Below are 68,568 nucleotides of genomic sequence, written 5' to 3'. Positions count from 1 at the left end.
TTTTGATTACTATTATTATCATTATTATGAACACGATATAAAAGATGATTAAAAGCAATTAAACGAAACGATTAGGAAATAATGAGTAAGAGTATCATGATGAAATTAAAATATTATAAGATATTGATTTAGATAAAATTATCGTTCTTATTATTTTTATCATTACTATTATTATTAAAAATATTGTTAGTATTAAAACTATCATTTTAACAAAAATTATCATTTTAATAGAAATGTCATTATTACTATAAAATATCATTATTATTATTATTTTAAATAGAATTATTATTTTAAAGATAATATTAAAAATTATCGTAAATATTAAAGTTATCATAATTAGAATTATTGTTTTATCATAATGTCATCTTAGTAATTATAAATATTGATACTTTTGTAATAATAATTATTATTACCAAATAATACAACTTTTACTTACTATCATTATAGATATTATTTTATCAAATAAATATGTGATACAAACATATTTTACTACGTGTAATAACTTACTTTAATAATACCTATCATATTATCTTTATGATATTAAATGAACCCTATAAATTTTATTATTTAATATATATAAAAGTATATTATATTATATAAATTTAATATAAAATTTTATTTATTAATAAATAAATTATATTATTTACTCTAATAAATCTTTTAAAAATATTTAAAAATATAAAACGACGATATTTAAACTATATATTAATCATGTATAGATTTTTGGAAATTATTTTGAGTCAAATTTACTTTTGTTGACTTTTGCATATTAGTCTCGAGCATTAGGATTGTGGTACACTATGACTTGGCCTAATTTGTTAGAAAAATATTGACTAACACATAATTATATATAATTAATTTAGGTTCGTGAATCCGAGGCCAACCTTGCACTTGTTCAATGACGTTATATGTATTTTTACTACGAAATACAGTATGGTGAGTTTCATTTGCCTTTTTACCCTTTATATTTTTGGGACTGAGAATACATGCGCTTTTATAAATGTTTGACGAAATAGACACAAGTAATTGAAACTACATTCTATGGTTGAATTATCGAAATCGAATATGCCCATTTTTATTAAAGTCTGGTAATCTAAGAATTAGGGAACAGACACCCTAATTGACACGAATCCTAAAGATAGATCTATTGGGCCTAACAAACCCCATCCAAAGTACCGGATGCTTTAGAACTTCGAAATTTATATCATGTCCGAAGGAGGATCCCGGAATGATAGGGGATATTCTTATATGTATCTAGTTAATGTCGGTTACCAGGTGTTCACCATATGAATGATTATTTTTGTCTCTATGCATGGGACGTATATTTATGAGAACTGGAAATGAAATTCTTGTGGTCTATTAAAATGATGGAAATAAATGATTATGATAAACTAATGAACTCACCAACCTTTTGGTTGACACTTTAAAGCATGTTTATTCTCAGGTGTTAAAGAAATCTTCCGCTGTGCATTTGCTCATTTTAAAGATATTACTTGGAGTCTTTCATAGCATATTTCGAAGAACGTTGCATTCGAGTCATTGAGTTCATCAAAGATTATTATTAAATCAATTTATAGTTGGATAGTGGATATTATAAAATGGTATGCATGCTTGTCAATTTTCGATGTAAAGAAATTTTGTCTTTTAAAAATGAATGCAATGTTTGTAAAATGTATCATATAGAGGTCAAATACCTCGCAATGTAATCAACTATTGTGAATCGTTTATAATGTATATGAACGGGTCATTTCAATATGCATATAAAAATATCCCCATCATTCCGGGATCCTCCTTCGGACATGATATAAATTTCGAAGTACTAAAGCATCCGGTACTTTGGATGGGACTTGTTGGGCCCGATAGATCTATCTTTAGGATTCGCGTCAATTAGGGTGTCTGTTCCCTAATTCTTAGATTACCAGACTAAAAAGGGGCATATTCGGTTTAATAATCCAACCATAGAATGTAGTTTTAAGTACTTGTGTCTATTTCGTCAAACATTTATAAAATCAGCGCATGTATTCTCAGTCCCAAAAATATATATTGCAAAAGCATTTAAAAAGGGAGTAATGAAACTCACGCATATAAATATTGTAAAACAGTTAATAAAGCATTTGCATGTATTCTCGGCCCAAAAATGTAATGAGTAAAAAGGGGGTAAATGAAACTCACGCATATAAATATTGTAAAACAGTTAATAAAGCATTTGCATGTATTCACAGTTCAAAATATATTTCAAAAGCATTTAATAAAGCAGTTGTAAAAACAGCGCATGTATTCTCAGTCCCAAAAATGTAAAGATTAAAAGGGAGCAAATAAAACTCACAATATTGTATTTTGTAGTAAAAATACATATGACGGCATTTGAACAATACATGGTTGGCCTCGGATTCACGAACCTATATCTATTGTATATCCATTAAAACATATAATGGAAATCACATAATTTCTTTTATTATCTATATAATATATATGTGTTTGTAGTTTATATAATTTTTATACTAAATTCTATTAAAACATATACTTTATTAATATTTATTATATCTTAACTTATATGTTATATAAGTTACTTTGAAATAATAATTATTTAATCATTTAGTCATTTTAATATATATATATATATATATATATATATATATATATATATATATATATATATATATATATATATATATATATATATATATATATATATATATATATATACATATATGTTTAGTGTTATATCTAAAATAAATAGTTTGTTATATGTAAGTATAATAATAATAGATTTGATACATATAGATATGTGAAATACTAATATAATTATAATATATGTAATAAGCATATTTTATGTACAAAATATTTATTTATTTAAAATGATAATCCTGATAATAATGATTTTCTAATATTAATAATAGTTTTGTTAATAATGATAATACTAATAATAATAATGATATTATTAACAATAACACGTATGTTTAATAATAATAATAATAATAATAATACTAATAATACTAATAGTTACAAAAGTGATACTAATACTAATATTAATGAAAATAATAATAACTTGTATTATTTTAATAATAATAATAATTAATAATCCTAACCATAATTATAATCATAATAATCATAAGTGATAATTTTTATAGTAATACTTGTATTAGTAATAATAAGTGTTCTTAAAAATAATCATAATCATAATAATAATAATAACAATACTAATAATAATATAAATTTTAAAAATGAACACTACCTTCAAAAAGGGTTTCTAAAAAAAAAAAAGCCTTAGACGAGGCTCGAACCCGAGACCTCTCGGTTATACATAACACCATCAACCATTCCTCCATCCCTTGTTTCTCTGATCTATATTACATCTAAAATGTATTTAACCCATTATTCATACTTATCATCTTCTTCACCTTCTTTCTTACATCATTTCACCCATGGAACTTCGTAAATCAGAATAATGAATTTTGGGGTTTCATTTAGGACTTGTAAACATCATGGAACTTTGAAAAGGATGTTTTTAAATAAAAAAAATTAAAAAAATGGAAAACACAGCTTCTGCTGTTCGCTACTTTTTTTTTTTTTTTTTTTGCATTCTGGTTCGTTTTAGATAAAAGTTTCTACATGAAAGAAGTTACAAATCATTCGTATAAACTTTCTCAACCATCAATTGAACTTGAAACATCCAAAACAAACTCGAATTTCTCCAAGAACAAAACAGTTGACTTTTTGAAATATAACTTTGACTTCGAAATTCAGATTCGTTATGAGGAATTGAAACTTGAGATTTTACAGGAAGTTTACATGAATGATTCCTAACAATATTGCATTAACACATTTTGAAATTTCTTTTGAATTCGAGTTTTGGCTAAAAAGATAAAGAACAGAGATAAATGGGTCTGTCACTTTAATATTTCTATTTAATTCGACTGGTAAAGGCTTAAAAGGTTTAAAATTGATAATGGTAATAGACAATGAATGAGTTTTAATAACACAATGAGCTGTTTGATTATTTTATAGTCAATTGAATCGATAGGAATATTTATGCCAGAGGAGAAACAAAATAAAAAAAATAAATTAGATAAAGACATTCAACTGATTTTGTTGGGTTCCTAATCTGATTTGTACGATCTTGAGACAGAAAACACAATTTGACATAGTCTGAAAGCTATGTGCAACTGATTTGAATTCCAAAGATCATGTATATGACTTTAAACAATTAATATTAATAATTAATAATTATAATTATATTAATAGTAATCTAAATACAAATAATAATAATAATAATAATAATAATAATAATAATAATAAGAATATTAATAATAAGAATACTAAGAGTAATAATAATAACATTACTAATAAAAAATAATCATACTAACAATAATGATAGAAATAATAATATCAATAATATCAATAATACTTATGATAAATGATAATTATAATTATAAAAATAGTTATGATCACATTAAATATAATAAATGATAATTTTAATTACTAATAATATTTAAATCATATTTAGATTATAATTTTAATAATACTTATATTTTTAACTTTTGTTTTGATAAACATACCTTACAATTCTTAGAATTTTAATTATATCAATATTAATAATAATAGGGTTAACAATACTAATACTGAAATTAATATTTAAAAATATTGAAAGTAACTATAACAATTATATTTAAATCTATTTTTAACCCTTAATCAAATTTAATATTACAACATATATATAACATTAATATTTATATATATTACAATATATATATATATATATATATATATATATATATATATATATATATATATATATATATATATATATATATATATAACATTTAATATGTATAGAAATTATATATGTTTACACATTGTTTTATTTTAAGCACACTTTATTATTTTATTTATTATCTTTCATATTCAATTCAAATGATTAAATTGTTTTCTATTATTTCAAGTTATTATATATATACTTATGTTTATATATATTTATATATATATATATATATATATATATATATATATATATATATATATATATATATATATATATATATATATATATATATATATCTACATATTAATTTACACAATTGTTTGTGAATCGTCGGGAGGGGTCAAAGTCAAATGATTTCATAAAAATAGTTCAAACATTATGAGACTCAGTTTAATAGACTTTGCTTATCGTGTCGAAATCATATAAGATTAAGTTTAAATTAGGTCGGAAATTCTCGGGTCGTCACAGTACCTACCCGTTAAAGAAATTTTGTCCCGAAATTTGAGTGAGGTGGTCATGGTTAACAATAAAAATATTTTCATGATGAATATGAGTTGATAAATAGAGTTTTATCATCATTGGGTAATATGGATAAAATGATTCGATTAATCGAAGAGTATGAGTGAAGCTATCACTTTAATAGTGAAATGAGATAGACAAGTTTCATCATAACTCTTCACTAGTCATGGTTGAATTCCGGAATTCAAGGGATTCAATAGAATATCTTGAAAATCTATAAGATCTAATTCTTCAATATTTAAGGAAATTAGGATCTCTTTAATTAAATGAGATGATCTGTCCCGATTACTACATCTGATAATTCCATTATAAATTTACCTTTTTCATTCCATTAGTTTTCACCACTTCTATACTCAATTCCCAAATTCAAAAGATTGTGAGAATGCTTAATCCAGTTCTGCTCCTTGTCCTTATCCTTACTATCGCAACAATCCTTCTCCTTTTCCATCTTCCCTCAGAGGAATCTGCTTACTTCTACTTTGCCCTTGGGATTATAATGTTTTTAATTCTCCTGTGTCTTTATGTTGCGATAAACATTGATATACACGGTTTGTAATTTATGTGTTGTTATCGGGCTTTATATTCTCCCTTAAATTTCAAAGCTCTATGCTTTTGTTTTCTCTTCCTGACTTCAAGTCAAGCGAATAATGGTCCAGAATTTGTAGATATAGAGTTTCGAATGATTATAATATTCTAAGCAGTAAGGAACATGATAGTACGATTTGATTTTCAAATTTATCAACATCACGGAAGATAGAACCATCAAGAAAACATTTTCTTGATTTGTTCAGGAGTTAAGTAGAATGAAAGAGTTATGTAACATGGCACATGATGACGTTATGATATGTGAATCAATACGTCCCATTAGAAACTCAGCATGACTTACTGTAATATAATCACGTTGATCAAGTGTCATTATATTATTTTAATTCATGCATCAATTTCTTTACATTTCTCCAGAATTCAATCATAAATTAAACTTAAATTTTACAGAAGTTTCCAATATAATGAAACACAGGAAGCACGAAGAGGTATATAATTTCGGACGAGAATATTTATGAAAATATCTTCAGAAATATCGAAGATATTTATGATGATATTTTGGAAATTCTAAGTTCGATGGTTGATGAAGAAAGATTTTCTGCAAGATTTTAACATGAGTACGGAGCAAGATATTCGTTGAAGATTTCACCGGATCCAGAATTACCTAGATTCTTTGAATATATGGTATGGTCCTTGTATTTTTCCTTGGTCTCCTTCGTGGTTAGCTCAATCCGTTTTCCAGTTCCAACTTTTATGAGCTTTTCCAACATACTATTCTTTATCATCAAACTTCCGATGATTAAGGTCGTTTACGGTTGTCTATGGTTTCTGCTGCTTCATTCAGCTTTTTCAACATTCAGAGTATTGATTTGTGACTGAGTGCTTTTCAGAATTTCAGAATGAGAGATCATAATTCTAAAGATAAATGTCATACATATAACTGTTGATGTAGATATGCTGTGAGTTTTCAAAGTACTGATTGCTGATTCTCGGTAATTGGTATGGCAGTTCTCGTTACAATATGCGGATGATTATATGATAGGGTTTCAATGAATAAATATAATGATTTGTCAGAGAGATTTAAGCCAAGAAGCAACGAGGTTACTGGTACGTCTGCTGGTAATATGGTGGAATATAAAAGAATTCTCCGGTATCAAAAGGGTAATCGTATATATCAGGATTATAGTAAGGCTACTTCGAATGAGAAGTCGAAGTTGACTTGCTGGAGCTGTGACAAAATTGGCTACTTTGAAAAGGGATCGCAAAGTTATTTTTGCTAATAAATACCAAAGGACCTGACGCGGCTACGTGTTAAACTTTTACTCAGTTGCCGAGAGTTTCTCAGGTGCATAACTATATGCATAAATCTTTTTTTCCGTAGATGAAGTTCGGTTGGTTCATCCTCTCGATTGAGGTGTTTTCAAGAATCATGAAAGGTTTGAACGCAGATTGTAATCGTCAGGATATAAATGAGGTTTAAGATGTAATCAAGTGGCAACTTGAAGAATTGTTTAGTTTCATATGTTATAGTCAATATTTTAATTCATTTTAATTGTCCAATATTATTCGTCCACAGTCGATAGTCCACAGTTGACAGTCCAATAATTCATATATAGTTTAATGTATAATATTCGAATTAATTAATACGTATCGTGACCCGTATACATCTCAGACTCGATCACAACCCAAACTATATATATTATTGTAGAATCAACCTCAACCCTGTATAGCTAACTCCTGCATTACTGCATATAGAGTGTCAATGGTTATTCCAAATAATATATATATATATATATATATATATATATATATATATATATATATATATATATATATATATATATATAGATGCGTCGATATGATATGTCAAAACCTTGTATACGTGTCCCGATATTTAAAGTGCGTAAAATAAATACAGAAATTAAATGACAATAAATAAAATTGCGAGAATTAAATTGAGATAAAATAAATTGCGATAATTAAATTCCAATAAATAAAATGTAATAAGGAATTAATAGTTAGCTAGGAACAGTTAGCTAGAATTTTGTTAGCGTGGATTCTTAACAAAATTTCTCGTAGTTAATTTGTTTGTTTCTAACAAATTTTATTTTGTCTAATGTTTTCTTCATTATGCCACTTGTTGGATTCTAATAGGTCAAAATCCAAATATGAAATTGAATGAAAATGGTTATTCTGTGGTGAATCGGATTCGTATATCTGTGGATGTAAGTAGAATAGTAAATGACCGTTGAATCAGATTCGAAGAATGTACAGTGTAACTTATTAATGTTAAATCTAATATTCCTCGAGTATTACCTACCCGTTAAAATATTTTCATCATTAACAGTTTGTACAAAAGAATTTTTAATCACAATCTTTATGAAAACATAATTGCATATATATTTTCTTCAGATGTAATCATGAATTTAATGAGTTAATATGATGTTAATCTCATTTGCTTTATCGTTAGAACAAGAATACATAATCGCTAAAACATTAGAGATTACATAATCATCATGTCGAACGAAGATCAAGGATGTAGAACGAACGAAGATAATCGATATAGGACAAGATGTAGAACGAAAATTATGCTCGAGGTATAGATTGCGATGTTGAGGCATGTGATGTTGAAACTTGGGTTTTTGGTGGTTCTGGTGTTGATGTTGTTGCTGATGCTGGTAAGTTTTGCACCATATTCTCCAAATTGATTACTCGAGCGCGAAGTTCGTTGACTTCTTCTATTATTCCGGGATGATTGTCGGTCGGAATGAGCGGATGAATAAGGTTTAGAATTGTGAATAGAATATAATCGTGTCGAACTACTCTGAAAATGAGACCGAAAATGGTGTCTCGAACAGGTTCGCCGGTAAGTGCTTCAGGTTCTTCGCCAAGAGGGCAATTTGGTTGGTGGAAAGGATCTTCTTCTTCGCGTCTCCATTGATTAAGTTGACTACGAACCTATCAGATGAATTGGGGATGACTGATTGGTTGATTCATTCTGGTGACGCTGATAGGTGAAATTCCATATCTGAATAGCTGTCGGAATCCGAGGAATTCGAACTGGTTTAGGGATTCATCTTGTACGATCAGATGAAGGACTTTTCGATAAGGAATAGATTATAGGATGTATATTAATACCCTGCAATACATAATTTACATATGCATATATAATACTAAAATCCTATAAGTTACGGAGGAATCTACGAAAGCTGTCAGGCAAAGATAACAATAACAGATACGCTAGGATATGAATTTATCTATACACTGTCTATGCAATAGAGGCGGTAAAACGTGTCTAGACTTTAAGGATGATAAGCAATTAATTTTTGACATTAAATGATAAGCAAAACTTTTGACATGCAGACACGGTCGAAGTCCAGACTCACTAATGCGTCTTAACAACTATCAGCTAGACACACTAATGTAAGACCTGGTTCACTAAGACCACCGCTCTGATACCAACTGTGGAGACCCGTCCTAATCCATCCGGACGAAGTCCATATCGATTATAAACGATTCATAACAGTTGATTACATTGCGAGGTACTTGACCTCTATATGATACATTTTACATATATTGCATTCGTTTTTGAAAAGACAATCTTTCATTACATCGAAAGTTGACAACATGCATACCATTTCGTAATATATCTTACTATAATTGACTTAATAATAATCTTGATGAACTCAACGACTCGAATGCAACGTATTTTGAAATATGTCATGAATGACTCCAAGTAATATCTCTAAGATGAGCAAATGCACAGCAGAAGATTTCTTTCTTACCTGAGAATAAACATGCTTTAAATTGTCAACCAAAAGGTTGGTGAGTTCATTAGTTTAACATAAATAATCATTTTATAATTTTAATAGACCACAAGATTTCATATTTCCATTTATCATAAGCATACGTCCCATGCATAGAGATAAAAATATCATTCATATGGATTGAACACCTGGTAACCGACATTCACAATATGCATATAAGAATATCCCCATCATTCCGGGATCCTCCTTCAGACATGATATAAATTTCGAAGTACTAAAGCATCTGGTACTTTGGATGGGGCTTGTTGGGCCCGATAGATCTATCTTTAGGATTCGCGTCAATTAGGGTGTCTGTTCCCTAATTCTTAGATTACCAGACTAAAAAGGGGCGTATTCGGTTTAATAATCCAACCATAGAATGTAGTTTTGAATACTTGTGTCTATTTCGTCAAACATTTATAAAATCAGCGCATGTATTCTCAGTCCCATAAATATATATTGCAAAAGCATTTAAAAAGGGAGTAATGAAACTCACGCATATAAATATTGTAAAACAGTTAATAAAGCATTTGCATGTATTCTCAGCCCAAAAATGTAATGAGTAAAAAGGGAGTAAATGAAACTCACGCATATAAATATTGTAAAACAGTTAATAAAGCATTTGCATGTATTCACAGTTCAAAATATATTTCAAAAGTATTTAATAAAGCAGTTGTAAAAACAGCGCATGTATTCTCAGTCCCAAAAATGTAAAGATTAAAAGGGAGCAAATAAAATTCACAATATTGTATTTTGTAGTAAAAATACATATGATGGCATTTGAACAATACAGGGTTGGCCTCGGATTCACGAACCTATATCAATTGTATATCCATTAAAACATATAATGGAAATCACATAATTTCTTTTATTATCTATATAATATATATGTGTTTGTAGTTTATATAATTTTTATACTAAATTCTATTAAAACATATACTTTATTAATATTTATTATATCTTAACTTATATGTTATATATGTTACTTTGAAATAATTATTATTTAATCATTTAGTCATTTTAATATATATATATATATATATATATATATATATATATATATATATATATATATATATATATATATATATATATATACATATATGTTTAGTGTTATATCTAAAATAAATAGTTTGTTATATGTAAGTATAATATTAATATATTTGATACATATAGATATGTGAAATATTAATATAATTATAATATATGTAATAAGCATATTTTATGTACAAAATATTTATTTGTTTAAAATGATAATCCTGATAATAATGATTTTCTAATATTAATAATAGTTTTGTTAATAATGATAATACTAATAATAATAATGATATTATTAACAATAACACGTATGTTTAATAATAATAATAATAATAATAATAATAATACTAATACTAATAGTTACAAAAGTGATACTAATACTAATATTAATGAAAATAATAATAACTTGTATTATTTTAATAATAATAATAATTAATAATCCTAATCATAATTATAATCATAATAATCATAAGTGATAATTTTTATAGTAATACTTTTATTAGTAATAGTAAGTGTTCTTAAAAATAATCATAATCATGATCATAATAATAATAATAACAATACTAATAATAATATAAATTTTAAAAATGAACACTACCTTCAAAAAGTGTAACAGACTCGTCCCACATCGGTGGGAGAGGAAAACAAAGCACTCCTTATAAGGGTGTGGATACCTCTTCTGGTATGACGCGTTTTGAGGGTGTTTACCCGAGAAGCAAATCCGTGAGGTAGAAGTGCGATCCGGGGTTGTACTCGTGCGCGGGTAGCTCGTCGGTGATCGGCTTGTGTCCAAAGCGGACAATATCATACTACGGGCTGATGGTGATGTTACTTATGGTATCAGAGCTGGGGCCCGCATCGATGTGCACTGCAGGGACGCAGTGTCCCGAAGGTGGGGAGAGTTGTAACAGACTCGTCCCACATCGGTGGGAGAGGAAAACAAAGCACTCCTTATAAGGGTGTGGATACCTCTTCTGGTATGACGCGTTTTGAGGGTGTTTACCCGAGAAGCAAATCCGTGAGGTAGAAGTGCGATCCGGGGTTGTACTCGTGTGCGGGTAGCTCGTCGGTGATCGGCTTGTGTCCAAAGCGGACAATATCATACTACGGGCTGATGGTGATGTTACTAAAAGGGTTTCTAAAAAGAAAAGCCTTAGACGAGGCTCGAACCCGAGACCTCTCGGTTATACATAACACCATCAACCATTCCTCCATCCCTTGTTTTTCTGATCTATATTACATCTAAAATGTATTTAACCCATTATTCATACTTATCATCTTCTTCACCTTCTTTCTTACATCATTTCACCCATGGAACTTCGTAAATCAGAATAACGAATTTTGGGGTTTCATTTAGGACTTGTAAACATCATGGAACTTTGAAAAGGATGTTTTTAAATAAAAAAATTAAAAAAAATGGAAAACATAGCTTCTGCTGTTCGCTACTTTTTATTTTTTTATTTTTTTTTTTTTGATTTTTGCATTCTGGTTCGTTTTAGATAAAAGTTTCTACATGAAAGAAGTTACAAATCATTCGTATAAACTTTCTCAACCATCAGTTGAACTTGAAACATCCAAAACAAACTCGAATTTCTCCAAGAACAAAACAGTTGAATTTTTGAAATATAACTTTGACTTCGAAATTCGGATTCGTTATGAGGAATTGAAACTTGAGATTTTACAGGAAGTTTACATGAATGATTCCTAACAATATTGCATTAACACATTTTGAAATTTCTTTTGAATTCGAGTTTTGGCTAAAAAGATAAAGAACAGAGATAAATGGGTCTGTCACTTTAATATTTCTATTTAATTCGACTGGTAAAGGCTTAAAAGGTTTAAAATTGATAATGGTAATAGACAATGAATGAGTTTTAATAACACAATGAGCTGTTTGATTATTTTATAGTCAATTGAATCGATAGGAATATTTATGCCAGAGGAGAAACAAAATAAAAAAATAAATTAGAAAAAGACATTCAACTGATTTTGTTGGGTTCCTAATCTGATTTGTACGATCTTGAGACAGAAAACACAATTTGACACAGTCTGAAAGCTATGTGCAACTGATTTGAATTCCAAAGATCATGTGTATGACTTTATACAATTAATAATTAATAATTATAATTATATTAATAGTAATCTAAATACAAATAATAATAATAATAATAATAATAATAATAATAATAATAATAATAATAATAATAATAATAATAATAATAATAATAATAATAATATTAATAATAAGAATACTAAGAGTAATAATAATAACATTACTAATCAAAAATAATCATACTAACAATAATGATAGAAATAATAATATCAATAATATCAATAATACTTATGATAAATGATAATTATAATTATAAAAATAGTTATGATCACATTAAATATAATTAATGATAATTTTAATTACTAATAATATGTAAATCATATTTAGATTATAATTTTAATAATACTTATATTTTTAACTTTTGTTTTGATAAACATACCTTACAATTCTTAGAATTTTAATTATATCAATATTAATAATAATAGGGTTAACAATACTAATACTGAAATTAATATTTAAAAATATTGAAAGTAACTATAACAATTATATTTAAATCTATTTTTAACCCTTAATCAAATTTAATATTACAACATATATATAACATTAATATTTATATATATTACTATATATATATATATATATATATATATATATATATATATATATATATATATATATATATATATATATATATATATATATATATATATATATATATAACATTTAATATGTATAGAAATTATATATGTTTACACATAGTTTTATTTTAATCACACTTTATTATTTTATTTATTATCTTTCATATTCAATTCAAATGATTAAATTGTTTTCTATTATTTCAAGTTATTATATATTTACTTATGTTTATGTTTATATATATATATATATATACATATTAATTTACACAATTGTTTGTGAATCGTCGGGAGGGGTCAAAGTCAAATGATTTCATAAAAATAGTTCAAACATTATGAGACTCAGTTTAATAGACTTTGCTTATCGTGTCGAAATCATATAAGATTAAGTTTAAATTTGGTCAGAAATTCCCGGGTCGTCACAAGAATAACCTCTCTGCCAGGAACAGCAGGAGTGTCAGCTGTAGCTGGAGCACTACCAATAATCTCAGTAGGTACAAATGGACCATCTGCAGCAATACCAGGCATGAGTGGGTCAATAGACTCAAGGTGAAGCATGAATCTTGCCTTCCAAGTTTCATACTCATCTTCATCAAATTTGGGTGGTCTATTGGATGAGCCATTTTCGAGGTAAGTTGTATTTGAATATGCAGCCATGAGAGAATTCAGATCCAAGATATTGATTATCAAGACTGAAGCTCTGATACCAGTTGTTGGTCCCTTGATAACAACAGGAGTATTGTAGAGGGGGTGAATACAATTTCTTTTAAAATAACTTAACAGTTAAACACGATTAGTATTCAAGCATGCAAATAAATAGAGTCACAGATAATTTTCAACAGTTATTCTTTATTGATTGAATCATAAAGAATCACAACTATCCTTGGCGGAATGATAGTTGGTTGATACAGATTACCTACATTATAGCTAAGAGGTAAACTAACAGCTATTACACATTTTGACTCTATAAAAAATAAACCCACACCACTAGTTGTTACAATAGTGGATACACCAATTTATAATAGTCCTATTATTCGTGTAATGGTTCTATTGTCCATTGGTACATAGGATGTCTGTACTTGTGGGGACAACTATATCAGAGAGCATGCTCTCCTCTTTCCTCTTTGGTAGCTATTTGCAGGAACACCCCAATTCGGTTTGGCACCACTATTTGATTATACAAATAGAATGTTGTGTTCCCTAGGTGTTGACAAAGTATAACCCATGTCTGCACATGCGTTAAATTTTTGCATTCTCACGTGGTCTTGTAAGGTCACTTGTCAGTTGCCGACGCGTGCGCTTTTCTGTTCAACTTTGTCTTAGACTTCTGTTGAATAGTAACATTGATGTAGACCACCCGGGAAACTACTATGCTTATAATGGAGCATAGCTGTCTTGTGTAGTAAGCTGCATTCCAGCTGTGCTGGTTCTTCATTGCTGAGTCACTTCATGTTCTTGATTTGCTGAGTACACATCCTATGCTGATTGAAGAACACTGTCTACCTTGTACTGGTAGACTGAGCAGCAAACTAAACACTCGACACAGCAATATCTGCTGTCTATACATAAACAAACTTGTGCTGACTGCACATATCATTTTAATGCAAATAAATTACGGTTTTGTCATAATTAAATCCATAATTATTTTGGGGACTCAACAAAGTTTATAATAAAAGATACATTACTCGTCGTCACTTGAAAGATCGATATAATCTTTGTATTTCTCAGCCATCTTTTTCTTGAACCTTAAAGCGGATTTCCTTTCTTTCGGGTCGTCGATATCGGCTAAATTAAGTTTAAATAATTTTATGACTTCCATTGCCGACCGTGTTCGTTCTTCCTCTACAATTGCATCCATAACACTGTTTCGCCTCTCCACTCCTTTTTCCTTTTTATCAGACCACCGCGAAACCAACTCTTCGAATCTTTAAGAGTTCGAAGAGTTCGTACCACGTGATGAAGTACCCGCATCAGACGAACCGGATTTTCTAGCAGCCTTTTTCGATCGTTCTCTACCCATTGGACGTTGAATTGCATCGTCTCCAAATAGCTCCTGGAGGTTGTTTAACTGATCTTCCACGAGATTGATTGTTTGGTTTTCGCCAACCACATCATCGTCTTCATCATCGAGCTCAAGTTGCGGACCTCTTCTTCTACGCACACCACTTCCAGCAACTGCAGGTGGTGTATATTTCGGTTTCTTCTTTAAGAATTCTCAAACATCCTTGTAAGCCCACGGCTTCGCTGCCCTTTGTTGCCATCTTTGCACCGTTAAGTTATACACGTCTTCTTCGTTTCGACCACTACGCCTTGGGTTACGTTCTTCTTCTTTATATAAGCCCGTGAAATCTTTACACGCCTTATCCATATGACGCCATTTCCCACTTAATTGATCGTCATTTCTTAAATAACCGGAATCGTTATTGTTAAACTTATTACGAACTCTAGCCCAAAATGCCGAACCTTTTTGTCAGTTACCATAAACACCATCTTACGAACAATCAATCCACATGACACCAACCAAATTTCTTCTGGTAGAGTCCACAATTTTTTATTTTGTGGTTCTTTCGCAACTTCTTTTCCTTTTTGTTTATGACCTGTACGAATCCGAACTTGTGGTTGTTCAATTCCACCACAAATTTCTTCTACTTCTTCGTTATTTAGAGGGGTAAAAGTTGGTTGTGATTCTGACCATGCTTGCGTATTTGGAACTTGAAATGGTATAATACCGGGTTGCGAGTAATGAGAAAATTGTGATGAAAATTGTTGTTGATTTGGTTGATGAAATGGTTGTTGAGATTGTGATGGAAATGGTTGTTGAGATTGAGATGGAAATGGTTGTTGAAATGGTGATGGAAATTGTTGTTGTTATAGAATCTGAGAAAAAAAAGACGCATTATTATTCAAATCATTAAGAAGATTTTGTTGCGGGATATTGGCAAATGGCCGATACCGCGATCGTTTTGAGGCGAATGTGAGCTCGACCTGGGCATATTTGGAGACCCAATGTTATAGAAATTACCGAAATCGGGCTAATTGTGATCGGGATTTTGAGACATGCTTAAGAAATTTGAAATATTATAGAGAGTGTTTTTAAATAAAAGTGATAGAAATGAAAGTGTTGTGTGAAAATATATGAATGATATAGTCTTTATTTATAGAGGTGTATAAAATTTATGTTTTATAAAATTAAAATCATTTTACTTATTAATATGGCAACGGTCGAATGTGGTCAGCAATATAGCAACGGTCGACTGGTGAGCCAATCAACACCAAGCATTGTCGGAAACATACTCCGTGATCAACCCGTCGCGCCCAAGTTTTTTTAGTTCCATCATGCAGCATAGGGGCGCGATGGAGGCGTGATGGTGGTGATTTGGGTCCGATAACGCTGCAGTGTGGGTGGTCGAGAGATGGAGTACTATTTACTCCGTACAAAGGAACTTTGCATGTTGACCCAGATTTCACAAACTTTGGGATCTAAATGATTCAATAATCTAATAATTCAATTGATACCACTAGCATCTTTGCAAAAATAAATTTGAAGTTTATATATCTTGAGGCCACTTGAACATGTCAATTTGTTTTTGTAAGTTAGTCATTTTTGAAATTAATTTTGTAAGCCATCAAGGATTCATAATTTTTTTATTTTCATATGCACTAAATTAGATTAAAAAATAATTGAAAAATATAAATGAATGGAAATACTTGTGTATAATTGGATCTTTAGAGTATATAAATAGATGTTAACCCGATGCATTAACGAAACAAAAGGGTGAAGAAAGAGTCAAATGAGTTAAAGAATACAACTAAGGAATCACATCATAACTTGCAACAAAACAATAGAAATTATCAAATTAATAATCAACATCATCTCCAAAGTTGTGGTCTCTTTCATTTTCAAACACACACTCTAATCCAAAAACCACAACATACATCTATACATACATCATGCCCCACTACAAGAAAAATCACAACTTCTTAAACAAACACGCAGCTTTCTATCTTCACAATCAAATATGGCTGCTTCTTTTCATCCTCAAATTCTCTATCTCATTCCATTTGTTCTTGTACTACTTTTCAATTCATCATTAAATGCAAGAACCATTCCTGCTTCATTCAATCATCAAAGATCTTTGAAAAGAACAGGACATCAACTCATCAAAGACCTTAACTTGCATCCGAATCTTGATGTAAATATTGTTAACTCTTATAATCATACTTCAAATTTTGATCAAGAACTCTCGGTTAATCCATCTAGGATTGTTGAAAAACGATTGTCTTTATCGATTCTTGGTGACTCGGGTGCTACTGTCCATGATCTTGCTCAACATGCTGGTTATTATCGCATTGAACATACAGTTGATGCTCGGTATGTATTCGTTTACGTCTAATGTTTAATGTAACAACATATTTGACGTGAAAAATGAAGACTTTTTGTGTTTTAGAACATTTCTGATGAGAAAAATGGTTTAATTACTTTGCATGCATTCAATAAAGATTTGATAGTAATACTAATAACTTTTCATATATACATGATATTGGATTAGATTATTCATATAGAAATGCGAACTTTTAACAGGAAAAAACTACCCTAAAGAAAATATATAGATGATTAGTTAGGACTAAGTAGGGGTGTAAACAAGCCGAAGCCGAGCCGAATCGAGTTCGAGCTTGTATAGGCTCGAGGTCAGGTTGTTTGAATTTCAAAGAGTTCGAGTTTGGCTCGGTTTGAGTCTATCATTTTAAGTTCGAGCTCGCCTCGGTTAGTATTTTACAAGCTCGAGCTCGGCTCGAGCTCGACTCGTTAATTACATCATTTTATTTTTTATATTATTTAATTTAATTTTAATTCATATTTATTGTTAAGTAATATCTATTCACTTATAAACATATTTGATATTAATATTTTAACTATTATTTATATAGTAGTAATTATATATATATATATATATATATATATATATATATATATATATATATATATATATATATATATATATATGTGTGTGTGTGTGTGTGTGTGTGTGTGTGTGTGTGTGTGTGTGAAAAATTCCTTTAAGCTCGCCAGCTTCTTCGAGCTCGAGTTTGTTTATTAAATGAGCTTCAAAATATGTTCAAATTTGAGCTCGAGATCGCTTAGCCTCGGCTCGAATCGAGCTTTAGTAGCTTAAGGCCACTTGAATATGTAAATTTATTTTTCTAAATTTTAATAGCTTGACTCCTTTACAGCCTAGGACTAAGTTAGGAATTTGGTGGGAACTTAACTAATTGTTTTTTCTTGACAAACTAAAAGTTATAAGATGAATAATAGAGGGTTTTTGTGTGTCACATGATAATTTGCATTACTAATTGTTTTTTCTTGACAAACTAAAAGTTATAAGATGAATAATAGAGGGTTTTTGTGTGTCACATGATAATTTGCATTTAATTTGATATTTCTCACTGTTGCAAAACAACCCGTCTCGAGTCATTGCCACAGTTTGGTGACTAGCCCGCCCCGTCTCGAAAAAACCCGTCTAATATGACAGTTAACGGTCAAAATTCGGGTCAAAGTTGAAAAACAATTAGGTCAAAGTCTCTCAAAATTCAGAAAAGCCGAAAAGTCGGTAAAATCAGTCAAATTTGTCGTATTTTAGTTTGAATTTTATGTATTATATTAACGGTGATAGAGATTATGGGTACAAATTAGTCAATTAAAGTTTTTGACTTTAAAATTTGTACACATATATACATTTATATACTTATATATTTAGAAGTCAACTTTGGTCAACGTCCGTCTAGACCCCGTCTCGAACGTCTAGACCCCGTCTCGAACGTCTCGACCTTTTTAACACCCGACCGTCTCGACCACATCTCACGTCTTTTGCGACCTTGATATTTCTTCAAGAATCTTATATTATTACTACCAAATTCAATTTAACATAAACATAATGATGATTGTCTAGTGAGTTATTATTAAGGGATTTTTAATAGGTATATTTGGTTGGGAACTAGACTTTTAAAAGTTACTCGTATAAGATGACTAATAGAAGGTTCTTTTTTTTGTCACACAATAATAAATAATTTGCATTTAATTTGATAATTCTTCAGGAATCATATATTACTACTACCAACTACCAATTACAGGGCAATATTAATATACTGATTGTCTAGTGAGACATAAATTTTTTCAGGAATCTTGTGATAAATATACTGATTGTCTAGCTACAAATTTATGGGCCCTTGTTAAAAGTTAATGAATTTCCCATTAATTATTCGAAGGATATATATATATAAATTAGTATGTTTTATTAGCTATTTGTATATAAAAATGAATATTCTTGTGCAGGATGTTCTATTTTTTCTTTGAATCAAGAAAGGCGAAAAGTGATCCAGTGGTTATATGGCTAACTGGGGGACCAGGGTGCAGTAGTGAATTGGCTCTCTTCTATGAAAATGGACCCTTTAAGATTACCACCAACTTGTCCCTTGTTTGGAACGACTATGGCTGGGACCAGGTCCGTTAATCTATCTATAAGTTCTATTAAAATCCTAAAATGATGATGAAATAATTACTCTTATTCCTTTTATAAAAAAAATCAAAAAGAAAAAAGAAAAATTGTAAGGCCATATAAATGATGTCATAAATAGAATTATTTTGCAATTAAGTTAATTCTACTTATATATTAAATTAAATATATCTATCTATTAAATCTCTAAAATGATGATTTAATAAATAAACATTTTTAAAAAGAATACTAATCTCTTCTAAATTGTATAATCTTCTATAGAACACCCAATTAACAAATTTACAAATTTTAAACCATATTGTACAACATCTATATAATAGTTGTATTTTAGTTTTTTTTTTTTTAAATTTCAAAAGACATTTATTACTAATAATAATTATTATTAAAAATATAAATACTCAAATTTGAGCAAACTTTATTATTAATTTTTAAATATGAATTCTCTTTATACGATTAATTACGTTACATATGTATGCAAAAATACATGTCTCTATATATTTGTAAAAATAACGACAAGTTTCTTAGTCGAACGAGTCATTAAAATAAATGATTTTAGCATTTACATTGACTTAATACCAAAAACATGTCATTAAATTGTTTCATTTAAACAAACTCGTGATTCCACGGGTCATTTCACTAGTTTGACTCAATAAATAAACTTATTTATTGCTCCCTCTCTCCCATATTTATTGTTAACGACAAAGAATACATAGTTGAAGTCATTACACTATAATTTTTGTTTAGTTTCCAGTTTTACTCTTTATTTTATACCTATTTATTATCTTACATGCATATATTAAGGTGCTGTTTGTTTTTTAAGATGATTTTTTATCTGAAGATCTGTAAACCATATCTGTAAAGAAGATGTGGCGTAAATGTTTGTAATGAAGACGTACTGTTTGTTTATTGTCAGCAAAATAACTTAATTATTTATCGTTTCTATGAATCATAACCGATTTATTTACATTATAAGAAATATTACAGGTTAAATTATATCCACTTTTATAATATTGTTTCAACAATGTTAACGAGCTACTTTTCGTGACACAGGTATCAAACTTGATATACGTTGATCAACCAACTGGAACCGGTTTCAGTTACAGTCCTAGTGATCACGACCTTCGTCACGATGAAACTGGAGTCAGCAACGATCTCTACTTCTTCTTACAGGTTCGTTCTTGACTTCCTAATTCCACCATTTGTTTATTTAATGACTTCTTCTAACAGTAGATTAATCATTTAATCTTAATATATCTTGAAAATTTAGGCCTTCTTTAAGGAACATCCGGATTATGTAAACAACGATTTTTATATCACTGGAGAATCATATGCTGGACATTATATTCCTGCTTTTGCCGCTCGAGTTAATCAAGGGAATAAAAACAAAGAAGGCATTCCAATAAACCTGAAGGGTTTTGGAATCGGAAACGGGCTTACGGATCCTGCAATCCAGTATAAAGCGTATACCGATTATGCTTTGGCTAACAGCTTGATTTCACAATCAGATTATAACCAAATAAACCAACAAATCCCAGATTGTGAAGAGGCAATAAAAAAATGCGGTAATTGAGCATATTATAAGGATTAGATGTTCTTTTTTTGTTAACATAATTAGAGATGGCTAAATGGGTCATGAGTCAAACTGGGTTTGGGTTGAAACATTTCTATCCATTTTTAACAACTTCTTCAAAATCAATTACGAATTACAATCGTTACTAAGATGTTTGACATAAACACAACTCAAGTCAAATCGTTCATAAGTAAATGGGTCACAATTTATAGGTCCGATTTAAATATGCATTTGTGTATCCAGGTACAACAGGTACAACCTCCTGCATAAATGCGTTGGAAATTTGTGAGCAGATTTTCGATGATATCTTAAATATAGCAGGAAACATTAACGTACGAATAAACTATCCTAATTACCCTAACAATGTACTCATTTTTCATTAATCTTTAATTGTTTACTTGTTTTCATTTGTAGTATTATGATATTAGAAAGCAATGTGAGGGGAGTTTGTGCTATGATTTCTCAAACATGGAAGATTTTTTAGGCGAATCATCGGTGAAAACAGCTTTAGGGGTTCCAAGCGACATCGATTTTGTTTCGTGCAGTACCGCAGTGTACGAGGCGATGCAGCAAGATTGGATGAGAGATCTTGAAGTTGGTATACCATCACTTTTGGAACAGGGTATTGAGTTGCTTGTGTATGCGGGAGAATATGATCTTATCTGCAATTGGGTTGGTAAGTTCTTGATTTTGAACTAGTATAAAATCAACCAACTTTGATATGGTATCATTTGGGGCAATATCTTAAATAGGTTATTTTAGAATCTCATATAGCATAATAAGATCATATTTGACTTTGTAGCCCAAAAGAATAAAATTGTTCTAGCGAAATAAGCCTTTCTAACCAAATTTTTTTGTAATGTTTGACTTTTTTTAGTATAGATTGACCATTTCTTGAGAAAAGTTGACTTATCTTATTTTTGAGTGACAAACTTGCCATCTAACATGCATATTATGTAGAAACACTACAACTAATCTTGTAGTTTTTAGCACTTTTTGAATGAATTTTTTACACTTGAAAATGTGAATATAATAACTATATAAGTTAGAATCGTAGAAAATATGCCGTCAAAAACTTTGAAGAATGAAAAAAATATGATGTCTTAATTTTTAAGTGGTATTAACTTTTTGACACTTTAAAGTGTATGCGAGTTTTCCTTTTTGACACTTTTAGGTGTCAGAAACCTTGTGACATTTATGTCAAAAATATGTCAAGTTATTCACGCTTCACGCTTTAAAACGTTAAAAATAATGAAAGTCTTACATATGAAACATTTTTTTTGTAGTGAATCACCAAGAATGTTAACAACTTAGTGCTTGAACTCCCAACCTCTTGATCGACCGACCTCTCATACCGCTAGGTTTGGAGCCCTTCGGTGATAGACTTTTTTTTTTTCATAGTTAAAATGTTGACTTTTTCTTTCGAAAGTTAACCTTTGACAATGTCCCTTTCTATAGTAAATCTTGCGAATTAGGGTTTTATTTTGTTAAAGATGTTTAACAATGTCATGTCATAAGATTCCGATGAACGTAAAATATAAATCCTGCTCCCGAGCGAGTTTTTAGAGGCTTCTTTACGCTTGAAAGTTAAAATCATTGTAGGGAATTCGAGATGGGTTAACGACATGCCATGGTCTGGTCAGAACGCATTTGTGGCGGCTTCAAATGTGTCGTTTGTAGTTGATGGGAAAGAAGCTGGAGTTATGAAGAACTACGGGCCCCTCACGTTTCTTAAGGTTCATAACGCTGGACATCTGGTTCCTATGGATCAACCGAAAGCTTCGCTACAGATGTTACAGCTTTGGATAACAGGTAAACTTAGCAAGAAATGAATGATTGATTGAAGAAGGCGGCATTGAACCCATATACATTTTATACATGTACATTTTCAAAAGTATTTGATGTTTTATGCATATTGTTACAATGGAAGATCTACGTGTCACTGGAATTTGATAATTTCCGGTCGGTGTATTTTAATTTATTTTAAATATACGAAAATAAAAAGAATCAAAGTTCTTATAGCTTAATAGTATTCGAGGAGCTTGAAGTTGGGGGTTTAAGTCACTTCGTGAATAATTTTGTGGATTAATTCGTGTTGAGTATATTAGTTGTTGTTCTAAACAGAATAAAAGAAAGATGGCGAAGTAGCATTTGGTTTTATTATATTTTGAGAGATTTGTTTAGCATATTTCAAAATGATTAGTTCTTATCCAGTTACAAAGGGAAAAAAAGGAATAAACTGCAATACTGTAATTACTTTGTTTATTGTCCCAATTTTATTAATATTTCAAACTAATTGTTCACTGCCATAATCAAATAAGAATAATGATGTAAAGTTTTTTTAAATGGAACTTAGAGGGAGACGAGGATACCAAATTCTTTCATAACGTGATACGTAGAAGACTTCATAAAAACAACATTCATGGTGTTAACATCGCAGGGGAATGGTCTACAAAACCCGAGGACATAAAATCCGAAGCATTCTCTCACTTTTCAACACTGTTTGAGAAAAAGAGGGATGATGCCCTGGATATCAATGACTGGGACGGGCCGTGTCTGAACAGTAGCATGGTTGAGAAATTAGAAGCCCGTTTCAGCGAATCCGAAATCCTCCAAGCTATCAAGAGTTGCGGTAGAAACAAAGCCCCCGGTCCAGACGGTTTCAACATACTCTTTTACACCATGTTTTGGGACATCATTAAGGTGGACCTCATGAACGCTTTGAACTGGTTTTGGGAAAATGAGAAGATCTCGAATGGTTGCAACGCCTCTTTCATTGCTCTAATCCCGAAGGTATGTGACCCGTTAAATTTCGCAAATTATCGCCCTATTAGTCTTATTGGTAGCTATTACAAGGTTTTATCTAAATTATTGGCCAATAGGATTAGGGAAGTAATTCCGAGGTTAATTGGTTATGATCAAAGTGCTTTCATAAGTGATAGGTACATTCTAGATGGCGTTCTGATTGCACTTGAAACCATGGAGGAACTTAAAGCAAAAAAACAAAAAAGCTTTATTTTTAAAGTGGACTTCGAAAAAGCCTTTGATTGTTTAGATTGGGATTTCCTCTTTAAAATAATGGGTTTCATGGGTTTTGGGTCGAAATGGATAAATTGGATTCGCGCTTGCCTTTCTTCCACCTCTATCTCGGTCCTAATAAATGGTTCCCCGACTAACCAATTTTTTCCTAAGAGAGGAGTTAGGCAAGGCGATCCACTCTCTCCCTTCCTCTTTATTATTGCTAGCGAGGGTCTAAATTTTTTACTTAAACTTGCCATTAATAAAAATGTCATAAAAGGTGTCGAAATCGGTAATGATAAAGTAACCGTGTCTCATTTACAATACGCCGACGATACTATCATTTTTGGCAAATGGAATAAGGTTGAAGTAAGGAACATCTTGAAAATCTTAAAATGCTTCGAAAACCTTTCGGGTCTTAAAATCAATTTGGGTAAGAGTAGTGTATATGGAATTGGGACTTCAAAAGAGGAATCAAAGGCCCTTGCATCTTGGTTCCGGTGTAAGGAGGGAGCTTTCCCTTTCAATTACCTTGGGCTACCTATAGGTGCAAACCTTAAGCTTTATAAGAATTGGCTCCCCGTTATTGACAAATTCAAGAAAAGGCTCTCGACTTGGAAAGCTAAATCTTTATCCTATGGTGGTCGTTTAACACTCATTAAAGCGGTTTTAAATAGCATGCCTTTATACTATTTTTCTCTATTCAAGGCCCCCACACGTGTCATTAAGGAACTCGAAGGTATGCGCCGAATTTTTTTTTGGGGTGGGTCCTTAGATGACAAAAAAATGGCTTGGGTAAATTGGGATTTAATTTCTTTACCTTACGACTCTGGTGGTTTAAATGTTGGTTTTCTTAAATTTAAAAATCTTACCCTACTAACTAAATGGTGGTGGAGATTCTTAACTTTAAAAAACTCTCTTTGGGTAAACATAATTAAAAGCATATACGGTACACATGGTGGTTTGGGTTGTTTCAGCTCTTCTTCAAGTTTGGACATTAAGAAATTCTCGGGACGTACCTGGCATTCCATTATTTCAATAAAACACACCCTAAACTCATTAGGGTGTGATATCGTTAACGGTTTTATTAAGTTTGTAGGTACAGGGACTGATACAAGCTTTTGGGACGAGATTTGGTGTGGAACCGTAGCTTTCAAATTGAAATACCCGAGATTACACAGACTTGAATCCTTCAAAACTGCTCGTGTTGCTGACCGTATTTCTTGGACTGATAACGGGCCTGTTATGACCTAGAATTGGGCCTCGAATCCACGGTGGAGGGCTGCTGTTGAACTCTCAAATCTAGAAAAGGACCTGCTCGATTTAAACCAATTCTCAAACAAGCCGGATACCTGGACCTGGAAACACGAGAAGTGTGGTAAGTACACTTCCTCCTCACTTTCTAACCTGTTAATAAATGCCTTTATGGCAAACAAACCACTACCCGAACCTACTGTGATCAATTCTCTAATCCCGCAAAAAATTGGCATCTTTATGTGGCGAATGAATAAAAATAAACTCCCGGTTAGGATCGAATTAGATAACAAGGGTATCGACCTCCACTCGGTTCTATGCCCGGTTTGCGATGATTGTGTCGAATGCATTCATCACGCCATGATTTCCTGCAAATCGGCTGCAAGTGTTTGGGACAAATTACGACAATGGTGGAGCCTAGATAAACTTCCTTTTGAAGTTTATTCGGATCTTATAGATTGCTCGCTGTCACATATTAATTCTAAAACGGGTAAGAAAATTTGGCAAGCGGTGGTCTGGATAACGGCCTATTTCATTTGGAAAAATCGAAATGCTAAAGTTTTCGGAAATAACGCTTCAAGCATTCCTAAGTTACTTTCGGATATTCAATCCAAGAGCTTCGAGTGGATTAATGATCGCGGTTGTAATATAGATCTCGATTGGCATTCATGGGTTAACAACCCTTCTGCTTGTGCGCTTAATTTCAAACCTAAAGATGGAATAGGCTAGTTTGTAGGTTTTTTTCTCCCATAGTTTATATCCGAAGCTTTGTCACGGGCTAAGTGGATGGGAGCTGAATTGCTTTGTCGCCGATTATTCTTGGTACTGTGATTTTCGCTTCCATTCGGCTTGATTTTCAAGTTGTTCCAACATTGTTTAGGATGTAGAATATGGGGGTTTTTGCTACAAAATTTTGAGTCTTTCCTTGTGTTATTATGTCGAGTTGTTTCGGGATGTCTAGTTTTATGTTTGTGATATATCATGTATAGAGACACAGGTTTATTTCTCTCTCATTGTTTTCGTGCTGTTTTTAATAATATGATTGTTGATCTTTCGAAAAAAAAAAAAGTTTTTTTATATATCTCCCTTTATCCAGGGGAAAAATAAGGGATAAAACTTAAAATTAACAAAATATACAGTAAAATAGTGACATTTCATAACCTGTGCGTTTTTTTATCTCAGGACAATATTAGACTGAAAATAATATAACACCATACCTTACAAATGGTACTACTGAAAAGACCGAAAAAACCTGATGTACGTTGAAGGCATTGCACTTCTGTAATTATGATTATACAAACAACACGATAAAGGTTTACATCGAGAGAGATTATATCGACGATATACGAGTGTGATTATATGTAACTTGATGCAGAACTTGACTGCTATTCAAGTTAGAAAACGAGCTCGAATTCGAGGACCCGTTTACCTTCATGTTCTCAATTACAGAAATCGTATCAATATGAACTCCCAAGTAAGCAACCAACGGGTCCGCCCTAGACCGATCAATCACGAGCCTTAAACTCTGCGTTTTCACAAACGGAAACCGCAATATCCTCCGGTAACCAACCGTTGTCCCGCTAAAAATTTCACCCCATTCACCGTCTTGGTTCACAACGTCTAAATGAAACTTAACAATCCTCTGCCCCATTTGAATCGGTTCTTGAATTTGCACAACGTTAAAACATACCGATTTATTAAAATCAACGTAAATTATCCATTTAGATTGGTTCTTATGCGGAGCCCAGTACGTAAAAATACCTTCTTCTAGAATCGAACGAGACGTGAACCGAGTATCATTATAACCGACACCAGCACCACGTGTGCTGCTAGCGGAAACCACGGCTGTTTTTGCTAAATTATGTTCGAAAATCGATTTTTTCAGATTCGAAAACTCTTTAAGGACTTTAACGTCTTCTTCGGATATTAAACCGGACGAATTCGGTGGTACGTTTAGTAGTAAAAGACAGTTTCGCCCTACTGAATTGTAGTACAATTCAAGTAGGTTTTTGGCGGATTTCGGAGCCTCGGACGGGTGCCAAAACCATCCGGGTCTAATGGAAACGTCACATTCGGGTGGGACCCAATCGTGTCCTAGTGGATCTCCGCCTTGGGAGTAGCTGGGATCGGTGCCGCCAATTGTGGCATTGGTCCGGTTGAAGAGTGACCAACAGGTGGTGCTTGAGTAACCACCTTCATCACCAACCCATCTGACGTCTGGACCAGCGTCAGAGAATATGACTGCACCGGGTTGCAACTGATGAATCAGGCTGAACCAATTGTCGAAAAAATACTCCATGTCTTTTTCGCCTTCGCCTTTAGCACCATCAAGCCATACTTCTTTTACGTTGCCATATCTGTTACAGTCGATAATTAACTAATTAGGGGGCGTAAGAGCTCCAGGTATTGTTAGATCAATTTAAGCGTTTTTGATAATAGATTTCGAAATCATCGACACCCCTTCAGTGTCGATTTCGAAGTCTAGTTTTCAAAGTCCGGAAATAGACGTCGGATATTCAATTTTTTTTCTTTCCCTATTTTGTTTTCTTCACCAAGACATTGAAAAATGGTCACTGAACCTCATCCACTTTATCAAATTCAAAGTCTTTTCTAGACTTTGAGATGGAAACAGAATTATACCATCACGACACTTCGTGCTCTAACATTATCTACATTGCAGTTTCAGTACCATATGATATATAAAATCAAACAATTTTTTTAGAACGACAAACTCACACCCTACATAATTTTACACGAATAATGTCCTAATCAAGACTCGAACCCATAACCTCAAGTTCAGAGGAGCTCTTCGATACCGCTAGGCCAAAGACCCTTCGTCCACGATCCTCTCTAATTCACACACACACACACACACACACACACACACACACACACACACACACACACACATATATATATATATATATATATATATATATATATATATATATATATATATATATATATATATAGTTTAATAATTTATGAAGCAAACATACACAAGATTTTCTTTTTTTACCTGGGAATCCAACCATTTCTTTGAATTGACTAATCCTAGGGCGACTAGCCGCTTTGCAAGCAGCCAGAGTCATTGCAGGCGAACTTCCGTGGCCATGAGGGAGAATAACTTTGTGAATGGCAGGAATCGAACCCTTGACCTTTGGAAGGTCAGGGTCTTGCCATGCCACCACAAACAGACACAAGATGATCACTTTAAAGTTTAGGTTTTAAATTTTGTACCTAAATCAGTAACATTCTCTCTAAATTGATCTAAAAGTATTGATTTTTGGGAAGAGTTATACACAGGTTTTAAGGATTTATCCTGTCACTAAGATCTCTAACAAATATCAATCAATCAATTGATGAAACTGATAATAAAATTAAACAAATTTGTTAAAAATAATATTTACCTAGTAAGCAATTCAGTCATTTGAGCCATATAATATTCATTATACTCTAATGTTTTCCCATAAGAAACTTCATGTCTATCCCAAGGTGATAAATAAAGTCCCAATTGAATCCCAGACTTGTCAGCAGCTTTTGCCAGCTCAGCAACCACGTCACCATCCCCATTTCTCCAAGGACTAGATTTTACGCTATAATCAGTGTAATCAGATGGCCATAAACAAAATCCATCGTGATGTTTTGCGGTTAAAATGACCCGAGAAAACCCGGTTTCTTTAGCAACGGTGACCCATTGGGTTGCGTTTAGAGAAGTCGGGTTAAAGATTGATGGGTCGTCGTGTCCGGAGCCCCATTCGGAGTCGGTAAATGTGTTGGGTCCGAAATGGAGGAAGAGGGCCATTTCGGATAGTTGCCATGAGAGTTGAGGTGAAGTGGGTAAGGGTAGAATGGGAATTGGTGGGGGGTTGGGGAAAGATTTGGTGATTGTGGGTTGAAATTGGAGGATTATGATGGTTAGGAGAAATGGGTTTTTTATGATGGATCGGGTTATCGGGTTGAGGAGATGATGATGGTGATGAAGATTGTTGGTCTTCATTGTTGGTTTTGGGTTGAAAGATGAGTTTGACCAAAGAAGGAACAAATAGTGGTTGAAGTCATTGCTTAATTGTTTTATTGATTTTTATGTTGTTTGTTGTGTACTTGTGTAGATCAAGATTTTGAGAAATTTGATTGTGAAGTAACTAATTTCACAATTATACTTTTTTTTTTTTTTTACTAAAATAACGATAAAATTAAACTAAACTTTTTCATCAATCAATGAAAACGTCTAACAAAATACAACCGATTCAAACGCCAATCAAGACTCGAGAAAAGAAAACATACCCTAAAGCTAAACAAAGAGCTTAAGCTAACTAAACACGAACCTTGAAAAATCAAAACATAAAACAAGCGAACACGGAAAATAAACAACCTACCAGAACCAAAACAAAAGATAAAACATATCAAATACTAAGAACATAGAAACGAACCATACCACGCTAAAATGACCCCGCTACCGCTTTACCTTTACCATTATTTTTACGAGTCTCTATAATTGGTTTAACAACCACACCATCAACCTTCAAACGATTAAACTTCTTGTCACCCCGATTCTCATTTGCATAAGAAGATACCTTTGACGACCCGATACCAATCCTAACACCCGGCACCGGAGTAGGAAGTGTACCTTCCTTCTCGAGACTTTCAAAAAAACTAATATTTTGATCATCTTCAATTAACTTTGTACCAATGTTGCCGGACACTCCAAGCTCTTCATCTTCCCCAAGCATGGGATCGTTATCACCATCAAACGACTACGTAGTTAAATTTCTCTACATTTAAGTTTTGAGTTATAAATATATTTTTAAAGTACTCGGTAAATTGTTATAAAAATCTAAACAGTTAAACATATAAACAGAAAAAATCTTTTATGTTCAAGTTATACGAAAAAAAAAGTATTTTTATCTCAGATATACACGACATATTCGACTATTCCGTTACGTTTCAAGACCATTTTAACAATGTCATTGTTATAAAATTTCCAGGTTAAAATTGGAAGAAGTACGACTATGTCTTAAAGAAAAGATAAATTATGAGAATTATGTGATGTGTATGTTTCTAAAGCAAAAAAGAAAATTAAGTGTATTGTTATGGTTAGAATTTTATGTTAGATTTACGGGTTTTGCTAACGTATGTTACGGGAGCATACATTAAGGTGCAATTAATGTATTTGATGTTTTCTAATATATTGATACTAGTTCTATGAGTCCGTGCGTTGCACGATAATTGTATAAATTAGTATTCGATAACGTTAGTATTGATATTTTACCAAATAATAATACAATTAAAATGAAAAAAAAAAATCTTTTATTACTAATAGTCAGTGCTGCAAAAGACCCCGTCTCAAGCCGTTGCGACGCCCGTTGCAACGGTTTGGTGACTAACCCGTCCCGTCTCGAAGAAAACCGTCTAATATGACAATCAACGGTCAAAATTCTGGTAAAAGTTGAAAAAAATCGTGTCAAAGTCGGTCAAAATTCGAAAAAGCCAGAAAGTCGGTAAAATCGGTCAAATTTGTCGTATTTTAGTTTAATCTTTTTGTATTAAATTAACGGTGATATCTATTATGGGTACAAATTAGTCAATTAAAGTTTTTATCTTTAAAATATGTATACATATATACATTTATATACTTATATATTTAAAAGTCAACTTTGGTCAACGTCCGTCTCGACCCCCGTCTCAAATGTCTCGACCTTTTTAGAACCCAACCGTCTCGACCCCGTCTCACGTCGTTTGCAACCTTGCTAATAATATTTGTATCGAAAGCATTAATAGTGAATACTAACGTGAGCTCGTGCATTGCACAACAGTTGTATAAATTAGTATTCGATAACGTTAGTATTGATATTTTATCACATGTATAATACAATATAAAAAAACTGTTTATTACTAATAATATTTGTATCGAAAATATTAATATTGAATATTACGCATAGATTGTGAGTCTTTTTAATGTTTATGTGCCATATAATTTACTTAAAATATAAACATAATAGCCTTTAATTATTAAAATATTAAATTTAATAAATAATAGTTAAAACTTGAAGTGATATAGTTAAAAATAAATACCTTGAACAATGCAGAGACCGAGTGTTTTCATAGAATTCCGAATATATATAACATTATTAATTTCGAATATATTTGTATTCCTTTTCAAAAATAAATACAACAAATACAAATAATACAAGTGTAGGTATATATGATCATGAATTTCGAGATACATAAGTTTTTTGAACAATTATTTTCTTATTATGTAAATTATGCTTTAAATTATGATTGTGATTCTATACGTAATCAAATAAAATATATACCTTTAATTTAGGAAGTTATTTTAGGAACTTATTATTGTTTAATCCAGTTTAATTGAGAAAATGACACGTGTGCAAATTTAATTCAGTTTAATTGAGAAATTTACACGTGTACAAATTTAAATCAGATTAATTGAGAAATTGACACGTAGGATTATTGACACACACTTTATAATAATGTATAGAATAGATTTATATTTAATACACATTAATTCAATCTATTTACCATTTTATACATGCATTAATTACAAATTTTGATATTTTAGGAAGTATGACGTTTATTAACTGCACTTTAACGTATGCCTCCGTGGCATACAGCAAAATCCAAGACTTACTTCATTTTATTTTTGAAAGGCGGTTAGAGTTACTGACGTGAGGTTGACACTAACCCACTCTATCATTTTCTTGGTATAAATCATTAAAATCCTACCTCGCTTCAAAGAAAACCTACACGAAGAATCTATACAGGCATCGCATGTGGCTAAACCCCATCGGTTGAGGCCCGAACACAAGACGCCAGCAACCTCCGAAGTCCACTTCTAATAAACGAGATTGTGACAATTTCATTATTAAACTACCACAAACTTGTTTCGTAGTTTTAAATTGAGCAGCATACCCAACACAACTGACACATAAACCGACGTTAATTAAACTTGGAGTCTAATTCGGTAATGGGCGGTTCATTTTCTAGTGAATTTTAGGTCTATAAAATGGGCGCGTAACAACAACGGAAATTTTGCAGCGAGTGAGAGTCGAACCCTGACCTCCCATATGGGAAGACAAGTCACTACCACTACGTCAACTCCTTATTGTTAGACTTATAACTTAATCCTAAATGAATATGTGATGTGCCTTAAATGGACGGTTTATTTTAATGCGGTGTTGTTAGGTCGCAAAATGTCAATCAAGGATACCTAAGGAACTAGTGGTTTTAAATTTATATTTAGCTGGGGTTCTAGCTATATTTTACTTACTTGCCAATTCTTATAAAGCGCAAGTGATAAGTATAACCGATGTCGATTATCTTTACACTTGCCGATAATGTGGGATCTAAGTACGTATAAAGTCAACACTATAGCAAGTAAGTTGGTTTTAGAAGTTCTATAATAAATTATAAATAGAAAATAGTAAAATTAATAAACGAAGTGTGGATGCAATATTTATAGCTGATGGTAGATCATTGACTGGGTGTGACACCGCTAATTTTTTTTTATATACGTGGCGGAAGCATTTATTAATTAATTACAGAACACACTTACTAGTGTCACGTGACAACATACAAAATACATATTTTAAACGGAAGAGACGTAAATGTATGATGTTTACAAAAGAACACATTTTAAGTACGTAAAATCACATCAGGGTTGACTCCTGTCAAACATAACATTCACCATGCCCGTCTTCTCCCCAATATGCATAATCTACAAAAGCTAACCACCTGCAGGGAGGAGATGGAGGGGAATTAGCACGAAGCTAAGTGAGTACGACTAACTACAGACAATAGTACACAGGAACCGTTATACTAATCATGTCACAAAGGCTATCACACAAACATCACCCAAGTGCCATCTACAGAGACTGGCGGCTCGGCTAAACCATTAACCACCAGCTGATCGGACTGGGGCTTACCAGAAGTTCCTCCACCACCGTGTGTATATATATAATCCACACGCGACGGACGCGTCATTCACACATATATACACCTCGATTGTCTAGGCTACCGCATGAGGAACCCAACTCGCAGGTTGATCTCTCCTACCGAGGCTACCACACAATAGGAACGCACTGGGCTCCAGCAGACAAGCATCAACTAACATGCAGTCATCATAATGTACTAACTAACCACAATAATAAGTATATCTAGCAAACAAGCATGGCAATCATATTATAACATGCTACTCTATTGTAACATCCAGCCTTTTTCCATTTACTTTTCCGTTATACTAATATAAAGTCCGTTATATGTTTATAACATCTCCCGTTGATACGCGTTTTAAATTATCTCGTTTAGGTAATTCACGCACCCGAACGAAATTTGAGGGACTAAACTTGACAAGGGATCAAACCCTTGACTAGGTCAAAGGGTCAAACCCCTTTCACTCATTCATTATCACCTCCATCTCTCTCTCTTTCTCTCTAGCAAGAACACACACACCATTTCCAAATTCATTCAATCATCATCTAAATCCGATCTAGGAGGCTTACAATAAAATAAATTACATATTCGTAATCCTCTCTTCATCCTCTTCATTTTGGTACCAACTTCATCTCGTTTGGGTAACATTTCTAAAACTCTAGATTTCTCTAAATTCGTGTTTTTAACTTGAAATGGTGTTAGTTAGTGTCTATGGCTCATTGTGATGTCGTGTATGTAATTTGTATGCTCGATCTCGTTGTTTTAGTATAACTAGCATGAACTTGAATTTTGGTGTGTTGTTCTTGAATTTTGGATGATCATATGTTGTTAGATGTTAAAAGTTCATGTTCTAATTGTGTTCCTAGTATCACTAGCTTCAATTTGATGTGTAGGCTGCTTGAGAAAACTCCATAAACTTGATTAGTGATTTTTGGTGAATTTGAGTTAGGGTTTGATAAGCTTGAAATGAATAGATGATACATTGAATGCCATGAATTATTGTTAGTAAGTAGTTAGTTGTATTGTATGCTCGATTACCTACAAAACGGCGTGTTGTATGTATGCATTAAATGCCCGAATCATAAATGTGCACTTATCAAATTCGAGTATTAAATGTGTGCATTAATCGATCATTTATTTTGGAAAGCCGATTGTTACAAATAATGTTTTTGGTTGGTGAAATATATTTAGTTGTGTTCTTTGTCAAATTACCTTTCCAACGATATAAGGTGCGAGTTCTAAGAGTTAGCGGTTTGTAATTTATGCTTGAAAGAGTTTTGATTTGGGACTTGAACAATTGAGACTGACCAGGTACCAGCGCACGGCCAATGCCGCGGCGCGGCCAGCTTATGTCGCGGCGCGACATAAGCCGTGGTCAGGTTCTGACCTCCATGTCCAAAATACGAAAAATGTTTGGCGTACTACGGACCTCCGATTCACATGAAACTTGTTCTAACATGCTCATATATGATTAAAAACCTCAGAAAAATAGTTCGGGACCCGACCCGAACATGTTGACTTTTTCGTTGACTTTGACCCGACCAAGTTGACTTTTAATCAAACTTAACCAAATATTTGTGCAATCGTTCTAACATGTTTTTATACTTGTACCTTGCATGAAACATGACAATTTGATTCACATGCTATTATGATCGAGTCTTAACGAGCCATAGGACTAATTGAACATCTTTGACCTATCGTGTTTACCGTTAATGATACAACCTATTGTTTAGGTCAAAACTAGCATTGTTCTTTGCACACGTTTACTTGTTGAAGTACTTTACTACTCGTGCACTCAAGGTGAGATCATAGTCCCACTTTTACTCTTTTTGAACTTACATTTGGGATGAGAAAACATAAACATTTCTTTACTAAGTGAACACAAGTACAGGAAAACAAACATTCTACATACGAGTTTAGAACAAAATCCTCAATTCGATTATCATTAGTTACACTTGCCGGGTGTAAGCGAGAACTTATGTTGTATGGATCCATATGGGTTTGACAAACCCTCATTCAAACGGTTCGCTACCGTTTACGAATGAAATATATTTTCGAGAAACAGTGTATGTTCTAGCACTAAGTGATGGGGTTCTATGGAAGGAATGTTAAGCATTGATAATTGGGTGCTCGTGAAACAAACTTTTGGAATGTATTACTATTATTTCATTGATGCAAATCTTGTGGTTCACTTGTACTTACTTACTTAAACCTATGATTTCACCAACGTTTTCGTTGACAGATTTCTATGTTTTTCTCAGGTCCTTGAACGATACATGATACATGCTTCCGCTCATTATTTTGATACTTGCATTGGATGTCGAGTATATATGCATACATGGAGCGTCTTTTGGCTACTTTTAAATTGTGTCGCATAAGTTTCAATTGTACTTAAAACTTTGTATCGTAACTTGTGGTGGAACTATTCTCGTAAACTTTGAACAATCTTTACATTTGAAATGAATGCGACATATCTTTTGGTCAAACGTTGTTTTAAAGACTTATGACCACGTGACGGGACCTAAGTAGACGGCGCCGTCAAACATGATTTGGTCGGGTCGCTACAGATGGTATCAGAGCGATGGTTGTAGGGATTTAGAGTTCATTGGTGTCGACCCCGAGTCATAGAGTACATTGGTGAGTCTAGACTACAACCGGCATATAGACTTGAAGTAGGAATTACTTGACTACTTGTGCATTTATACTCGAACGCTTCTACTCATATCTACTCTTAGTTCATCTTAATCTCACGTTGTTTAATTTGATTGACACGCCACCTTGACTATATGAAATGATGTCGAATGCACATATGAATCAGGGTAATATAATTTTCGGGATTATATTACGGTGACTCATATGAACGTTCCGACATTATGACATAAAGAATTTAAGGCGAGTCGAGGAAAAACTTCTCTTTATCTTTATTCTATATCACGGTTAGTATTATTGAGAATACTAATCAATGATATTCTTGTGTCTTGAAGGAACAATGGCTCCTCGTCGTGTACGCCGCAATGAAACTCCCGAACAAGCTCTCGAACGGATGATAGCTACCGCCGTAGATGCGGCCATGGCCGGTCACTCATCCAACAACAATAATAATAACAACCACAACAACAACAACAACAACAACAACAATGGAGCCGGTAACTCAAACGAGGGATGCTCCTATAAAGCTTTCATGGGGTGCAAACCTCACACTTTCGATGGAACCGGGGGACCGGTCGTGCTCACCTGATGGTTTGAGCAAACGGAAGCCGTCTTTAGCATAAGCGGTTGTCGGGACCAAGACAAGGTCAAATACTCCACTCACACCTTCGCCGGTGTCGCTCTTACATGGTGGAATACTTATGTACAATCGGTGGGTACCGATGAAGCTCACGCCCTCTCTTGGGCCGACTTGAGGGAAAAGATGATTGTCGAATATTTCCCTCGTGAAGAAACCCGAAGGCTCGAACAAGAGCTAAGAACTTTAAAGGCGATCGGAAATGATCTCAAGGCTTATAATCAACGATTTTCCGAACTAGCCTTGATGTGCCCAAATCTTGTGAACCCCGAAGCTTTAAGGGTTGAACTTTACATGGATGGTCTTCCAAAGAGCATCAAACACGGAGTAATGTCATCCAAACCCCCTAATCATCAAGAAGCTTTGAACATGGCCCACAAATTGATAGAGACAGTGGACGAAATCGTAGTACCGGCACCTAAAGCCGAGGACAAGTCGGGTAACAACAAAAGAAAATGGGAAGCTCCCCAATCAAGCAACAACAACTTTGCCAAGAAATCTTTCACCTCTGATGGCAAGAAGGGTTATGCCGGAATTCTACCTCTTTGCAACAAATGCAACAAACATCACTTTGGCGAATGTAGTAAGCTAATTTACCATCGGTGCCAAGGAATTGGTCATAAGGCCAACGATTGTAAAAGTGCCACTCCCGTCGCTCGAAAGTGGCCCAATGCACCAAAGACGGGCACTTGTTACGAATGTGGCCAAACGGGCCATTATAGAAATGCATGCCCGAAGAGGAAAGATAACCCCAATACGCGCGGCCGAGCTTTCAACATCAACACCGAGGAAGCCCGGGATGACACTGAACTAGTCACGGGTACGTTTCTTCTCAACAATTCTTATGTCTCTTGCATATTCGATTCGGGTGCCGATAAATGCTTTGTATCCAAGAATTTGACTCATTCTTTTAGCACTCCACCTCTTCCATTAGATACCACTTATACCATTGAAGTGGCTAACGGGAAACTATTAAGTGCCGACACATATTACCGGGGGTGTACGTTAAACATTTTGGGTAAGGAATTCGAAATTGACTTGATACCCATGGAACTAGGAAGCTTTGATGTAATAATCGGTATGAATTGGTTAGTCAAAACGAAATCTCACATCCTTTGTGATCTTAACGCAATCCGAATTCCTATCGAGAATGGTGAACCTTTGATGGTTTTTGGCGATAAGAGTTGCACCAGACTCAACCTCGTTTCGTACCTTAAAGTTAGAAAACTACTCCGTAAGGGTTGTTTTGCGATCCTTGCCGTTAAGAAAGTCGAGTCCGATGAGAAGCATATCGATGATGTGCCAATTGTTAGTGACTTTTCCGATGTATTTCCCGACGAATTGCCGGGTCTTCCACCTCATCGACCGGTTGAATTCCAAATCGATCTTATTCCGGGAGCCGCACCCGTAGCACGTGCACCGTATAGACTTGCTCCATCCGAAATGCAAGAATTGCAAAGTCAAATCCAAGAACTACTTGACCATGGTTTTATCCAACCTAGCCATTCACCTTGGGGCGCTCCGATTTTGTTTGTTAAAAAGAAAGACGGATCCCTACGAATGTGCATTGATTATCGTGAACTAAATAAATTGATGGTTAAGAACCGATATCCTCTTCCTCGCATCGATGACCTCTTTGATCAACTACAAGGGTCTTGTGTATATTCGAAAATCGATCTCCGCTCGGGTTATCATCAATTAAGGGTTAAGGGGGAAGATGTCTCCAAAACCGCTTTCCGGACTCGTTATGGTAGTTATGAATTCCTCGTCATGCCATTTGGTCTCACTAACGCACCGGCGGTGTTCATGGATCTTATGAACCGCGTGTGCAAACCGTATCTCGATAAATTCGTTATTGTGTTCATCGATGATATATTGATCTATTCTAAAAATGAAGAAGAGCACGAACAACATCTCCGACTTGTGCTTGAACTCTTGAGACAAGAACGACTTTATGCCAAATTCTCCAAGTGTGAATTTTGGTTGAAGAAAGTTCAATTTCTTGGTCATGTTGTAAGTGATCAAGGTATTAAAGTCGATCCCACGAAGATCGAAGCCATTAGTAAATGGGAGACTCCTACTACTCCTACTCACATTCGTCAATTCTTGGGTCTCGCCGGGTACTATCGTAGATTCATCGAAAACTTCTCTTTGGTTGCACGTCCTCTAACCGCATTAACTCACAAGGGAAAGAAATTCATTTTGGCGACCGGGCAAGAATCCGCGTTCCAAATCTTGAAGACAAAGCTAACCACCGCTCCTATCTTGTCACTTCCCGAAGGCAATGATGATTTTGTTGTATATTGCGATGCCTCGAAACATGGTTTTGGGTGTGTATTGATGAAACGAAAGAAAGTCATTGCTTATGCCTCCCGACAACTCAAAATTCATGAACGAAACTACACGACGCATGATCTCGAACTCGGAGCCGTTGTCTTTGCACTTAAAATGTGGAGACACTATCTTTATGGAAACAAGAGTACTATCTTTACCGACCACAAAAGTCTCCAACACATTTTCAATCAAAAGCAACTAAACATGAGACAACGACGGTGGATTGAAACTTTGAACGATTACGATTGCGAGCTTCGTTACCATCCCGGGAAGGCAAACGTAGTAGCCGATGCCTTAAGTCGAAAAGAAAGAGCGGTGCCTCTTCGTGTCCGAGCTTTAAACATCACCATTCACAACAACCTCAATAGTCAAATTCGTGTAGCCCAAGATGAGGCCCTCAAGGATGAAAACCTTTCACACGAGCTCTTGAACATTCTCATCTCTCGATTCGAAACTAGGGAGACCGGACTCCGATATTACGCTGGAAGGATTTGGGTGCCTAGTTATGGGGACCTACGAAGCCTTATTTTAGATGAAGCCCATAAGTCACGATACTCGATTCACCCCGGTGCCAATAAGATGTACCACGACCTTAAACAACTATATTGGTGGCCGAACATCAAAAGGGACGTAGCTACTTATGTTTCCAAGTGTTTGACATGTTCCAAAGTCAAAGCCGAACACCAAAGACCGTCCAGACTACTTCAACAACCCGAGATCCCGCAATGGAAGTGGGAAAGAATAACGATAGATTTTATCACCAAACTACCAAAAACGACGGGCGGTTATGATACCATTTGGGTTATTGTTGACCGTCTCACCAAATCCGCACACTTCCTTACCATGAAAGAAACGGACAAAATGGAGAAACTTGCACAACTTTACATTAAGGAGATCGTAGCCCGACACGGTGTACCTTTATCGATTATCTCCGATCGAGATGGCCGTTTCGTTTCTAGATTTTGGCGTACATTGCAAGAAGCGTTGGGAACGCGTTTAGACATGAGCACCGCATATCTTCGTCAAACCGATGGACAAAGCGAACGTACAATTCAAACCTTGGAAGACATGTTACGAGCTTGCGTGGTTGATTTCGGAAAAGCTTGGGACAAGCACTTACCTCTCGCCGAGTTCTCTTACAACAATAGTTATCACGCGAGTATTAAAGTCGCACCTTTTGAAGCGCTATATGGCCGAAAATGTCGTTCACCTCTTTGTTGGGCCGAAGTGGGCGATGTACAAATCACTGGACCCGAACTCATTCACGAAACCACCGAGAAAATCATTCAAATCCGAGATAGGCTTAGGACGGCCCGAAGTCGTCAAAAGAGCTATACCGACAAACGACGCAACGATCTTGAATTTCAAGTCGGTGACCGAGTAATGTTAAAAGTCGCGCCTTGGAAAGGTGTAATCCGTTTTGGGAAACGCGGGAAGCTGAATCCAAGGTATATTGGTCCTTTCGAAATCTTGGAGCGTATTGGAACCGTTACGTATCGTTTAGATCTTCCGCCTCAATTGAACTCCGTTCATCCTACCTTCCATGTATCTAACTTGAAAAAGTGTCTTGCCGAACCCGATATCGTCATTCCTCTCGAGGAACTTACTATTGATGACAAACTTCATTTTGTGGAGGAACCGGTTGAAATTGTGGACACCTCCGTCAAGACATTGAAACAAAGCCGAATCCCGATTGTTAAAGTCCGTTGGAATGCCAAAAGGGGACCCGAGTTTACTTGGGAAAGACAAGATCAAATGCAAAGGAAGTATCCTCATCTATTCGTGAATTCGGAAACGCAAGATCTCGAGGAAGAAACAACGACTACTACGCCTACTTAAATTTCGGGACGAAATTTCTTTTAAGGAGTAGGTAATGTAACATCCCGCCTTTTTCCATTTACTTTTCCGTTATACTAATATAAAGTCCGTTATATGTTTATAACATCTCCCGTTGACACGCGTTTTAAATTATCTCGTTTAGGTAATTCACGCACCCGAACGAAAGTTGAGGGACTAAACTTGACAAGGGATCAAACCCTTGACTAGGTCAAAGGGTCAAACCCCTTTCACTCATTCATTATCACCTCCATCTCTCTCTCTTTCTCTCTAGCAAGAACACACACACCATTTCCAAATTCATTCAATCATCATCTAAATCCGATCTAGGAGGCTTACAACAAAATAAATTACATATTCGTAATCCTCTCTTCATCCTCTTCATTTTGGTACCAACTTCATCTCGTTTGGGTAACATTTCTAAAACTCTAGATTTCTCTAAATTCGTGTTTTTGACTTGAAATGGTGTTAGTTAGTGTCTATGGCTCATTGTGATGTCGTGTATGTAATTTGTATGCTCGATCTCGTTGTTTTAGTATAACTAGCATGAACTTGAATTTTGGTGTGTTGTTCTTGAATTTTGGATGATCATATGTTGTTAGATGTTAAAAGTTCATGTTCTAATTGTGTTCCTAGTATCACTAGCTTCAATTTGATGTGTAGGTTGCTTGAGAAAACTCCATAAACTTGATTAGTGATTTTTGGTGAATTTGAGTTAGGGTTTGATAAGCTTGAAATGAATAGATGATACATTGAATGCCATGAATTATTGTTAGTAAGTAGTTAGTTGTATTGTATGCTCGATTACCTACAAAACGGCGTGTTGTATGTATGCATTAAATGCCCGAATCATAAATGTGCGCTTATCAAATTCGAGTATTAAATGTGTGCATTAATCGATCATTTATTTTGGAAAGCTGATTGTTACAAATAATGTTTTTGGTTGGTGAAATATATTTAGTTGTGTTCTTTGTCAAATTACCTTTCCAACGATATAAGGTGCGAGTTCTAAGAGTTAGCGGTTTGTAATTTATGCTTGAAAGAGTTTTGATTTGGGACTTGAACAATTGAGACTGACCAGGTACCAGCGCACGGCCAATGTCGCGGCGCGGCCAGCTTATGTCGCGGCGCGACATAAGCCGTGGTCAGGTTCTGACCTCCATGTCCAAAATACGAAAAATGTTTGGCGTACTACGGACCTCCGATTCACATGAAACTTGTTCTAACATGCTCATATATGATTAAAAACCTCAGAAAAATAGTTCGGGACCCGACCCGAACATGTTGACTTTTTCGTTGACTTTGACCCGACCAAGTTTACTTTTAATCAAACTTAACCAAATATTTGTGCAATCGTTCTAACATGTTTTTATACTTGTACCTTGCATGAAACATGACAATTTGATTCACATGCTATTATGATCGAGTCTTAACGAGCCATAGGACTAATTGAACATCTTTGACCTATCGTGTTTACCGTTAATGATACAACCTATTGTTTAGGTCAAGACTAGCATTGTTCTTTGCACACGTTTACTTGTTGAAGTACTTTACTACTCGTGCACTCAAGGTGAGATCATAGTCCCACTTTTACTCTTTTTGAACTTACATTTGGGATGAGAAAACATAAACATTTCTTTACTAAGTGAACACAAGTACAGGAAAACAAACATTCTACATACGAGTTTAGAACAAAATCCTCAATTCGATTATCATTAGTTACACTTGCCGGGTGTAAGCGAGAACTTATGTTGTATGGATCCATATGGGTTTGACAAACCCTCATTCAAACGGTTCGCTACCGTTTACGAATGAAATATATTTTCGAGAAACAGTGTATGTTCTAGCACTAAGTGATGGGGTTCTATGGAAGGAATGTTAAGCATTGATAATTGGGTGCTCGTGAAACAAACTTTTGGAATGTATTACTATTATTTCATTGATGCAAATCTTGTGGTTCACTTGTACTTACTTACTTAAACCTATGATTTCACCAACGTTTTCGTTGACAGATTTCTATATTTTTCTCAGGTCCTTGAACGATACATGATACATGCTTCCGCTCATTATTTTGATACTTGCATTGGATGTCGAGTATATATGCATACATGGAGCGTCTTTTGGCTACTTTTAAATTGTGTCGCATAAGTTTCAATTGTAGTTAAAACTTTGTATCGTAACTTGTGGTGGAACTATTCTCGTAAACTTTGAACAATCTTTACATTTGAAATGAATGCGACATATCTTTTGGTCAAACGTTGTTTTAAAGACTTATGACCACGTGACGGGACCTAAGTAGACGGCGCCGTCAAACATGATTTGGTCGGGTCGCTACATCTATACTATATTCTCCAGTTAGTCCCACTCACCAATTACCAGCAACCAGCTCAGATAATCTACTCTCGAGCGGCTTCTTTATCCTTATCACCTGAACATAAGGCAAATCAAGTTAGTTACTGTCTGTTAACACCAAATAACACAGTACATAAATTTTTGTATCAAAAAGCGTCCGCTAAAATTTTTTGCTTAACACTTATATGTAACGACCCAACCCGTATTTAAACCGGCCCATAAATTTTTTTCTTTAATACATTAATATTTAGGTCCCATTTATGTTTCCAAAAACATCTTTAACACAACAATAAGTTCAATAAGCCTTAAAACATTTAATACATAGTTTAAATATCCGAACGAGCATGGTGATTGGGAATACGCTACCCAATCCTAATAACTCCAAAAGCACACTTCTAAAGCAAACTACGCGAGTCCACTAGTCCCCATGCTTACCCGAGCCACCTCCTCCATGTAAATCTATAAAAATGTAAACAACGAGAGGGTAAGCTAACGCTTAGTGAGTGAAAATATACTACATACATATATATGCATAAAATGGACACGCCACATAAATAAACAAATACCGCATACTGGAGCATCCAAGCATAAAGGCAAGCTAATCTAAGCGTACCGTACGATCACTAAGCAACAAGCTAATAATACCATCAATAAGATAAGTTCACCAACGTCGATGTGAACAACGCCAATAAACTACACTCGGAGGGTTAGCTACATCACGACAATACAACATTATACATATACAATATATATATATAACTCGAACAATATAATAACCATGGTTAACCAATCGTACAAGGGAATGGCGCCTGCGAAAGGCCATCGGAGTTCACAACATCCATTAGTGTACTTAGCACCTCGTATCACTAACCCCCGGGTGGCATCTTAACACCTCGATACTTCACCCTCGGGTGGCGTCTTAACACCTCGACACTTCACCCTTTATTATGGAGTGACGTCTTAACACCTCGACACTTCACTCCTAGGTGGCATCTTAACACCTCGATGCTTCACCTCGAGTGACATCTTAACACCTCGATGCTTCACTCGTCACGTGAAACGTGGTGTCTTAGCACCTCGATACTTCACATCTCACGCTACAACAAATAGATACATTATATACCTACACATATGTAGTGACCCGAACTTTTCCATGTTTATATATATTAATTGAGATTGATATTTACATGATTAAATGTTTCCAACATGTTAAGCAATCAAACTTGTTAAGACTTGATTAATTGAAATATGTTTCATATAGACAATTGACCACCCAAGTTGACCGGTAATTCACGAACGTTAAAACTTGTAAAAACTATATGATGATATATATATATATATATATATATATATATATATATATATATATATATATATATATATATATATATATAGTTAACATGATACTATGATAAGTAAACATATCATTAAGTATATTAACAATGAACTACATATGTAAAAACAAGACTACTAACTTAATGATTTTTAAACGAGACATATATGTAACGATTATCGTTGTAAATACATTTAATGTATATATATCATATTAAGAGATGTCCATACATGATAATATCATGATAATATAATAATTTAAAATCTCATTTGATATTATAAACATTGGGTTAACAACATTTAACAAGATCGTTAACCTAAAAGTTTCAAAACAACACTTACATGTAACGACTAACGATGACTTAACGACTCAGTTAAAATGTATATACATGTAGTGTTTTAATATGTATTTATACACTTTTGAAAGACTTCAATACACTTATCAAAATACTTCTACTTAACAAAAATGCTTACAATTACATCCTCGTTCAGTTTCATCAACAATTCTACTCGTATGCACCCGTATTCGTACTCGTACAATACACAGCTTTTAGATGTATGTACTATTGGTATATACACTCCAATGATCAGCTCTTAGAAGCCCATGTGAGTCACCTAACACATGTGGGAACCATCATTTGGCAACTAGCATGAAATATCTCATAAAATTACAAAAATATGAGTAATCATTCATGACTTATTTACATGAAAACAAAATTACATATCCTTTATATCTAATCCATACACCAACGACCAAAAACACCTACAAACACTTTCATTATTCAATTTTCTTCATCTAATTGATCTCTCTCAAGTTCTATCTTCAAGTTCTAAGTGTTCTTCATATATTCTACAAGTTCTAGTTACATAAAATCAAGAATACTTTCAAGTTTGCTAGCTCACTTCCAATCTTGTAAGGTGATCATCCAACCTCAAGAAATCTTTGTTTCTTACAGTAGGTTATCATTCTAATAAAAGGTAATAATCATATTCAAACTTTGGTTCAATTTCTATAACTATAACAATCTTATTTCAAGTGATGATCTTACTTGAACTTGTTTTCGTGTCATGATTCTGCTTCAAGAACTTCGAGCCATCCAAGGATCCGTTGAAGCTAGATCAATTTTTTTATTTTCCAGTAGGTTTATCCAAGGAACTTAAGGTAGTAATGATGTTCATAACATCATTCGATTCATATATATAAAGCTATCTTATTCGAAGGTTTAAACTTGTAATCACTAGAACATAGTTTAGTTAATTCTAAACTTGTTCGCAAACAAAAGTTAATCCTTCTAACTTGACTTTTAAAATCAACTAAACACATGTTCTATATCTATATGATATGCTAACTTAATAATTTAAAACCTGGAAACACGAAAAACACTGTAAAACCGGATTTACGCCGTCGTAGTAACACCGCGGGCTGTTTTGGGTTAGTTAATTAAAAACTATGATAAACTTTGATTTAAAAGTTGTTATTCTGAGAAATTGATTTTTATTATGAACATGAAACTATATCCAAAAATTATGGTTAAACTCAAAGTGGAAGTATGTTTTCTAAAATGGTCATCTAGACGTCGTTCTTTCGACTGAAATGACTACCTTTACAAAAACGACTTGTAACTTATTTTTCCGACTATAAACCTATACTTTTTCTGTTTAGATTCATAAAATAGAGTTCAATATGAAACCATAGCAATTTGATTCACTCAAAACGGATTTAAAATGAAGAAGTTATGGGTAAAACAAGATTGGATAATTTTTCTCATTTTAGCTACGTGAAAATTGGTAACAAATCTATTCCAACCATAACTTAATCAACTTGTATTGTATATTATGTAATCTTGAGATACCATAGACACGTATACAATGTTTCGACCTATCATGTCGACACATCTATATATATTTCGGAACAACCATAGACACTCTATATGTGAATGTTGGAGTTAGCTATACAGGGTTGAGGTTGATTCCAAAATATATACAGTTTGAGTTGTGATCAATACTGAGATACGTATACACTTGGTCTTGGATTGATTCAAGATAATATTTATCGATTTATTTCTGTACATCTAACTGTGGACAACTAGTTGTAGGTTACTAACGAGGACAGCTGACTTAATAAACTTAAAACATCAAAATATATTAAAAGTGTTGTAAATATATTTTGAACATACTTTGATATATATGTATATATTGTTATAGGTTCGTGAATCAACCAGTGGCCAAGTCTTACTTCCCGACGAAGTAAAAATCTGTGAAAGTGAGTTATAGTCCCACTTTTAAAATCTAATATTTTTGGGATGAGAATACATGCAAGTTTTATAAATGATTTACAAAATAGACACAAGTACGTGAAACTACATTCTATGGTTGAATTATCGAAATCGAATATGCCCCTTTTTATTAAGTCTGGTAATCTAAGAATTAGGGAACAGACACCCTAATTGACGCGAATCCTAAAGATAGATCTATTGGGCCTAACAAACCCCATCCAAAGTACCGGATGCTTTAGTACTTCGAAATTTATATCATATCCGAAGGGTGTCCCGGAATGATGGGGATATTCTTATATATGCATCTTGTTAATGTCGGTTACCAGGTGTTCACCATATGAATGACTTTTATCTCTATGTATGGGATGTGTATTGAAATATGAAATCTTGTGGTCTATTATTATGATTTGATATATATAGGTTAAACCTATAACTCACCAATATTTTTGTTGACGTTTTAAGCATTTTTATTCTCAGGTGATTATTAAGAGCTTCCGCTGTCGCATACTTAAATAAGGACGAGATTTGGAGTCCATGCTTGTATGATATTGTGTAAAAACTGCATTCAAGAAACTTATTTTGTTGTAACATATTTGAATTGTAAACCATTATGTAATGGTCGTGTGTAAACAGGATATTTTAGATTATCATTATTTGATAATCTACGTAAAGCTTTTTAAACCTTTATTGATGAAATAAAGGTTATGGTTTGTTTTAAAATGAATGCAGTCTTTGAAAAACGTCTCATATAGAGGTCAAAACCTCGCAACGAAATCAATTAATATGGAACATTTTTAATCAATAAGAACGGGACATTTCAGTTGGTATCCGAGCGTTGGTCTTAGAGAACTAGAATTTTGCATTAGTGTGTCTTATCGAGTTTGTTAGGATGCATTAGTGAGTCTGGACTTCGACCGTGTTTACTTGAAAAATGATTGCTTAACAAATTTTGTTGGAAACTATATATTTTTAACATGTGAATATTATGTGATATATTAATCTCTTAACGTGTTTGATATTATGTGATAGATGTCTACCTCTAGAACAAGTTCCATTGACTCACCTAATAATAATGAAGAGTCAAATGTAAATTGGAATGATTCGTGGACCGATTCATAAGTTCCCGAAGAGGAACCGGAAGAAGAGTCGGAACCGGAAGAAGAATCGGAACCGGAAGAAGAATCGGAACCGGATGAAGAAATAGAACCGGTGGGGGAAATAATAAAACGGTTAAGTAAAAGAAAATCCTCAACCAACCGACCAAGGTTAATTATGGTCAATGGTGTTTCCGCCAAGGAAGCAAAATATTGGGAGGATTACCAATTCTCCGATGAATCGGATTCCGACAAGAATTCCGATGATGTTATAGAAATTACCCCAACTGAATTTAAAAAGGCAAAAGAAAATAATAAGGGAAAGGGCATAAAATAGAGAAATCTAATTCCAACCCCGATGAACTTTATATGTATCGTCAACCCCCGAAGTCCTTAAGTTGTAACAATGACCCGGGAACCTCTAAACCACCAAGTTTTTCTAAACCAATGTGGAAAACGACGGCTCGTATTAAGGTAACATCATATATCCCTAGAAACTTGGCAAAACGAACCAAAACCGAAGAAGAAGAAACAAGCGAGTCGGAATAAGATAGTTGTATTCGTGTGGTGTAATATATGTAATATAGTGTGCTTATGCTTTATGATATATGTAAAAATTGCTTGTATTAATAAGTATTTTATTTTTTTTATGAATCTAACTCTTGTCTATTTTACAGTATAAAAACACAAAATGGATAGACAACCCAATATTTTAAGAGACCTACCCGGAGACATGATTGATGAAATCTTGTCTAGAGTCGGTCAGAATTCTTCGGCACAACTATTTAAGGCGAGATCAGTTTGTAAGACATTTGAAGAACGTTCTAAGAATGCCTTGGTTTATAAAAGGCTTTCGTTCGAAAGATGGGGGATATCACATTGGGAAATCCATAAGTTACGATGTGTTTACTTTAACGCATATATTGCGGGGAACCCAAATGCTATTTTATGCAATGGGTTAAGAAATTATTTTGACTCAATATATCCGAATATTGGACTTCGTGATTTAGAAAAAGCGGCTAACATGCAACATAAAGAAGCATGTTATGCTTACGGATTAGTAATGTTCGCTTCTCACCAAAGTGAGAACAAGAACATCGGGCTACAACTATTAAACAAAACGTTCCCACAAGTGACGGAGTCGGTAATTGGGGTAAGAAATGAGGTTTTTAGATTGTTACGGGACTGTTGGACATTACGTAACCCTCGTCCCTTTAACGACATTACAACACGCTGTCTTATCAACGGCCATAACGGTTATGTTCCACAAGGCCAAGGATGGGAAGTAATCCTAGTAAAACCAGAATGCATGACTTGTTTCTGGACGTATAAATTACGTGTCTTTATTGCCTTTGCTGAACGACTTGTGTATTAGCTAGAATTATCTTCACAACCATCTTGTATCAAATTTATTGTGTGCTATATTTTATGCTATATGTAAAATAAGCGGTATTGTAAGTTTGTAAAATATTGTGTAAAAGTTTGAACGCGAAATATTATTATAATCAGTTTTTCATATAGAATTGTAGTAGTTGAATTGTATATTAGCTACTAAGTATGAACTTAACGGGTAGGAAATGATACCGACTACTCGACACACCGTGAATATGAATGAAGAGGAATTCCGTACTTTTCTAGCTTCAAACATAGCTGCAGTACAGGCTGCGCTACATACCAACAATAACCTTGGATCTAGCAGTACAGGAAATCGTGTAGGATGCACCTACAAAGAATTCACTGCCTGCAAACCTTTGGAATTTGATGGAACCGAAGGACCGATCGGATTGAAACGGTGGACCGAGAAGGTCGAATCGGTGTTTGCCATAAGTAAGTGTACTGAAGAGGACAAAGTGAAGTACGCTACGCATACCTTCACAGGTTCTGCGTTAACATGGTGGAATACCTATCTAGAGCAAGTGGGACAAGACGATGCGTACGCACTACCGTGGTCAGCATTCAAGCACTTGATGAACGAGAAGTACCGTCCCAGAACCGAGGTCAATAAGCTCAAGACAGAACTTAGAGGGTTACGAACCCAAGGATTTGATATTACCACGTACGAAAGACGATTCACAGAATTGTGCCTATTGTGTCCGGGAGCATTCGAAGATGAGGAAGAGAAGATCGACGCGTTTGTGAAAGGATTACCGGAAAGAATCCAAGAAGATATAAGTTCACACTAGCCCGCCTCCATACAACAGGCATGTAGAATGGCTCACAAACTAGTGAACCAGATTGAAGAAAGAATTAAAGAACAGACTGCTGAAGAGGCCAATGTGAAGTAAGTCAAAAGAAAGTGGGAGAAAAACAGTGATAAGAATCACCAATACAACAACAGCAATTACAACAATAATCGCAACAATTATCCCAACAATCGCAACATCAATCGCAACTACAACAAACGGCCCAACAACAACAACAACAACAACAACAACAACAACAGCAACTACAACAATCATCCCAACAATAATAATAACCGCAACAACAACAACAATCAGAAGCAGCTATGCCAAAGGTGTGAAAAGTATCACTCGGGGTTCTGCACCAAATTTTGCAACAAGTGTAAAAGAAATGGTCATAGCGCGGAGAAGTGTGAGGTCTACGGACCAGGGGTTAATAGAACGAAAGGAACAAATGGTGTCAGAACGAGTAATGGCAGAGCAAGTAGTGTCGGAGCAAGTTATGCCAATGTAGTTTGTTATAAATGTGGAAAGCCAGGCCACATTATTAGAAATTGCCCGAACCAGGAGAACACGAATGGACAAGGCCGCGGAAGAGTTTTCAATATTAATGCGGCAGAGGCACAGGAAGACCCGGAGCTTGTTACGGGTACGTTTCTTATTGACAATAAATCTGCTTACCTTTTATTTGATTATGGTGCGGATAGAAGCTATATGAGTAGAGATTTTTGTGCTAAATTAAGTTGTCCATTAACGCCGTTGGATAGTAAATTTTTACTCAAATTAGCAAATGGTAAATTAATTTCAGCAGATAATATATGTCGAAATCGAGAAATTAAACTGGTTAGCGAAACATTTAAGATTGATTTGATACCAGTAGAGTTAGGGAGTTTTGATGTAATAGTTGGCATGGACTGGCTGAAGAAGGTGAAAGCAGAGATCGTATGTTATAAAAATGCAATTCGCATTGTACGAGAAGAAGGAAAACCCTTAATGGTGTACGGAGAAAAGGGCAACACGAAGCTACATCTTATTAGTAATTTGAAGGCACAAAAACTAATAAGAAAAGGTTGCTATGCTATTCTAGCACACGTCGAGAAAGTACAAACTGAAGAAAAGAGCATCAATGATGTTCCCATTGCAAAAGAATTTCCCGATGTATTTCCGAAAGAATTACCGGGATTACCCCCACATCGATCCGTTGAATTTCAAATAGATCTTGTACCAGGAGCTGCACCAATAGCTCGTGCTCCTTACAGACTCGCACCCAGCGAGATGAAAGAACTGCAAAGCCAATTACAAGAACTTTTAGAGCATGGTTTCATTCGACCAAGCACATCACCGTGGGGAGCTCCTGTTTTGTTTGTCAAGAAGAAAGATGGTACATTCAGGTTGTGTATCGACTACCGAGAGTTGAACAAACTTACCATCAAGAACCGCTACCCACTACCGAGAATCGACGACTTATATGATCAACTACAAGGCTCGTCTGTTTATTCAAAGATTGACTTACGTTCCGGGTATCATCAAATGCATGTAAAAGAAGATGATATTCCAAAGACTGCTTTCAGAACACGTTACGGTCATTACGAGTTTATGGTCATGCCGTTTGGTTTAACTAATGCACCAACTGTGTTCATGGACCTTATAAACCGAGTGTGTGGACCATACCTTGACAAGTTTGTCAATGTTTTCATTGATGACATACTTATTTACTCAAAGAATGACCAAGAACACGGTGAACATTTGAGAAAGGTGTTAGAAGTATTGAGGAAGGAAGAATTGTACGCTAAGTTTTTAAAGTGTGCATTTTAGTTGGAAGACGTTCAATTCCTCGGTCACATAGTGAACAAAGAAGGTATTAAGGTGGATCCGGCAAAGATAGAAACTGTTGAAAAGTGGGAAACCCCGAAAACTCCGAAACACATACGTCAGTTTTTAGGACTAGCTGGTTACTACAGAAGGTTCATCCAAGACTTTTCCAGAATAGCAAAACCCTTGACTGCATTAACGCATAAAGGGAAGAAATTTGAATGGAATGATGAACAAGAGAAAGCGTTTCAATTATTGAAGAAAAAGCTAACTACGGCACCTATATTGTCATTACCTGAAGGGAATGATGATTTTCTGATTTATTGTGACGCATCAAAGCAAGGTCTCGGTTGTGTATTAATGCAATGAACGAAGGTGATTGCTTATGCGTCTAGACAATTGAAGATTCACGAACAAAATTATACGACGCATGATTTGGAATTAGGAGCGGTTGTTTTTGCATTAAAGACTTAGAGGCACTACTTATATGGGGTAAAAAGTATTATATATACCGACCACAAAAGTCTTCAACACATATTTAATCAGAAACAACTGAATATGAGGCAGCGTAGGTGGATTGAATTATTGAATGATTACGACTTTGAGATTCGTTACCACCCGGGGAAGGCAAATGTGGTAGCCGATGCCTTGAGCTGGAAGGACAGAGAACCCATTCGAGTAAAATCTATGAATATAATGATTCATAATAACCTTACTACTCAAATAAAGGAGGCGCAACAAGGAGTTTTAAAAGAGGGAAATTTAAAGGATGAAATACCCAAAGGATCGGAGAAGCATCTTAATATTCGGGAAGACGGAACCCGGTATAGGGCTGAAAGGATTTGGGTACCAAAATTTGGAGATATGAGAGAAATGGTACTTAGAGAAGCTCATAAAACCAGATACTCAATACATCCTGGAACGGGGAAGATGTACAAGGATCTCAAGAAACATTTTTGGTGGCCGGGTATGAAAGCCGATGTTGCTAAATACGTAGGAGAATGTTTGACGTGTTCTAAGGTCAAAGCTGAGCATCAGAAACCATCGGGTCTACTTCAACAACCCGAAATCCCGGAATGGAAATGGGAAAACATTACCATGGATTTCATCACTAAATTGCCAAGGACTGCAAGTGGTTTTGATACTATTTGGGTAATAGTTGATCGTCTCACCAAATCAGCACACTTCCTGCCAATAAGAGAAGATGACAAGATGGAGAAATTAGCACGACTGTATTTGAAGGAAGTCATCTCCAGACATGGAATACCAATCTCTATTATCTCTGATAGGGATGGCAGATTTATTTCAAGATTCTGGCAGACATTACAGCAAGCATTAGGAACTCGTCTAGACATGAGTACTGCCTATCATCCACAAACTGATGGGCAGAGCAAAAGGACGATACAAATGCTTGAAGACATGCTACGAGCATGTGTTATTGATTTCAGAAACAGTTGGGATCGACATCTACCGTTAGCAGAATTTTCCTACAACAACAGCTACCATTCAAGCATTGAGATGGCGCCGTTTGAAGCACTTTATGGTAGAAAGTGCAGGTCTCCAATTTGTTGGAGTGAAGTGGAGGATAGACAGATTACGGGTCCGGAGATTATACAAGAAACTACCGAGAAGATCATCCAAATTCAACAACGGTTGAAAACCGCCCAAAGTCGACAAAAGAGCTACGCTGACATTAAAAGAAAAGATATAGAATTTGAAATTGGAGAGATGGTCATGCTTAAATTTTCACCTTGGAAAGGCGTTGTTCGATTTGGTAAACGAGAGAAATTAAATCCAAGGTATATTGGACCATTCAAGATTATTGATCGTGTCGGACCAGTAGCTTACCGACTTGAGTTACCTCAACAACTCGTGGCTGTACATAACACTTTCCACGTCTCGAATTTGAAGAAATGTTTTGCTAAAGAAGATCTCACTATTCCGTTAGATGAAATCCAAATCAACGAAAAACTTCAATTCATCGAAGAACCCGTTGAAATAATGGATCGTGAGGTTAAAAGACTTAAGCAAAACAAGATACCAATTGTTAAGGTTCGATGGAATGCTCGTAGAGGACCCGACTTCACCTGGGAGTGTGAAGATTAGATAAAGAAGAAATACCCGCATCTATTTCCAGAAGATTCGTCAACACCTTCAACAGCTTAAAATTTCGGACGAAATTTATTTAACGGGTAGGTACTGTAGTGACCCGAACTTTTCCATGTTTATATATATTAACTGAGATTGATATTTACATGATTAAATGTTTCCAACATGCTAAGCAATCAAACTTGTTAAGACTTGATTAATTGAAATATGTTTCATATAGACAATTGACCACCCAAGTTGACCGGTGATTCACGAACGTTAAAACTTGTAAAAACTATATGATGACATATATATGGATATATATATATATATATATATATATAGTTAACATGATACTATGATAAGTAAACATATCATTAAGTATATTAACAATGAACTACATATGTAAAAACAAGACTACTAACTTAATGATTTTTAAACGAGACATATATGTAACGATTATCGTTGTAAAGACATTTAATGTATATATATCATATTAAGAGATATTCATACATGATAATATCATGATAATATAATAATTTAAAATCTCATTTTATATTATAAACATTGGGTTAACAACATTTAACAAGATCGTTAACCTAAAGATTTCAAAACAACACTTACATGTAACGACTAACGATGACTTAACGACTCAGTTAAAATGTATATACATGTAGTGTTTTAATATGTATTTATACACTTTTGAAAGACTTCAATACACTTATCAAAATACTTCTACTTAACAAAAATGCTTACAATTACATCCTCGTTCAGTTTCATCAACAATTCTACTCGTATGCACCCGTATTCGTACTCGTACAATACACAGCTTTTAGATGTATGTACTATTGGTATATACACTCCAATGATCAGATCTTAGCAACCCATGTGAGTCACCTAACACATGTGGGAACCATCATTTGGCAACTAGCATGAAATATCTCATAAAATTACAAAAATATGAGTAATCATTCATGACTTATTTACATGAAAACAAAATTACATATCCTTTATATCTAATCCATACACCAATGACCAAAAACACCTACAAACACTTTCATTCTTCAATTTTCTTCATCTAATTGATCTCTCTCAAGTTCTATCTTCAAGTTCTAAGTGTTCTTCATATATTCTACAAGTTCTAGTTACATAAAATCAAGAATACTTTCAAGTTTGCTAGCTCACTTCCAATCTTGTAAGGTGATCATCCAACCTTAAGAAATCTTTGTTTCATACAGTAGGTTATCATTCTAATACAAGGTAATAATCATATTCAAACTTTGGTTCAATTTCTATAACTATAACAATCTTATTTCAAGTGATGATCTTACTTGAACTTGTTTTCGTGTCATGATTCTGCTTCAAGAACTTCAAGCCATCCAAGGATCCGTTGAAGCTAGATCCATTTTTCTCTTTTCCAGTAGTTTTATCCAAGGAACTTAAGGTAGTAATGATGTTCATAACATCATTCGATTCATATATATAAAGCTATCTTATTCGAAGGTTTAAACTTGTAATCACTAGAACATAGTTTAGTTAATTCTAAACTTGTTCGCAAACAAAAGTTAATCCTTCTAACTTGACTTTTAAAATCAACTAAACACATGTTCTATATCTATATGATATGCTAACTTAATGATTTAAAACCTGGAAACACGAAAAACACCGTAAAACCGGATTTACGCCGTCATAGTAACACCGCGGGCTGTTTTGGGTTAGTTAATTAAAAACTATGATAAACTTTGATTTAAAAGTTGTTATTCTGAGAAAATGATTTTTATTATGAACATGAAACTATAACCAAAAATTATGGTTAAACTCAAAGTGGAAGTATGTTTTCTAAAATGGTCATCTAGACGTCGTTCTTTCGACTGAAATGACTACCTTTACAAAAATGACTTGTAACTTATTTTTCCGACTATAAACCTATACTTTTTCTGTTTAGATTCATAAAATAGAGTTCAATATGAAACCATAGCAATTTGATTCACTCAAAATGGATTTAAAATGAAGAAGTTATGGGCAAAACAAGATTGGATAATTTTTCTCATTTTAGCTACGTGAAAATTGGTAACAAATCTATTCCAACCATAACTTAATCAACTTGTATTGTATATTATGTAATCTTGAGATACCATAGACACGTAAACAATGTTTCGACCTATCATGTCGACACATCTATATATATTTCAGAACAACCATAGACACTCTATATATGAATGTTGGAGTTAGCTATACAGGGTTGAGGTTGATTCCAAAATATATATAGTTTGAGTTGTGATCAATACTGAGATACGTATACACTGGGTCGTGGATTGATTCAAGATAATATTTATTGATTTATTTCTGTACATCTAACTGTGGACAACTAGTTGTAGGTTACTAACGAGGACAGCTGACTTAATAAACTTAAAATATCAAAATATATTAAAAGTGTTATAAATATATTTTGAACATACTTTGATATATATGTATATATTGTTATAGGTTCGTGAATCAACCAGTGGCCAAGTCTTACTTCCCGACGAAGTAAAAATCTGTGAAAGTGAGTTATAGTCCCACTTTTAAAATCTAATATTTTTGGGATGAGAATACATGCAGGTTTTATAAATGATTTACAAAATAGACACAAGTACGTGAAACTACATTCTATGGTTGAATTATCGAAATCGAATAAGCCCCTTTTTATTAAGTCTGGTAATCTAAGAATTAGGGAACAGACACCCTAATTGACGCGAATCCTAAAGATAGATCTATTGGGCCTAACAAACCCCATCCAAAGTACCGGATGCTTTAGTACTTCGAAATTTATATCATATCCGAAGGGTGTCCCGGAATGATGGGGATATTCTTATATATGCATCTTGTTAATGTCGGTTACCAGGTGTTCACCATATGAATGACTTTTATCTCTATGTATGGGATGTTTATTGAAATATGAAATCTTGTGGTCAATTATTATGATTTGATATATATAGGTTAAACCTATAACTCACCAACATTTTTGTTGACGTTTTAAGCATGTTTATTCTCAGGTGATTATTAAGAGCTTCCGCTGTCGCATACTTAAATAAGGACGAGATTTGGAGTCCATGCTTGTATGATATTGTGTAAAAACTGCATTCAAGAAACTTATTTTGTTGTAACATATTTGTATTGTAAACCATTATGTAATGGTCGTGTGTAAATATGATATTTTAGATTATCATTATTTGATAATCTACGTAAAGCTTTTTAAACCTTTATTGATGAAATAAAGGTTATGGTTTGTTTTAAAATGAATGCAGTCTTTGAAAAATGTCTCATATAGAGGTCAAAACCTCGCAACGAAATCAATTAATATGGAACGTTTTTAATCAATAAAAACGAGACATTTCAACATATAATTATTCCACTCACAATATTAACCCTTCGTCATTGGGGTTATATAAGTCCACATCACAATATTAACCCTTCGCCATTAGGGTTATATAATCCACATCACATGTGATAACGTACACACAAAGTGTGCACCTCGCCAAGGTGGTCAACCAAAAACGCACAACCGTGCCAATTGGATCTATACACAAGTCCAACAATTCCACCTATACGAGAAGTGAGCTCTATAAACGAGAGCTCCTTCACCCGACCTGCACCCATCCTACACATACATATGCATATAGGATATTAACACTCACCTTGAAGTCTTGATGGATGCCAAACCAAAATCCGCAATCGCCGATGGAATGTACCTATTTCATTTATCACAAATACAATAACACAATTAGGGTGGATTTACATATCAACCCAAATTGACAACTAGTGCAATTTTGACCCAAATGCACTTCCAAGTAGAAACCGTGCCCAAATTAACCAATAATCACTAACGCAAGTGAGAATGGTCCTAATACGCCAATTAGATCCAATCATAGGTGTTAAACACCTATCTTGCCCAAAATGACACTTAAACCCTAATTTGACCCATAAGAAGTCAACATTTCGCCATGAACAAGTTTTGATACCAAAACATATTTAACTCGGGTTTATACTTCAACTTAATCCATTTTAAGTTTATAAACCTTATTAAATCGACAATTGGGTCATAATCATCACCAAACCCTAATTTTGACTCTAATCAAAATTAGTCAACCACATGAACCCTAAAGGCTTTCAACACCTCAACAATCACTAAATACTAGTGATTACACCCCTTTGCAAGTCTTATAAACTTACACTTGTTCAACAAACCCAAAACCCGCCAATAACAATAATAAACTGAATCTTGGTGTTAATCTTCAATTAACAACTAAATGGGTTCCATCTATGAACATACAAGCCAAAAGCCCCAAATTTGAATGATGAACACGAAAATGAAATTCGGAGTTAGAGCTTACCGCTAGTATCACCTTGTAGCTAAGAACGAGGAGAACAAACTTGTCTCTTACGCTTTCGATCAAGACCCGCTTCTTCCTTTCCAAAAATTCCTTTGAACCAATTGGGGTTTGAAGTTTTTGAGAGGAAAATGAGAAGAAAAGGAAAAAGAAAAGAAGAAATGAAATGAGTGGATGAGATTAAGATCTTAAATCTAGCTCACATGTGAAAAGACCAAAATGCCCTTGAACCTTATTTAAAATTACTAAAATCTGGTACCAGTCCGCCCAGAACGCCGCGTCGCGGCCCTCATCGTCGCGCCGCGACATATAACGTGGTCTGGTGGTTGCCTTGACATGCCTCCTGACTTTGAAACTAGTTAATCGCCGTGCCGCGGCCCTCTCTGTCGCACCGCGACCTTATGCACAGTCTGATTCTGACTCTAAATTTCAGGGACTGAACTTGCCTAACTCTGATTCTGATGTAAATTCTGAAAATGCATAAGTGTTAGGTTCAATTTTAGTGGCGCTTTCTGCTGCGCACATTTACTGACACTTTCAGGAACATTTTCTGATACACTAAAATCCGGGGTGTTACAACTTTCCCCCACTAGATTCGATCACGTCCTCGTGATCCTAGTCACTTAACCAATCCGAACCTACACGCTATGGTTCCCAAACAATCGTTCTAATCCGACTTCCACCACATCACTCACTAACCCGAAGGTTAATCCATTAACTAAATACACTTACACGCATTCTGAGACGTACAATACACACAATCATCCGAAGTCTATAACGATCACTTAGAATACACGAAATCGTCACGTATTCTTCCAACTCCTCTAGGCGATTCTCCTCAAAGAGTTACCTGTCATAACCTAACCTTAACCATAAGGATGAATACAATAACATATGATTTCATCGCGAGGTATTGACCTCTATATGCGACATTTTTCAAAAACTGCATTCGTTTTTACAATACAAACCATAGCTTTTATTACAAATACAAGGTTTAAACAACTTAATAATGATTATCGTTTAGCGATAATCTTAGACTTACAAACTTTACATGTGATAATAACAATACGACTTCCAACATATTTTACATTACAAATCCTCCGATATGCAGTTTTATTTTTGACACAAATATGCATACTCAAGATCTTGCTTAAATTCAACATGTTGCAGCGGAAGCTTTTAGTTATCACCTGAGAATAAACATGCTTAAAACGTCAACATAAAGTTGGTGAGATATAGGTTTAATGCCAGCAGCGTTATAAATATTGACCACAAGATTTCATATATAAACGTTTTAATAAAAATATTCTAAGTTGTTGAGCACTTGATAACCATACTTAACATTTAATCAACGTCGCATATTCCCTTTATTATGAAATCTTACTACACCGTACCAAGTGTAGTCACCGAAACGAAGTACTGTGCAACCGTTGAATACTGGTCGTCCAGTCCGGTTGGGGTTGTCAGGCCCGATAGATCTATCAACAGGATTCGCGTTTACAATACCTCATGTAAATAGTAGTTACCAAGTTACAGGGAAGTATGCCAGTGGTACAACTCAACGTAGAATATATATTTTTAATCACTTGTGTCCATAACGTAAATCATAAAATGCATGTATTCTCATCCCGAAGTATTTAGAGTTTAAAAGTGGGACTATATACTCACGTTTTGCCTTGAAGGTAATAAACACGACTTGGTCTTCGATTGATATCACAAACCTAACCATATATATAATATATCAACATATTCTTAGTCCGTAGTTAGCAGTCCGATGTTAGTGGTCCACAATTAGTTGCTTAAATAAAATAAATAAAGACCGCATCGTATTCGTATTGATCAGAATTAATCTTGACCCATAGTACCATGTTGTCAAGTGACGTGTTGCGTACATAAAGTACCGTGTTGTCAAATGACGTGTTGCGTACAATCATGAGGTCTTATGATTAATCTTCTCGTGTTGTTTACGGGTGGTCCTGAAATATATAAAATCAAATCATAAGTAAATATATATGAAATATCATATTAATTAGAAAATATATGATTAATTTAATTTTTCTCCAAATATTTTCGTAGCTAAACTAGCTTCGGATACCCGATCTTGTTTTAATCGTAGATTCTTCATTACAACTCCGTTTTTGTTGGTTCAACTTGCCACTTCCTTGGATCGAGTCAAATTTTAAAAATATGAACTGATAATACCTTAGTTTGTATTCAAAATCACAGGTTATAGGTCAAACTTTGGTGAAACTTATGAAAGTTCCATCATAAAAACAACATTTATTGATCATTTTTCTAAAAATACTTACACTTTGAGTTAAACCATGAAATTTTTATGTGTTAAAATATTCATAAGAAATATCATTTTTCCAGAACATGAACTTCCAATTCAAAGTTCAAGATAGTTTTTATTTATCCAACCCAAAACAGCCCCCGGTTGCACTCCGACAACGTATATTCAGTTTTTAAGGTGTTCTTTGTAAAACCAAGTTATATCTTGTTAAGTTAGCATATCATTATGATATATTACAGGTCTTGAAGTGTTTTAAAAGTCAAGTTAGAAGGATCTATTTAGTTTGCGAACAAGTTTGAAATCATTCAAACTATGTTCTTGTTGTTAAAATTTTATACCACAAAATAAGATAGCTATATGAATATGAATTGAATAAGATTATGAATAAGGTTACTACCTCAAGTTACTTGGACAAAGTTACTATAAGAGATGAGAAAAATCCTAGAATCAAAAGAGTGGTGGAGTTGGATTGAAAGGTTGGAAGTAAACTTGTTTACTTGAAAGGATTTTTGAAGTGTTCTTGAATGGATTTTCTTATGATGATTAAGGGTTGTTTTTGAAGCTAGATCTTCATGGTTATTTGCGGAGATTGTGAAGAACACTTAAGGTTCCTAAGAGTGTGTTTTTGGTTAGAGAAAATGTGTAGTAAAAATGAAAATGGAATGGAGTATAAATGGTGGTGAAAAGATGTATAAATTTGTAATATTGTGCAAAAGTCTTGTAATATGCAAAATTGATTAATCATGCATGCTAAGATCCAAAATTGGCTGACTCATGACTGCTAATAAAGTGATTGTGATGTGTATATACCAATAGTAAATACGTATAGAAGCTGGGTATGATACGGGTACATATACCCTAGATATACGTATAAAAATCTTGAGAAAACGGAACGAGGATTCAAATATAGCTATCTTTTGTAAATATACTTATATTGTTTTATGTATATAAATCCTTTAAAAGTGATAAAATACATATCTATACGATACATGTATAAGCATTATAAGTTTTAAGTATTTAAGTCGAAGAACGTCACATATAGTCATCGTTTTGAAAACTTAAGTTAGTAGTCTCAAAATATACTTATAACTCATTGTTATTAGTACACAATGAGATGTTAAAACATTCTTAGATCATGTTAAATATATAAAAATACATATATATATATACACAAACGTATAATTATCGTATGTTATATAGTTCGTGATATCATCGGTCAAATTGGACGGTCAAACGTTGTGTAAAACTCTTTTCAAAAACATAAGTCTCAACAATTTAGATTATTTATCATGTTGGTAAGGTTTAATTTATGTAAATATTAATCTTATAAGTGTAAAACGATCGAAAAAATCCGGGTCGTTACAGTACCTACCCGTTAAATAAATTTCGTCCCGAAATTTTAAAGTTGTACCTATTTTGCGTTCTCGGGAAACAAATGTGGGTACTTTTGTTTCATCTGATCCTCTCATTCCCAAGTAAACTCGGGACCTCTTCGAGCATTCCAACGAACCTTAACGATTGGTATGTTGCTCTGCTTGAGCCGTTTAACTTCACGGTCCATCATTTCGACTGGTTCTTCTATGAATTGTAGTTTCTCATCGACTTGGATTTCTTCAAGAGGAATGGTGAGATCTTCCTTTGCAAGACATTTCTTGAGGTTTGAGATGTGAAATGAATTATGTACTTCGGCGAGTTGTTGTGGTAACTCGAGTCGATAAGCTACCGGTCCGATGCGTTCGATGATCTTGAACGGGCCTACATACCTTGGGTTCAGTTTACCCCTTTTTTCAAAACGTATTACACCTTTCCAAGGTGACACCTTTAGCATAACCATATCACCGATCTGAAATTCTAATGGTTTCCTTCGGACATCCGCGTAGCTCTTTTGGCGACTACGGGCTGTTTTCAATCTCTCCTTGATTTGTACTATCTTCTCAGTCGTTTCGTGTATGATCTCGGGACTAGTTAATTGTCGATCTCCTACTTCATTCCAACAGATAGGGGATCTACACTTCCTTCCATACAGTGCTTCAAATGATGCAGCTTTAATGCTCGCATGATAACTGTTATTATACGAGAATTCTGCTAATGGTAGATACTTATCCCATCCGTTTCCAAAATCGTTCACACATGCCCTGAGCATGTCTTCAAGAGTCTGAAGTGTTCTTTCACTCTGCCCGTCAGTTTGTGGATGATATGCGGTGCTTATATCCAAACGAGTTCCCAGGGCCTCCTGTAGTGATTGCCAAAACTTTGATGTAAATCTACTATCACGATCGGATATAATGGAAATAGGTATTCCATGCCTTGAAACAATTTCCTTTATGTATAATCGTAATAGTTTCTCCATTCTATCTGTTTCCTTTATAGGCAAGAAATGTGCAGATTTGGTGAGACGATCAACTATTACCCAAATGGTGTCATAACCCCAGGCAGTCTTAGGTAACTTTGTGATGAAATCCATGGTAATACCATCCCATTTCCATTCTGGGATTTCTGGTTGTTGAAGTTACCCTGACGGCTTCTGGTGTTCTGCTTTGACTTTGGAACAAGTTAAACATTCCCCAACATATGTTGCAACATCTGTCTTTAAATTAGGCCACCAATAATGCGTCTTAAGATCTTGATACATCTTTCCAACTCCAGGATGTATCGAGTATCTTGTCTTATGTGCCTCGTTCAATATCAACTTCCTTAATCCACCAAACTTTGGTACCCAAATACGGTTTGCAAAATATCGAATTCCGTCTTCCCGTATAACGAGTTGTTTCCCATACTTCTTCATTATTTCATTTCCTATGTTTTCTTTAGTAAGAGCTTCTCGTTGAGCCTCTTTTATTTGTGAGTTGAGATTCATGCGAATTTTTATGTTCATCGCTCGTACTCGAATTGGTTCCCGTTCCTTTCTGCTTAGAGCGTCGGCCACTACATTCGCTTTCCCGGGATGATAGCGAATCTCACAATCATAGTCATGTATCAGCTCGACCCACCTACGTTGCCTCATGTCCAGCTGTTTCTGATCAAAAATATGTTGAAGGCTTTTATGATCAGTAAACACAGTGCATTTAACCCCATATAAATAGTGTCTCCATATCTTCAATGCAAACACTACTGCTCCCAATTCTAAATCATGCGTCGTATAATTCCGCTCGTGAATCTTCAATTGTCGGGATGCGTATGCTATAACTTTCTTCCGTTGCATAAGGACGCAACCAAAACCTTGTCGCGAAGCGTCACAATATATCTCAAAATCATCGTTCCCTTCAGGTAACGATAAAATAGGTGCTGTAGTCAACTTCTTCTTCAGTAATTGAAATGCACTTTCCTGCTCAGAAGTCCATTCGTATTTCTTCGCTTTTTGCGTTAACGCTGTTAATGGTTTAGCTATTCGGGAAAAATCTTGAATAAACCTTCTATAATAACCAGCTAAACCCAAAAATTGGCGTATCTGCGTTGGTGTCTTAGGAGTCTCCCATTTTTCAATGGCCTCAATTTTAGCTGGATCAACCTGAATTCCTTTGCTACTAACAACATGGCCAAGAAATTGCACTTCTTTCAACCAAAATGCACACTTAGAAAATTTGGCGTATAACTGTTCTTTTCTTAACAATTCTAATACCAACCTTAAATGCTGCTCATGCTCTTGCTCATTCTTGGAATAGATAAGAATATCGTCAATGAAAACGATAAAAAACTTATCTAAATACGGACTACAAACTCGATTCATGAGGTCCATGAATACAGCTGGCGCATTAGTCAACCCAAACGGCATAACCAAAAATTCGTAATGACCATAACGTGTCCGAAAAGCAGTTTTCGGAATATCTTCTTCTTTGACACGTAATTGATGATAGCCCGATCTTAAGTCAATTTTCGAGTACACACATGATCCTTGCAGTTGATCAAATAAGTCGTCAATTCTCGGTAGTAGATACCGATTCTTAATAGTTAACTTATTTAATTCACAATAATCTATACACATCCTAAAAGATCCATCTTTCTTCTTGACGAATAAAATCGGAGCTCCCCACGTTGAAGTACTTGGTCGTATGAATCCACGGTCCAGTAATTCTTTTAACTGACTCTGAAGTTCTTTTAACTCAGATGGTGCAAGTCTATATGGAGCACGAGTCACTGGTGCAGCTCCTGGTACTAGATCTATTTGAAATTCTACAGATCTAAATGGAGGTAATCCCGGCAACTCTTCCGGAAAGACTTCAGGAAAATCTCTTGCCACAGGCACGCCATTGATGCTCTTCACTTTTTCCTTCATTTCGACTTTATTAACATGTGCTAAGATAGCATAACACCCTTTCTTCAAGCACTTTTGAGCTTTCAAACAACTAATGAGTTTTAGCTTTGAGTTACCCTTCTCTCCATAAATCATTACTGGCATTTTATCCTTACGAGGAATGCGAATTGCCTTCTTGGCACACACAACTTCAGCTCCTATTTTAGACATCCCGTCCATGCCGACTATTACATTAAAACTTCCTAATTCTACGGGTATCAAATCAATCTTAAATATTTCTCCGGCTAAATTTATTTTACAATCACGGCAAATTTTATCGGCTTTAATTAGTTTACCATTATCTAACTCAATCATGTACTTAGCATCTAGAGGTAATGATGAACAATTCAATTTAGCGTAAAAGTCTCTACTCACGTAACTTCTATCGGCACCAGTATCAAATATAATAGATGCGGATAAGTTATTAATGGTAAACGTACCCGTAACAAGCTCCGGGTCTTCACACGCCTCTCTAGCATTAATAACAAATGCTCTTCCACGTGCAGATCCATTATTCTTCTCTGGATTCAAACACTGGCTCTTATAATGACCCTGTTTCCCACACCCATAACAGGTAACAGTGGCCAAGGCAGTTCTATTTGCATTAGTGGCAGGAGTCTTGGTGCCATTTGTATTTGTAACAGGAATCCGACAATCTTCAGCAAGATGACCCCTTCGATTACAATTTTTGCACACCACATTACAATAACCAGAGTGATGTTTGTGGCATCTGTTACATAAAGGATTTCGTCCTTTGTAACCTGAGTTCGAACCGCTACCCGCACCTTGCGTGGTTTCTTGTTGGATTATTGATGATTACCTTCCCACTTTCTTTTGTTTCCCGATGTCTTGACATCGGTGTTCTTATCCAGAATAATCTGGTCCATCAACTCGTTCGCCATGGTGATGGCTTCGTGAATAGTCTTGGGTTTCGATGCTGTAACATTTACTTTGACATTTTTAGGCAAACCATCTTTGTACAGTTCTATCTTCCGTTCTTCGGTTGGTACCAATTCGGGACATAACAAAGCTAATTCCATGAATCGCTGATTGTAGTTGGTGAGTTCAGTACCAACAACTTTCAGGCTTCGTAATTCAGCTTCCAACTTCCTAACCTCGTTCCTTGGACAATACTCGTTGGTTAGCATTGTTTTGAATTCTTCCCAGGGAGTATCATAAGCTACATCTCCTCCTACGACCTTCACATAGTTTTTCCACCATGTGAGTGCACTATCTTGTAAGGTGCACGATGCATACTTGGTCATGTCCTTCTCAATACAACCACTGATTTTAAACACAGACTCAATCTTTTCGATCCACCGGGTTAAACCGACTGGTCCTTCTGTTCCACTGAATGATGAGGGCTTGCAACCTTGAAAAGTTTTGTAAGTACATGATAATGCTAAAAACGAACATATATTTCATAGCATTATTCCTCAAGAAAGACAAGCTTTTAGTTGCAATTGTTCTATTTACAAGTGATATTCGTTTAAATAATAAAAGGTGAAGACAAAAGACAGATTCGACGAATTAAAGACGCAAACGACCAAAAAGCTCAAAAGTACAAAAGACAATCAAAAAGGTTCCAATTATTGATAAGAAACGTCTCGAAATTACAAGAGTACAAGATTCAAAACGCAAAGTACAAAATATAAAATTGTACGCAAGGACGTTCGAAAATCCGGAACCGGGACCAGAGTCAATTCTTAACGCTCGACGCAACGGACTAAAAATTACAAGTTAACTATGTATATAAATATAATATAATATATAATTAATTATATTAATTATATATATATTATAAAACCGTCGGCAGAGAAAGACTCCAAGGGTGTGAGCTGTAAATTCATTCTCCGCGACTCGCGGAGTTTGAAGAGGATTTTGCCGCGAGTCGCGGAGCCCCAAAAATCGAAATTCCCTATAAAGCCAACCGAATTCTGATCACAATTCATATCTATTTTCTCTCTTCTCTCATATATACGATATATATATATATAATTTATATTTTAATTTTAATTTTAATTATAATTCTAATAATAAGGGTATGTTAGCGAATGTTGTAAGGGTGTAAGTCGAAATTCTGTCCGTGTAACACTATGCTATTTTTAATCATTGTAAGTTATGTTCAACCTTTTTACATTAATGTCTCGTAGCTAAGTTATTATTATGCTTATTTAAAACGAAGTAATCATGATGTTGGGCTAATTACTAAAATTGGGTAATTGGGCTTTGTACCATAATTGGGGTTTGGACAAAAGAACGACACTTGTGGAAATTAGACTATGGGCTATTAATGGGCTTTATATTTGTTTAACTAAATGATAGTTTGTTAATGTTAATATAAAGATTTACAATTGGGCGTCCCTATAAATTACCATATACACTCGATCGGACACGATGGGCGGGGTATTTATATGTACGAATAATCGTTCATTTAACCGGACACGGGAATGGATTAATAGCCACTAGAATAATTAAAACAGGGGTGAAATTACATTCAAGGGTAATTGGTGTAATTGTTAACAAAGTAGTAAAACCTTGGTTTACACGCAGTCGATAACCTGGTGTATTCATTAAACAAAGTATTAAAACCTTGTTACAATTCGAATCCCCAATTAGTTAGAATATTTAACTTCGGGTATAATAATAATTTGACGAGGACACTCGCAATTTATATTTATGACTGATGGACTGTTATGGACGAAAACCAGACGGACATATTAAATAATCCAGGACAAAGGACAATTAACCCATGGGCATAAAACTAAAATCAACACGTCAAACATCATGATTACGGAAGTTTAAATAAGCATAATTCTTTTATTTCATATTTAATTTCCTTTATTTTATATTTAATTGCACTTCTAATTATCGCACTTTTATTTATTGTTATTTAATCGCACTTTTAATTATCGTACTTTTTAATTATCGCAAGTTTATTTTATCGCACTTTTATTATTCGCAATTTCATTATCGTTATTTACTTTACGCTTTAATTTAAGTCTTGTATTTATTTAATATTTTATATTTGGTTTTAACTGCGACTAAAGTCTTAAAATCGACAAACCGGTCATTAAACGGTAAAAACCCCCCTTTATAATAATAATATTACTTATATATATATTTGTATTTTTATAAAAGTAAACTAATATAGCGTTGAGCTTTGTTTAAAGATTTCCCTGTGGAACGAACCGGACTTACTAAAAACTACACTACTGTACGATTAGGTACACTGCCTATAAGTGTTGTAGCAAGGTTTAAGTATATCCATTCTATAAATAAATAAATATCTTGTGTAAAATTGTATCGTATTTAATAGTTTTTCCTAGTAAAATATAAACTATTTTATATACACCTCGCATAA

At 34.2% G+C, this 68,568-nt stretch overlaps 3 protein-coding genes across 3 annotated transcripts; 2 read left to right on the top strand and 1 right to left on the bottom strand.

Moving 5' to 3' along the window:
* The first annotated feature begins 17,345 nt into the window (after positions 1 to 17,345).
* LOC139855811 (serine carboxypeptidase-like) lies at positions 17,346 to 23,465 on the top strand. Its single transcript, XM_071845054.1, has 7 exons — positions 17,346 to 17,728; positions 19,688 to 19,856; positions 20,919 to 21,038; positions 21,136 to 21,430; positions 21,682 to 21,770; positions 21,853 to 22,114; positions 23,041 to 23,465. The coding sequence occupies exons 1-7, from the start codon at positions 17,376 to 17,378 to the stop codon at positions 23,268 to 23,270; spliced, it is 1,518 nt and encodes a 505-aa protein (XP_071701155.1). The 5' UTR covers positions 17,346 to 17,375; the 3' UTR covers positions 23,271 to 23,465.
* A 2,416-nt stretch (positions 23,466 to 25,881) lies between these two features.
* On the top strand, positions 25,882 to 26,439 carry LOC139854719 (uncharacterized). The gene has a single exon (XM_071844006.1). It carries the CDS (start codon positions 25,882 to 25,884, stop codon positions 26,437 to 26,439), a length of 558 nt encoding a protein of 185 aa, XP_071700107.1.
* A 405-nt stretch (positions 26,440 to 26,844) lies between these two features.
* On the bottom strand, positions 26,845 to 29,802 carry LOC139852973 (alpha-L-fucosidase 1). The gene is made up of 2 exons (XM_071842323.1): positions 29,121 to 29,802; positions 26,845 to 28,067 (listed from the first exon to the last, which is right to left on the bottom strand). Exons 1-2 carry the CDS (start codon positions 29,708 to 29,710, stop codon positions 27,041 to 27,043), a joined length of 1,617 nt encoding a protein of 538 aa, XP_071698424.1. The 5' UTR covers positions 29,711 to 29,802; the 3' UTR covers positions 26,845 to 27,040.
* Between the last annotated feature and the right edge of the window lie 38,766 nt (positions 29,803 to 68,568).

This window comes from Rutidosis leptorrhynchoides, chromosome 6, assembly GCF_046630445.1.
Source record: "Rutidosis leptorrhynchoides isolate AG116_Rl617_1_P2 chromosome 6, CSIRO_AGI_Rlap_v1, whole genome shotgun sequence".
NCBI classification, from domain to species: domain Eukaryota; kingdom Viridiplantae; phylum Streptophyta; class Magnoliopsida; order Asterales; family Asteraceae; genus Rutidosis; species Rutidosis leptorrhynchoides.
Note: the sequence above shows the minus strand (reverse complement) of the source record. Positions and strands in the feature narration are given on the sequence as shown.

Coding starts and splice junctions, on each gene's coding strand:
- LOC139855811 (XM_071845054.1), top strand. CDS start 17,376: ATGGCTGCTTCTTTTCATCCTCAAATTCTCTATCTCATTCCATTTGTT. Junction 17,729..19,687: donor GAACATACAGTTGATGCTCG/GTATGTATTCGT, acceptor ATTCTTGTGCAG/GATGTTCTATTTTTTCTTTG. Junction 21,039..21,135: donor ATCTCTACTTCTTCTTACAG/GTTCGTTCTTGA, acceptor TTGAAAATTTAG/GCCTTCTTTAAGGAACATCC.
- LOC139854719 (XM_071844006.1), top strand. CDS start 25,882: ATGGCAAACAAACCACTACCCGAACCTACTGTGATCAATTCTCTAATC.
- LOC139852973 (XM_071842323.1), bottom strand. CDS start 29,710: ATGAAGACCAACAATCTTCATCACCATCATCATCTCCTCAACCCGATA. Junction 28,068..29,120: donor ATGACTGAATTGCTTACTAG/GTAAATATTATT, acceptor CGACTGTAACAG/ATATGGCAACGTAAAAGAAG.